At 43.3% G+C, this 72,089-nt stretch overlaps 2 protein-coding genes across 4 annotated transcripts; both read left to right on the forward strand.

Moving 5' to 3' along the window:
• The first annotated feature begins 21,393 nt into the window (after window positions 1–21,393).
• zgc:110269 (probable flap endonuclease 1 homolog) lies at window positions 21,394–28,514 on the forward strand. Of its 2 annotated transcripts, XM_046321175.1 has the most exons (11): window positions 21,394–21,600; window positions 21,933–22,008; window positions 22,325–22,427; window positions 23,871–23,925; window positions 24,015–24,076; window positions 24,207–24,343; window positions 26,079–26,139; window positions 26,382–26,513; window positions 26,802–26,947; window positions 27,212–27,356; window positions 27,796–28,514. In XM_046321175.1, exons 1-11 carry the CDS (start codon window positions 21,519–21,521, stop codon window positions 27,850–27,852), a joined length of 1,056 nt encoding a protein of 351 aa, XP_046177131.1. In that variant the 5' UTR covers window positions 21,394–21,518; the 3' UTR covers window positions 27,853–28,514. The 2 variants fall into 2 exon arrangements, with proteins under 2 accessions (XP_046177131.1, XP_046177132.1); XM_046321176.1 differs by lacking the exons at window positions 21,394–21,600; window positions 21,933–22,008 and adding an exon at window positions 22,044–22,201.
• An 88-nt stretch (window positions 28,515–28,602) lies between these two features.
• On the forward strand, window positions 28,603–39,858 carry agfg1b (ArfGAP with FG repeats 1b). Of its 2 annotated transcripts, XM_046321172.1 has the most exons (12): window positions 28,603–28,921; window positions 30,929–31,022; window positions 31,389–31,504; window positions 31,794–31,935; window positions 34,976–35,132; window positions 35,487–35,594; window positions 35,758–35,902; window positions 36,054–36,139; window positions 36,233–36,301; window positions 36,675–36,836; window positions 38,216–38,313; window positions 38,620–39,858. In XM_046321172.1, exons 1-12 carry the CDS (start codon window positions 28,755–28,757, stop codon window positions 38,677–38,679), a joined length of 1,404 nt encoding a protein of 467 aa, XP_046177128.1. In that variant the 5' UTR covers window positions 28,603–28,754; the 3' UTR covers window positions 38,680–39,858. The 2 variants fall into 2 exon arrangements, with proteins under 2 accessions (XP_046177128.1, XP_046177129.1); XM_046321173.1 differs by lacking the exon at window positions 35,487–35,594.
• The last annotated feature ends 32,231 nt before the right edge of the window (window positions 39,859–72,089 follow it).

The raw sequence follows: 72,089 nt of genomic DNA on the forward strand, positions 1-72,089 counted from the left end.
TGATGTAAAAATTGCCTTAGAAATACATTTGATTAAATTTGATTGATATCGGTTTGAGTAAAGTCTACAAAATAAATGTATGTAACTGTGTTCTGATATATTTAGTGCAACATGTTTCCTAAAAACGTTTGAGTAATTACAGCACATTGGGGTTTACAGTGAGGGAAGAGGAGACAGAGGGCCAGAGCGCTGTTGTCTTGGGCCAATCTACATCGTAAACGTGTCTCATGTCTTTGCTCTCTCTGAGCTCTAGGCTAAAGCCACCACAGAGGAAGACAGAACATTTCTGAACTTTTGCTTTTTGAGTGTAGTTAACTAACGGTTTTGTATTTACTGATTTATATTTGAGTTACGGCTCATTGATAACTTATGTAATCAGTTTCCTAAAAATGTTTAAGTAAACTTAGTTATGTTTGAGTAATGGTGAATTATAGTTTCTAAGTAAGGTGGACTTTGCTGAACTCAAACATGTGATGTATTGCAACTTATACTTACTAAGTGACTGACTTAATATGATTATTTCATGTTCACTTCACCATATTGATTTCATTTAAATTTGTTTTATGTATAGAGAAATCAAAATAACTAAGTGGATTTACATGAAAGAATGTACATATACCTCAGTCAGAAATGGGCATTTGCATTAATCATATGAAGGTGGTCGTGCTCACTTCAGCTAATTAAGTAGATAATCAGTTTCCTCAATGTTGGAGAAGCCAGAACTGATCCGGTTTTACAGTGTACTCATTCTTCAGATTTGTTTCCTCCTGTTGTTAAAGTATTTGTCTTTCCAAATGTAGAGAAAGAGGAATAGATTGAAGAGAGTCAACCAGATAGAGAAGAGAGGGATATTTGAGGGAAATGACCAAGTGAGGTCCCTGAAAACTTTGGAGCAAGAGGTGGATCACTTTGGCGAATGAAGTAGAATGGAGAGAGGATAAAAAGAGAGAGAGAGAGATAGAGGGAAAGAGTGAGGGAACACTACTCCAGCAGTTTATAGAACAGCTGTGGAAGGATCTGCTGGACGAATGGAGAACATCTGGAAAGAGAGCGCCAAATATGGTGAGAAAGGAGGATGAAACAAGACATGGCACAATAGACAGAATGGGTGACACCAAACAAGTTTCAGAGATTTCAGGCAACACAGAGAGAGATTGAAAGAGATGAGGACATACACGCTTGATGAGCATGCGGAAGCCTATGAGATTCTGTCACTCTTCGGGGTGGGATAACGAAAAACAGACAGACACTGGGTAACAGTGACATTCTAATCTACATAGAACATATTCTCAGGGGATGGTTGTAGAATAGTTTTAATCTGGGGAAAAACTGACATTTAGAATTTTTACCAATCATAATTGTTCCATATTTTTATATTCGTGAAATTTGCCATACAAAATAACTATTGCGATTTGGAGGTAATCTTGTTTTCCTTTGAATTGCTCCTTTGATTATATTACAAATCTATTTTACTGTTGCTTACTAATATTTTCAGGGACGTGTGGACAAATGGAGCATTCATTTGTCCACACTGGGAGCCTGTAAACTTGGCTGGCTTGGTACAGGGCAGTATTGACAAGGTCTCACATTAGTGTGTGTTTCAACATTAGCCTATGTGTGTATGTTTTTGCATTCACACTCAAAGCTTTTAGTATAAAGGTCTCGGTTGGAGCGAGTGGTCGCATCTGCACGTCGCTGCACGTCGCTCCAACGGGTAGTATAACTTTTTCATTATATTTCATTATATCACAACGGTTTGATTTGTCTTATCCTAGCAATTTCTTCTCAGCTAGCTACATAGCCGTCTTTGTATCAAAGATAATTGCGTAATTATCGTATTTCGCCGTCCTAACGTAGTCTTCACTAGCCAGCTAGCTAACGTCCACTGATTAGCTGCACTGGGAAAACTATTACACTCAACTGAACGACTTGATTAGTTTAGTGTTAGCTAGCTACATAGCTGTCTTTGCTGTCTTCGTATCATCGTATCCAAGATAATTGTGTTGTTTAGGTTTAGAGTGTGTAGTCTTAGAGTGATTATCTTAATTTACCGAGGTTAGCTAGCCAGCTATTTGTCGTCCTTAACGTAGGTGACTCTGCTAGCTAGCCAACAGCTAGCCAACGTCTTCTGTATAGAACTCAACTACCCGGTCGCATTCACAGGTTGTATCACATTTTCACTTCATTTCATTACAGTACAACGGTTTGATTTGTTTGATCGTAGCTAGCTACTTAGCTAGCTACATAGCCGTCTTTGTATCAAAGATAATTGTGTAGTCTAGAGCGATTTTCTAGGTTCGCTAGCCATCTATTGTCGTTCTTTTAACGCAACGTAACGTAAACAACACTGCTAGCTAGCCTGCTAGCCCCCGAATAGCAACACTGCAGAAACTATTCACTCAACGGAACGACTTGATTAGTGTAGTGTCAACAACGCACCCACTGCCAGCTGGCCTACTTCAGCAGTACTGTATCATTTTAATCATTTTAGTCAATAAGATTCTTGCTACGTAGCTTAACTTTCTGAACATTCGAGACGTGTAGTCCACTTGTCATTCCAATCTCCTTTGCATTAGCGTAGCCTCTTCTGTAGCCTGTCAACTATGTGTCTGTTTATCCCTGTTCTCTCCTCTCTGCACAGACCATACAAACGCTCCTCACCGCGTGGCCGCGGCCACCCTACTCTGGTGGTCCCAGCGCGCACGACCCACGTGGAGTTCCAGGTCTCCGGTAGCCTCTGGAACTGCCAATCTGCGGTCAACAAGGCAGAGTTCATCTCAGCCTATGCCTCCCTCCAGTCCCTCGACTTCTTGGCACTGACGGAAACATGGATCACCACAGACAACACTGCTACTCCTACTGCTCTCTCTTCGTCCGCCCACGTGTTCTCGCACACCCCGAGAGCGTCTGGTCAGCGGGGTGGTGGCACCGGGATCCTCATCTCTCCCAAGTGGTCATTCTCTCTTTCTCCCCTTACCCATCTGTCTATCGCCTCCTTTGAATTCCATGCTGTCACAGTTACTAGCCCTTTCAAGCTTAATATCCTTATCATTTATCGCCCTCCAGGTTCCCTCGGAGAGTTCATCAATGAGCTTGATGCCTTGATAAGCTCCTTTCCTGAGGACGGCTCACCTCTCACAGTTCTGGGCGACTTTAACCTCCCCACGTCTACCTTTGACTCTTTCCACTCCTCTCCTCTTTTGACCTCACCCTCTCACCTTCCCCCCCTACTCACAAGGCAGGCAATACGCTCGACCTCATCTTTACTAGATGCTGTTCTTCCACTAACCTCATTGCAACTCCCCTCCAAGTCTCCGACCACTGCCTTGTATCCTTTTCCCTCTCGCTCTCATCCAACACCTCCCACACGGCCCCTACTCGGATGGTATCTCGCCGTCCCAACCTTCGCTCTCTCTCCCCCGCTACTCTCTCCTCTTCCATCCTATCATCTCTTCCCTCCGCTCAAACCTTCTCCCACCTATCTCCTGATTCTGCCTCCTCAACCCTCCTCTCCTCCCTCTCTGCATCCCTTGACTCTCTATGTCCCCTATCCTCCAGGCCGGCTCGGTCCTCCCCTCCCGCTCCGTGGCTCGATGACTCATTGCGAGCTCACAGAACAGGGCTCCGGGCAGCCGAGCGGAAATGGAGGAAAACTCGCCTCCCTGCGGACCTGGCATCCTTTCACTCCCTCCTCTCTACATTTTCCTCCTCTGTCTCTGCTGCTAAAGCCACTTTCTACCACGCTAAATTCCAAGCATCTGCCTCTAACCCTAGGAAGCTCTTTGCCACCTTCTCCTCCCTCCTGAATCCTCCGCCCCCTCCCCCCCTCCTCCCTCTCTGCAGATGACTTCGTCAACCATTTTGAAAAGAAGGTCGACGACATCCGATCCTCGTTTGCTAAGTCAAACGACACCGCTGGTTCTGCTCACACTGCCCTACCCTGTGCTCTGACCTCTTTCTCCCTCTCTCTCCAGATGAAATCTCGCGTCTTGTGACGGCCGGCCGCCCAACAACCTGCCCGCTTGACCCTATCCCCTCCTCTCTTCTCCAGACCATTTCCGGAGACCTTCTCCCTTACCTCACCTCGCTCATCAACTCATCCCTGACCGTTGGCTACGTCCCTTCCGTCTTCAAGAGAGCGAGAGTTGCACCCCTTCTGAAAAAACCTACACTCGATCCCTCCGATGTCAACAATTACAGACCAGTATCCCTTCTTTCTTTTCTCTCCAAAACTCTTGAACGTGCCGTCCTTGGCCAGCTCTCCCGCTATCTCTCTCTGAATGACCTTCTTGATCCAAATCAGTCAGGTTTCAAGACTAGTCATTCAACTGAGACTGCTCTCCTCTGTGTCACGGAGGCGCTCCGCACTGCTAAAGCTAACTCTCTCTCCTCTGCTCTCATCCTTCTAGATCTATCGGCTGCCTTCGATACCGTGAACCATCAGATCCTCCTCTCCACCCTCTCCGAGTTGGGCATCTCCGGCGCGGCCCACGCTTGGATTGCGTCCTACCTGACAGGTCGCTCCTACCAGGTGGCATGGCGAGAATCTGTCTCCTCACCACGCGCTCTCACCACTGGTGTCCCCCAGGGCTCTGTTCTTGGCCCTCTCCTATTCTCGCTATACACCAAGTCACTTGGCTCTGTCATAACCTCACATGGTCTCTCTTATCATTGCTATGCAGACGACACACAATTAATCTTCTCCTTTCCCCCTTCTGATGACCAGGTGGCGAATCGCATCTCTGCATGTCTGGCAGACATATCAGTGTGGATGACGGATCACCACCTCAAGCTGAACCTCGGCAAGACGGAGCTGCTCTTCCTCCCGGGGAAGGACTGCCCGTTCCATGATCTCGCCATCACGGTTGACAACTCCATTGTGTCCTCCTCCCAGAGCGCCAAGAACCTTGGCGTGATCCTGGACAACACCCTGTCGTTCTCAACTAACATCAAGGCGGTGGCCCGTTCCTGTAGGTTCATGCTCTACAACATCCGCAGAGTACGACCCTGCCTCACACAGGAAGCGGCGCAGGTCCTAATCCAGGCACTTGTCATCTCCCGTCTGGATTACTGCAACTCGCTGTTGGCTGGGCTCCCTGCCTGTGCCATTAAACCCCTTCAACTCATCCAGAACGCCGCAGCCCGTCTGGTGTTCAACCTTCCCAAGTTCTCTCACGTCACCCCGCTCCTCCGTTCTCTCCACTGGCTTCCAGTTGAAGCTCGCATCCGCTACAAGACCATGGTGCTTGCCTACGGAGCTGTGAGGGGAACGGCACCTCAGTACCTCCAGGCTCTGATCAGGCCCTACACCCAAACAAGGGCACTGCGTTCATCCACCTCTGGCCTGCTCGCCTCCCTACCACTGAGGAAGTACAGCTCCCGCTCAGCCCAGTCAAAACTGTTCGCTGCCCTGGCCCCCCAATGGTGGAACAAACTCCCTCACGACGCCAGGACAGCGGAGTCAATCACCACCTTCCGGAGACACCTGAAACCCCACCTCTTTAAGGAATACCTAGGATAGGTTAAGTAATCCCTCTCACCCCACCCCCCCCTAAGTTTTAGATGCACTATTGTTAAGTGACTGTCCCACTGGATGTCATAAGGTGAATGCACCAATTTGTAAGTCGCTCTGGATAAGAGCGTCTGCTAAATGACTTAAATGTAAATGTAAATGTAAATGTATTCATTATACACCAATTCTGTTTTTCAACTGTTTAAGTAATGATTACACTGCAGGTCATTACATCCACCATATGATGCATCCATGAGATGAAAGACGTGTTATTTTACTTTTGCACACCTGTATTTAGCGAAACATGGCAAGTCATGTGATACCATTAGTCTATGATACCATTAGTTTGCCATTACAACAATGACTGAATGACGCTACCGCTATGGGGTAACATTAACTGGCTAGCTAGCTAGTTGACACTGTCCGCTGCCTGTCTATGACAGGTCCATGGCATGATACACAGTCCGCTGCCTGTCTATGACAGGTCCATGACATGAGACACTGTCCGCTGCCTGTCTATGACAGGTCCATGGCATGAGACACTGTCCGCTGCCTGTCTATGACAGGTCCATGGCATGAGACACTGTCCGCTGCCTGTCTATGACAGGTCCATGGCATGAGACACTGTCCGCTGCCTGTCTATGACAGGTCCATGGCATGAGACACTGTCCGCTGCCTGTCTATGACAGGTCCATGGCGTGAGGCACATGAGTTTGGTTGATGAGCAGCACACAGAGAAGATAAACACACCTTAACTTAATTTGATCATTTAGCTTATGAAATCTGCAGTTCAAGAAAGCAATTTATCAAAAGAGTAAATGAGTATTTAGCGAAACAATGTTGTTGTGAGAAAATGTCTGTTGCTAGATAACTACACTACACAACCAAAGGTATGTGGACACCTCCTTATTGTTAGATGTGGAATAATGCACATGTATATGGAGTTGTACAGGTAACTGCCAAAATAATGGAAAGACTTGAGTAAATGAGTGATACAATGTATATTGAAAGCAGGTGCTTCCACACAGGTGTGGTTCCTGAGTTAATTAAGCAATTAACATCCCATCAAGTTTCAAGATTTATTAGTCATATGTACAGGATACACATGGTATACACCACCAACAAAATGCTTACTTGCAGGTTACTTCTCAACAATGCAATAAATATAAGAAATAAAAGACAAGGATAATGTATGAACATAAAGTAAATAAATGGCTTAGCAGAATAGAATAAACATGTTAGCAAAAATATAAAACAGGAAGGCACAATTTCTAGTGCGATATTTACACGTGTTTTAGGTAAGGGGGTATCGGGGGGCAAGTGTTTAAATTGTGCACTATTTAGCAATCATAATAAGCCTGGTAGCAGAAGTTGTGATGTGTATGCATCACGTGGATGTGTGTATGTCTGTGTGGGTGCGTGCGTGAGTGCATGTGTGCTAAGTTGCGGAGAATCAGAGCAGGTGGTCAGTCCAGTTCAAGTGTTCAGCAGTCCGATGGCTTGTAGATAGAAACTGTCTCTGAGCCTGTTGGTATCAGAGCTCATGCTCCGATACCGTCTGCTCGACGGTAAGGGAGTGAACAGCTTGTGGCAGGGATGTGTGGGGTCCTTGATGATGCTACGGGCCTTCCTTAGGCACCGTTTTGAGTAGAAGTCCTGGATGGGTGGGAGCACGGTGCCAGTGAGGTACTGGGCTGTCTTGACCACCCACAGAAAGGGCCTTGCGGTCATGGATGGAGCAATTCCCTTACCAGGCCGTGAGCAATCTATTCGGTTGCTCTCAATGGTGTAGAGGTAGTATTTGGAAAAGACCCGGGGTGGTATGTCGAATTTCTTCGGCCACCTTCGGAAGTAGAGACGCTATTGCGCCCTCTTGACGAGTGGTAGTGTTGTTGGTCCATGTCAAGTCCTCGGTGATGTGGACGCCAAGGAACTGAAAATTACTGACTCTCTACTGCAGTCTGGATCAGGGCATCGGGGCATGTTCCCTCCTCTGCTTCCTGAAGAAAACAGTCAACTCCTTTGTTTTGCTGATGTTGAGGGAGAAGTTGCTGTCCTGGAACCACAATGCCAGTTCACATACCTCCTCCCTATGAACATCCACATTGTGGGCCTACAACCGCGGTGCCGTCAGCACACTTGATGATGGAGTTGGAGTCACACAAAGCCACGCAGACCTGGGTGAACAGGAGAGGGCTGAGGACACACCCCTGGGGACCCCTGTGTTAAGATACCATGTGGAGGAGGTGATATTGCCAGTCCTCAAAGCCTGTGATCTGCCCGTGAGGAAGTCCAGGATCTTGTTGCAGAGGGTGGTGTCCAGACACAGGGCTCTGAGCTTGGTGTCGAGCCTGGATGTCACAATAGTGTTGAATGCTCAACTGTAGTCAATGAACATAATTCTCACATTAATGTTCCTCTTGTCCAGATGTGAATAGAGATCTGTTAGAGTGGTAGGTGAATTGGAGTGGGTCCAGTGTGCCTTGCATGCTGGCCTTAATGTGGGCCATAACCAGCCTCTCTAAGCACTTCATGATGACCGGGGTGAGTGTGACAGGGCAACAGTCATTTGGGCATGTCCCCTTGTTTTTCTTGGGCACTGGGACGATGGTGATCTCCTTGAAGCAGGTGGGTACCTGCCTGGGGCAGGGACAGTTTGAAGATGTCAGAGAAGACGCCCACCAACTGGTCAGCACACACTCTGAGGACGCGGCCAGGGATGCCATCTGGGCCGGCGGTTTTGTGAGTACTCACTCTTCTGAGAGTTTTCCTCACTTCAGCCTCGGAGAGCAAAAGCACCTGGTTGTCCAGAGAGCAGTGAGAGTCTTCCTGAATGCCTCGGTATTATCTGCTTCAATGCAAGTATAGAATGTGTTAAGCTCATCTGGAGGGAGACTTCAGTGGGTACCACACAGCTGGATTTTCCTTTGTAGTCTGAGAAAGTCTGTGTTGCGAGTCTAAAGGATCTAACCCTACCTACTTGCCTTGTACACGTTGCGCGACATCTGAGCTCATTCTGCTGACATTGAATGCTGCACTACGGCCTCTCAGCATGGTACGGATATCTCCATTCATCCTAGGTTTCCGATTCATGCCCACAGCCGTTTCCCTGCCACTCAATCACAACAAACAAACCTCTTGCAGGTTGAGTTCAATAACTACAGACAGATGTATGGTGAGATGCCGGAGGAAGCTATCAATAGGTCAGTAGCCTACAGAATAATATAAGAAGATATACAGTGCATTCAGGAAGTATTCAGACTCCTTAACTTTTTTCACATTTTGTTACATTACAGCCTTATTCTAAAATTGATTAAATAAAAAAATGCCATCAATCTACACACAGTGCCCCAGCGAAAAGCGAAAAACGCTTTTAAGACATTTTTGCAAATTAATAAAAAAGATAAGTATTCAGACTCTTTGTTATGATTCCTGAAATTGAGCTCAGGTGAATCCTGTTTCCATTGATCATACTTGAGATGTTTCCACGCCTTGATTGGAGTCCACCTGTGGTAAATTAAATTGATTGGACATGATTTGGAAAAGCACACACCTATCTATATAAGGCTCACAGTTGACAGTGCGTGTCAGAGCAAAAATCAAGGCATGAGGTCGTAGGAATTGTCCGTAGAGCTCCCAGACAGGATTGTGTCGAGGCACAGATCTGGTGAAGGGTACCAAACATTTTCTGCAGCATTGAAAGTCCCCAAGAACTCCACCAATCAGGACTTTTTGGTAGATTGGCCAGACGGAAGCCACTTCTACACCTTAGCCAAATACATTTAAACTCAGTTTTTCACAATTCCTGACATTTAATCCTAGAAAACAATCCCTGTTTTAGGTGAGTTAGGATCACCAATTCATTTTAAATGTCAGAATAATAGTAGAGAGAATTATTTATTTCAGCTTTTATTTCTTTCATCACATTCCCAGTGGGTCAGAAAATTGCACACACTAGATTATTATTTGGTAGCACTGCCTTTAAATTGTTTAACTTGGGTCAAATGTTTCGGGTAGCCTTCCACAAGCTTCCTACAATAAGTTGGGTGAATTTTGGCCCATTCCTCCCGACAGAGCTGGTGTAACTGAGTCTGTTTTGTAGGCCTAATTTTAATGTGGATATAGATACTTTTGTACCGGTTTCCTCCAGCATCTTCACAAGGTCCTTTGCTGTTGTTCTGGGATTGATGTGCACTTTTCCCACCAAAGTACGTTCATCTCTAGGAGACAGAATGTGTCTCCTTCCTGAGCGGTATAACGGCTGTGTGGTCCCATGGTGTTTATACTTGCGTACTATTGTTTGTACAGATGAATGTGGTACCTTCAGGCATTTGGAAATTGCTCCCAAAGATGAACCAGACTTGTGGAGGCCTACAATTTTTGGCTGATTTGGCTGATTTCTTTTGATTTTCCCATGATGTCAAGCAAAGAGGCACAGGTACACCTCCAATTGACTCAGATGATGTCAATTAGCCTATCAGAAGCTTCTAAAGCCATGACATCATTTTCTGTTATTTTCCTAGCTGTTTAAAGGCACAGTCAACTTAGTGTATGTAAACTTCTGACCCACTGGAATTGTGATACAGTGAATTAATTATACGTGAAATAATCTGTCTGTAAACAATTGTTGTAAAAATGTGTTGTGTCATGCACAAAGTAGATGTCCTAACCGATTTGCCAAAACTATAGGTTGTTAACAAGAAATTTGTGGAGTGGTTTAAAAACAAGTTGATGTCTCCAACCTAAGTGTATGTAAACTTCCGACTTCAACTGTATGACAGCATTGCACATTCTTGGCATTTTCTCACCCAGATTCATGAGGAATGCTTTTCCAACAGTCTTGGAGGAGTTGTTGGCTGCTTTTCCTTCACTCTGCAGTCCAACTCATCCCACACCATCTCAATTGGGTTGAGGTTGAGGGATTGTGGAGGCCAGGTCATCTCATGCAGCACTCCATTACTCTCCTTGGTAAAATAGACGGTACAAATCAAATCAAATGTTAATGGTCACATACACATGTTTGGCAGATGTTAATGCGAGTGTAGCGAAATGCTTGTGCTTCTAACAATTTCACAACAACTACCTTATACACACACAAGTGTAAAGGAATGAATAAGAATATGTACATAAAAATATATGGATGAGCGATGGCCGAACGGCATAAGCAAGATGCAGATGGTATAGAGTACAGTATATACATATGAGATTATTTTTTGATGTATTTTATTTGACCTTTATTTAACTAGGCAAGTCAGCTAAGAACAAATTCTTATTTTATATGACGGCCTAGGAACAGTGGGTTAACTGCATGTTCAGGGGCAGAACGACAGATTTGTACCTTGTCAGCTCGGGCATTCGAACTTGCAACCTTTCGGTTACTAGTCCAATGCTCTAACCACTAGCATTGAGCTACCCTGCCGCCTGTAGGGTATGTAAACAATGTGGCATAGTTTAAAGTGGCTAGTAATACATGTATTACATCAATTTTTGTATTATTAAGAGGCTAGAGATTTGAGTCAGTATGTTGGCACCAGCTACTCAATGTTCGTGATGGCTGTTTAACAGTCTGATGGCCTTGAGATATAAGTTTTCTTTCAGTCTCTTGGTCCCAGGTTTGATGCACCTGTACTGACCTTGCCTTCTGGATGATAGTGGGGTGAACAGGCAGTGGCTCGGGTGGTTCTTGTCCTTGATTATCTTTTTGACCTTCCTATGACATCGGGTGATGTAGGTGTCCTAGAGGGCAGGTAGTTTGCCCCAGGTGATGCGTTGTGCAGACCTCACTACCCTCTGGAGAGCCTTACGGTTGTGGGCGGAGCAGTTGCCGTGCTAGGTGGTGATACAGCCCGACAGGATGCTCCCGATTGTGCATCTGTAAAAGTTTGTGAGTGTTGTTGGTGACAAGACAAATTTCTTCAGCCTCCGGAGGATAAAGAGGCGCTGATGCGCCTTCTTCACCACGCTGTCTGTGTGGTTGGACCATTTCAGTTTGTCCGTGATGTGTACACTGAGGAACTTAAAAACTTTCCACCTTCACTACTGTCCCGTCGATGTGGATATCGGGGTGCTCCCTCTGCTGTTTCCTGAAATCCACAATCATCTCCTTTGTTTTGTTGACATTGAGTGTGAGGTTATTTTCCTGACACCACACTCCGGGGGCCCTCACCTCCTCCCTGTAGGCCGTCTTGTCGTTGATGGTAATCAAGCCTACCACTGTAGTGTTGTCTGCAAACTTGATGATTGAGTTTGAAGCTTGCATGACCATGCAGTCATGGGTGAACAGGGAGTACAGGACAGGGCTGAGAACGCACCCTTGTGGGACACCAGTGTTGAGGATCAGCGGGGTGGAGATGTTTTTTCCTACCCTCACCTCCTGGGGGCGTCTCGTCAGAAAGTCCAGGACCCAGTTGCACAGGGTGGGGTCGAGAACCAGGAGATTACTGGGAGTTTGGAGGATACTATGGTGTTAAATGCTGAGCTGTAGTCAATGAACAGCATTCTTACATAGGTATTCCTCTTGTCCAGATGGATTAGGGCAGTGTGCAGTGTGATTGTGATTGTGTCGTCTGTGGACCTATTTGGGCGGTAAGCAAATTGGAGTGGGTCTAGGGTGTCAGGTAGGGTAGAGGTGATATGATCCTTGACTAGTCTCTCATAGCACTTCATGATGACAGAAGTGAGTGCTATGGGGCGATAGTCATTTAATTCCGTCACTTTAGCTTTCTTGGTAACAGGAACAATGCTGCCCCTCTTGAAGCATGTGGGAACAGCAGACTGGGATAAGGATTGATTGAATATGTCCATAAACACAACAGCCAGCTTGTCTGCGCATGCTCTGAGGACGCTGCTAAGGATGTCGTCTGGGCTGGCAGCCTTGCGAGAGTTAACACGTTTAAATGTTTTACTCACGTTGGCTGCGGTGAAGGAGAGTCCGCAGGTTTTGGTAGCGGGCCGTGTCGGTGGCACTGTATTGTCCTCAAAGCGAGCAAAGAAGCTGTTTAGTTTGTCTGGGAGCAAGGCATCGGGGTCCGCAACGGGGCTGGTTTTCTTTTTGTAGTCGTGATTGACTGTAGACCCTGCCACATACCTCTCGTGTCTGAGCCACTGAATTGTGACTCTACTTTATCTCTACACTGACGCTTAGCTTGTTTGATTGCCTTGCAGAGAAATAGCTACATTGTTTGTATTCGGTCATGTTTCCGGTTGTCTTTCCCTGAATAAAAGCAGCGGTTCACGCTTTCAGTTTTGCGTGAATGTTACCATCAATCCACGGTTTCCGGTTGGGGAAGGTTTTAATAGTCGCCATGGGTACAACATCACCGATGCACTTGCTAATAAACTCGCTCACCGAGGCAGCGTATTCATCAATGTTGTTGTTGGACGCTATCCGGAACATATCCCAGTTCACGTGATCGAAGCAATCTTGAAGCGTGGAATCAGATTGGTCGGACCAGCATTGAACAGACCTGAGCACGGGCATTTCCTGTTTTAGTTTCGGTTTATAGGCTGGGAGCAACAAAATGGAGTCATGGTCAAATTTGCCGAAAGGAGGGCGAGAGAGGGCTTTGTATGCCTTGCACAAATTAAGAGTAACAATGATCCAGGATTTTACTGTTTTCAGATTAGCCTTGTTAAAATCCCCAGCTACAATAAATGCAGACTCGGGATATGTGGTTTCCAGTTTACATAGAGTGAAGTTCTTTCAGGGCTGTCGAGGTGTCTGCTTGGGGGGGAATATACATGACTGTGATTATAATCGAAGATAATTGTCTTGGTAGATAATGTGGTCGGCATTTCATTGTAAGGAATTCTAGGTCAGGTGAACAAAAGGACTTGAGTTCCTGTATGTTGTTGTCACGCGGGACTAGGTGGGGGCAGGAATCAGACGCAGAGAGAGAGAGTAACTGAGTTGAAGTGCTTTACTCTTGCACACCAAAATAATAAGCCCAACAAAATACAGAGTGCAGGACACTATACAAGACAACCCAAAAACCACAGGGTGTCAAGTAAAGAAAAGAAAATACACCACTACCTAACATGCACACACGTAACATTAAGACAATCCAGCACAAAACAAGGGCGGGTCAAACTACTACATATAGGGAAGCTAATTAAACCAGAATACACACAGGTGAAACTAATAAGACAAAACCAACAGACAAACGAAAAAGGGATCGGTAGCGGCAAGTAGGACGGCGACGACGAACGCCGAGCACCGCCCGAACAGGCAGGGGAGCCACCTTCGGCAGAAGTCGTGACAGTTGTTATGATCACACCACGACTCGTTAATCATAAGGCATACACCCGCGCCCTTCTTCTTACCAGAGTTATGTTTGTTTCTGTCGGCAAGATGCATGAAGAAACCAGGTGGCTGTACCGATCTGATAATGTATCCCGAGTGAGCCATGTTTCCATAAAACAGAGAATGTTGCAATCTCTGATGTCTCTCTGGAAGGCAACCCCGCTCTGATTTTGTCTACCTTGTTGTCAAGAGACTGGACATTGGCATACTCAGGAGCGGTGGGCGATGTGCCTGTCTACGGAGCCTGACCAGAAGACAGCTCCGTCTGACCCTTCTGCAGCGCCATTGTTTTGGGTCGCCTGCTGGGATCCAATACATTGTACTGGACCAAACAGAGGATCCACTTCGGGAAAGTCGTATTCCTGGTCATGATGTTGGTGGACGTTGCTCTTATATCTAATAGTCCCTCCTGGCTGTATGTAATAAGACTTAATATTTCCTGGGGTAACAGTGTAAGAAATTATACATTAAAAAAAAACTAAATACAGCATAGCATCTTAAGAACGCTAAGCGAGGCGGCCATCTCTGTCGACGCCAGAGTTGTGTTTTTGTTCATTGTCCTGTTGAAAAACAAATGATAGTCCCAATAAGCGCAAACCAGATGGGATGGTGATTTGCTACAGAATGCTATGGTAGCCATGCTGGTTAAGTGTGCCTTGAATTCTTATTCAATCACACACAGTGTCACCAGCAAAGCACCCCCACACCATCACACCTCCTCCTCCATACTTCACGGTGGGAACCACACATGCAGAGATCATCCGTTGATCTAATGTTGTTATGGTCTAATGGTCTAATGTTGTTATGGTCTAATGGTCTAATGTTGTTATGATCTAATGTTGTTATGGTCTAATGTTGTTATGGTCTAATGTTGTTATGGTCTAATGTCTCTAATGGTCAATCTGTTATGATCTAATGGTCAAAGATCTAATGTTGTTACGATCTAATGTTGTTAATCTAATTGTCTAAAAATGGTCTAATGTTGTTATGATCTAATGGTCTAATGTTGTTATGGTCTAATGTTGACTAATGGTCTAATGTTGTTATGATCTAATGTTGTTATGATCTAATGTTGTTATTCTAATGGTCTAATGCTGTTACTAATGGTCTAATGTTGTTATGGTCTAATGTTGTTATGGTCTAATGTTGTTATCTTGTATGCACACATGACTGTAAGTCATAAAAGTCTCTAAATGGCTATATTATTATTATATATTATATATCCGTTTATTGGACAAGGCGGTTGGAACTGAAAACCTCAAATGTGGACTAATCAGACAAAGGACAGATTTCCACTGGTCTAATGTACATTGCTTGTGTTTCTTGAACCAAGCAAGTCTCTTCTGTTTATTGGTTTCCTAAAGTAGTGGTTTCTTTGCAGCAATTCGACCATGAAGGCCTGATTCATGCAGTCTCCTCTGAACAGTTCATGTTGAGATTTATCTGTAACATGAACTCTGTGAAGCATTTATTTGGGCTTCAATCTGATATGCAGTTAACTCTAATGAACTTATCCTCTGCAGCAGAGGTCACTGGGTCTCCATTTCCTGTGGCGGTCCTCATGAGAGACAGTTTCATCCTAGCGCTTGATGGTTTGTGCAACTGCAGTTGAAGAAACTTTCAAAGTTCTTGAAATGTTCCTGATTGACTGACCTTCATGTCTTAAAAACTTCTTAAGGCTTGGTGGGAGCCTAGCTCCCCATCTCGACAACATCTGGGGAAATTGCAGAGCACAAAATTCAAAAAACAAAAATCGTAATATTAAACATTCATGAAAATACAAGTGTCATACATCATTTAAAAGCTTACCTTCTTGTTAATCCAGCTGCTTTGTCAGATTTCAAAAAGGCTTTACGGCAAAAGCATAACATGCGATTATCTGAGGACAGCGCCCCACATACAAGAGCATTAAAAACATTTTCCAAACCAGCAGAGGTGTCACAAAAGTCAGAAATAGCGATAACATAAATCACTTACCTTTGAAAATCTTCCTCTGTTTGCCTCAGCTACACAACAAATGGTTGTTTTGTTCGATTAAAGTCCTTTATATCCAAAAAAAGTCAGTTTAGTTGGCGTGTTTGATTCAGCAATCCACCCGTTCCACTAGTTCAACATGCATACAAAGGAATCCCAAAAGATACCAATACACTTTGTTCAAACAAGTCAAACAACATTTCTAATCAATCCTCAGGTACCCTAATATGTAAATAAACGATAAATAACAGACATAAAATACCGGAGATAAATAACGATGTGTGTGCCCTCATACACGCACGCCACAAGACTCCAGTCAAAATGAGAGCCACCTTGAAAAACGACTAATTCATTTTTCAAAAATCAAGCCTGAAACACTTTCTAAAGACTGTTGACATCTAGTGGAAGCCATACAAACTGCAATATGGGAGGATTTCCTTTGAATTTCCAGTAGACAAGCATTTCAATGGGTGACCTCAAAAACAAAATTCTGGATGCATTCTCCTCGGGTTTTCGCCTGCCATATCAGTTCTGTTATACTCACAGACATTATTTCAACAGTTTTAGAAACTTCACATTGTTTCCTATCCAATACTACCAATTATATACATGACCTAGCTGGGCCTGAGTAACAGGCAGTTAACTTTGGGCACGTCAGTCATCCGAACTTCCGAATACTGCCTCTTAGCCTTTTTAAAGTAATGATGGACTGTCGTTTCTCTTTGCTTATTTGAGCTATTCTTTCCATAATATGGAATTTGTCTTTAAACCAAATAGGGATTTCTTCTGTATACCACCCCTACCTTGTCACAACACAACTGATTGGCTCAAACGCAATAATAAGGAAAGAAATTCCACATATTAACTTTTAACAAGGCACACCTGTTAATTGAAATTACATTCCAGGTGACTACCTCTTTTTTATTTTTTATTTCACCTTTATTTAACCAGGTAGGCTAGTTGAGAACAAGTTCTCATTTGCAACTGCGACCTGGCCAAGATAAAGCATAGCAGTGTGAACAGACAACACAGAGTTACACATGGAATAAACAATTAACAAGTCAATAACACAGTAGAAAAAAATGGGCAGTCTATATACAATGTGTGCAAAAGGCATGAGGAGGTAGGCGAATAATACAATTTTGCAGATTAACACTGGAGTGATAAATGATCAGATGGTCATGTACAGGTAGAGATATTGGTGTGCAAAAGAGCTGAAAAATAAATAAATAAAAACAGTATAAAAAAACAGTATGGGAATGAGGTAGGTGAAAATGGGTGGGCTATTTTCCTATAGACTATGTACAGCTGCAGCGATCGGTTAGCTGCTCGGATAGTTGATGTTTGAAGTTGGTGAGGGAGATAAAAGTCTCCAACTTCAGCGATTTTTGCAATTCGTTCCAGTCACAGGCAGCAGAGTACTGGAACGAAAGGCGGCCAAATGATGTGTTGGCTTTAGGGATGATCAGTGAGATACACCTGCTGGAGCGCGTGCTACGGATGGGTGTTGCCATCGTGACCAGTGAACTGAGATAAGGCGGAGCTTTACCTAGCATGGACTTGTAGATGACCTGGAGCCAGTGGGTCTGGCGACGAATATGTAGTGAGGGCCAGCCGACTAGAGCATACAAGTCGCAGTGGTGGGTGGTATAAGGTGCTTTAGTGACAAAACGGATGGCACTGTGATAGACTGCATCCAGTTTGCTGAGTAGAGTGTTGGAAGCCATTTTGTAGATGACATCGCCGAAGTCGAGGATCGGTAGGATAGTCAGTTTTACTAGGGTAAGCTTGGCAGCGTGAGTGAAGGAGGCTTTGTTGCGGAATAGAAAGCCGACTCTTGATTTGATTTTCGATTGGAGATGTTTGATGTGGGTCTGGAAGGAGAGTTTGCAGTCTAGCCAGACACCTAGGTACTTATAGATGTCCACATATTCAAGGTCGGAACCATCCAGGGTGGTGATGCTAGTCGGGCATGCGGGTGCAGGCAGCGATCGGTTGAAAAGCATGCATTTGGTTTTACTCGCGTTTAAGAGCAGTTGGAGGCCACGGAAGGAGTGCTGTATGGCATTGAAGCTCGTTTGGAGGTTAGATAGCACAGTGTCCAATGACGGGCCGAAAGTATATAGAATGGTGTCGTCTGCGTAGAGGTGGATCAGGGAATCGCCCGCAGCAAGAGCAACATCATTGATATACACAGAGAAAAGAGTCGGCCCGAGAATTGAACCCTGTGGCACCCCCATAGAGACTGCCAGAGGACCGGACAGCATGCCCTCCGATTTGACACACTGAACTCTGTCTGCAAAGTAATTGGTGAACCAGGCAAGGCAGTCATCCGAAAAACCGAGGCTGTTGAGTCTGCCGATAAGAATATGGTGATTGACAGAGTCGAAAGCCTTAGCGAGGTCGATGAAGACGGCTGCACAGTACTGTCTTTTATCGATGGCGGTTATGATATCGTTTAGTACCTTGAGTGTGGCTGAGGTGCACCCGTGACCGGCTCGGAAACCAGATTGCACAGCGGAGAAGGTACGGTGGGATTCGAGATGGTCAGTGACCTGTTTGTTGACTTGGCTTTCGAAGACCTTAGATAGGCAGGGCAGGATGGATATAGGTCTGTAACAGTTTGGGTCCAGGGTGTCTCCCCCTTTGAAGAAGGGGATGACTGCGGCAGCTTTCCAATCCTTGGGGATCTCAGACGATATGAAAGAGAGGTTGAACAGGCTGGTAATAGGGGTTGCGACAATGGCGGCAGATAGTTTCAGAAATAGCGGGTCCAGATTGTCAAGCCCAGCTGATTTGTACGGGTCCAGGTTTTGCAGCGCTTTCAGAACATCTGCTATCTGGATTTGGGTAAAGGAGAACCTGGAGAGGCTTGGGTGAGGAGCTACGGGGGGGCGGAGCTGTTGGCCGAGGTTGGAGTAGCCAGGCGGAAGGCATGGCCAGCCGTTGAGAAGTGCTTATTGAAGTTTTCGATAATCATGGATTTATCGGTGGAGACCGTGTTTCCTAGCCTCAGTGCAGTGGGCAGCTGGGAGGAGGTGCTCTTGTTCTCCATGGACTTCACAGTGTCCCAGAACTTTTTGGAGTTGGAGCTACAGGATGCAAACTTCTGCCTGAAGAAGCTGGCCTTAGCTTTCCTGACTGACTGCGTGTATTGGTTCCTGACTTCCCTGAACAGTTGCATATCACGGGGGCTATTCGATGCTATTGCAGTCCGCCACAGGATGTTTTTGTGCTGGTCGAGGGCAGTCAGGTCTGGAGTGAACCAAGGGCTGTATCTGTTCTTGGTTCTGCATTTTTGAACGGAGCATGCTTATCTAGAATGGTGAGGAAGTTACTTTTAAAGAATGACCATGCATCCTCAACTGACGGGATGAGGTCAATGTCCTTCCAGGATACCCGGGCCAGGTCGATTAGAAAGGCCTGCTCACAGAAGTGTTTTAGGGAGCGTTTGACAGTGATGAGGGGTGGTCGTTTGACTGCGGCTCCGTGGCGGATACAGGCGATGAGGCAGTGATCGCTGAGATCCTGGTTGAAGACAGCAGAGGTATATTTGGAGGGCCAGTTGGTCAGGATGACGTCTATGAGGGTGCCCTTGTTTACAGAGTTAGGGTTGTACCTGGTGGGTTCCTTGATGATTTGAGTGAGATTGAGGGCATCTAGCTTAGATTGTAGGACTGCCGGGGTGTTAAGCATATCCCAGTTTAGGTCACCTAACAGAACGAACTCTGAAGCTAGATGGGGGGCGATCAATTCACAAATGGTGTCCAGGGCACAGCTGGGAGCTGAGGGGGGTCGGTAGCAGGCGGCAACAGTGAGAGACTTGTTTCTGGAGAGAGTAATTTTCAAAATTAGTAGTTCAAACTGTTTGGGTATGGACCTGAAAAGTATGACATTACTTTGCAGGCTATCTCTGCAGTAGACTGCGACTCCGCCCCCTTTGGAAGTTCTATCTTGACGGAAGATGTTATAGTTGGGTATGGAAATCTCTGAATTTTTGGTGGCCTTCCTGAGCCAGGATTCAGACACGGCAAGGACATCAGGGTTAGCAGAGTGTGCTAAAGCAGTGAGTAAAACAAACTTAGGGAGGAGGCTTCTGATGTTGACATGCATAAAACCAAGACGAAGAAGCTGGTTGAGAGAAAGCCAAGAGTGTGCAAAGTTGTCATAAAGGCAAAGAGTGGCTACTTTGAAGAATCTCAAATCTAAAATATATTTTGATTTGTTTAACACTTTTTTGGTTACAACATGATTCCATATTTGTTATTTCATAGTTTTTATGTCTTCACTACTATTCTACAATGTAGAAAATAATAAAATAAAGAAAAACCCTTGAATGAGTAGGTGCATCCAAACTTTTGTCTGGTACTGTTTATCAAATCAAATCAAATTGTATGTCTCATGCGCCGAATACAATAGGTGTAGAACTTACAGTGAAATGCTTATTTACAAGCAGGGTAGCCTAGTGGTTAGAGCGTTGGACTAGTATCTGAAAGGTTGCAAGTTCGAATCCCCGAGCTGACAAGGTACAAATCTGTCGTTCTGCCCCTGAACAGGCAGTTAACCCACTGTTCCTAGGCCGTCATTGAAAATAAGAATTTGTTCTTATTGGTTGCTGGTTCTTATTGGTTGATGGTTGCTGATAATGGGTCTCTGTACGCCTATGTAGATATTCCATTAAAAAAATCGGCCGTTTTTACAATAGTAATTTACAACATTAACAATGTACACTGTATCTCTGATCAATTTGATGTTATTTTAATTGGACATTTTAATTTCAAAAAGGACATTTCTAAGTGACCCTAAACTTTTCAAGTTCATGAGGAAATCGGGAAATTGAAATACATTTATTAGGCCCTACTCTATGAATTTCACATGACTGGGAACACAGATAAGCATCCCTTGGTCACGGATTCCTTTAAAAAAAAATGAGTCTCATAATGGGCCTCAGGATCTCGTCACATTATTTCTGTCCATTCAAATTGCCATCGATAAAATGCAATTGTGTTCGTTGTCCCGACTGCCACCATAGGGCACTTTGTTCACAACATTGACATCAGCAAACCGCTCACCCACACGACACCATACACGTGGTCTGCGGTTGTGAGGCCGGTTGGACGTACTGCCAAATTCTCCACATTGGGGGTGGCTTGTGTCTGGTGGACATTTATGCAGTCAGCATGCCAATTGCATGCTCCCTCAAAACTTGAGACATTTGTGGCATTGTGATGTGTGACAAAACAGCACATTTTAGAGTGGCCTTTTGTTGTCCCCAGGACAAGGTGCACCTGCGTAAGATCATGCTGTTTAATCAGCTTCTTAATATGCCAGAACTGTCAGGTGGATGGATTCGTGTGGCAAAGGAGAAATGCTCACTAACAGGGATGTAAACATATTTGGGCACAACATTTGAGAGAAATAAGCTTTTTGTGCATATGGAACATTTCTGGGATCGTATATATTTCATATTAGGAAAAGATGGGACCATACTTTACATGTTACGTTTATATTTTTGTTCACTGTATATCAATGGATTGTTTGTAAATTGTTTACTGTAAGAAATTATGGGTGGCTTACTGTCTCTTACTGTGCTCTCTCCATTTGTTTGATCCCTCCTGCCCCTATTGGTAGATTCGTGTAGCAACAACAAAACAGGTTTCCGGGTGCACAGCATCACCAAAACTGTGTATCTAATTTGTTGGCTTTATAACTAACTGTCAGACAAGCACAATGGGTATTACAAAACTGGCAGATTTGATTCGTAGCGATGCACCTGGTGCCATTTCTTACAAAGAGATCTGCGACTACACAGGTAAGTTTGCATGCTTAGCTACTTAAGGCTAACGTTAGCTAGCTAGCATGCAGTTTGCTACTAGTATCAACATTGACCTCCTTCATAGGGTCTTTATCTCATCCTAGCATGTATAATATGTTATGGAGCATCAGTGTGCCCCACCCAATAATTGACATGACGTCTCCCCAACATTGACTCTACCAGACAGGGCAGGCATTATTCACGTTATCAAACTAGCTTGGTCAAGTTTAATCCAGTACTAGATATGGGCACAGTTGGATGTTTCCTACTCATTGAGTTCACTCAAAGATTTTACAAATGCAGTCATTTGTTTTGTCTCAAAATTTTAGGAAAGGTCATTGCGTTGGACACCTCCATTGTTCTGAACCAGTTCCGCACTGCAGTACCAAATCTTCGGTTACTGGGGTGAGCTGTCATTTCTAACTTCTAAATTGAGACGCTTACCCAAACGTTGGCTTTGTTGACAGCACCTCAAATGTTGCTTCTTCCTCCTTCATCGGCACTGATCTAAAATCACAGGATAGGGGAGAGCATATGGCGAATGTCTACCAGTTATTTACTGTCATCTGTCCAATTATTTCCAGCTCGTGCAGATGAAGTAAGTAGCTAGAGGAAGAGAGGGAGTCACTTTAGACTATTGGGATGTGTAGACCTGTGTAAACTAACTGAATTCTGGGCCATGTTTCTGTTTCTAACCCATGTTCCCATCCTTTCACTCTAGTCCCTTGACAGGTTTGTTCTTTCGAACGCTAACCTTCCTGGAGCATGACATCAAACCATTGTTTGTGTTCGATGGGAAGCCTCCTGGAGAGAAAAGCGCTGTGGTTAGTGGTGCTCTTAGAATTACAGCTGAGACCATAGCAACCTAAGGTGCCTTCAGAAAGTATTCACACCCCTTGACTTTTCCCCCATTTTGTTGTTAGAGCCTGAATTCAAAATTGATGAAATTGAGAGTTGTTTGTCACTGGCCTACACACATTTTTTTTTTTTTTCCAAATTAATAAGAAATGAAAGCTGAAATGTCTTGAGTCAAGTATTAAACCCTGTTGTTATGACAAGCCTAAATACGTTCAGGAGTAAAAATGTGTTTTACAAGTAACATAATAAGTTACATGGACTCACTGTGTACAATAATAGTCATTAAACAATCTGGTTAAACACTATCTCATCTGGGGGGGGGGGGGGGGGACATTGGATATCAATTACAGCATGGCGAAGTTAATAATTACACTTTGGATGGTGTATTAATACACCCAGTCACTGCAAAGATACAGGCATCCTTCCTAGCTCAGTTACCAGAAACAATGAGATCAATGGTGACTTTTAAACAGTTACAGAGTTTAATGGCTGTGTTAGAAGAACACTTAGGATGGATAAACAACATTGTAGTTACTCTAAAATACTAGCATATTTGTCCGAGTGGGAAGCTCGGAATAAAAATATTCCAAAATATGCATCCTACAAGGCACTAAAGTAATGCTGCAAAAAACTTGGTGAAAGCAATTCACTTTTTGTCCAGAATACGAAGTGTTGTGTTTGGGGCAAATCCAATACAACACATTACTGAGTACCACTCTCCACATTTTCAAGCATAATGGTGGCTGCATCATGTTATGGGTATGCTTGTAATCATTAAGGACTGGGGAGTTTTTCAGGATAAAAAACAAACGGAATGGAGCTAAGCACAGGCAACATCCTAGAGGAAAACCTGGTTCAGTCTGCTTTCCACCAGCCACTAGGAGATGAATTCACATTTCAGCAGAAAAATAACCTACAACACCAGGCCAAATCTACACTGGAACTGCTTACCAAGAAGACAGTTAATGTTACTGAGTGACCGAGTTACAGTTTTGACTTAAATCTATGGCATGACCTGAAAATGGTTGTCTAGCAATAATTAATAACCCATTTGATAGAGCTTGAAGAATTTTGAAAATAATAATGGCAAATGTTGTACAATTCAGGTTTGGAAAGTTCTGAGACTTACCCAGAAAAACTCACAGTTGTAATCACTGGTAATGGTGCTTCTACAGAGTATAGAGTATTGTGTCTAGATGGGTGAGCAAAAAAATCTATTTAATCAATTTCAGTCTGTGACAACAAAATGTGGAATAAGTCAAGGGCTATGAATACTTTCTGAATGCACTGTACCTCACAAAATGATACCCTCACAGGTAGTGCACTACACTAAATAGGGAATAGGGTACAATTTGCTACAATCCATGTCAATACGATTGAATTGAATTGTATTCTCTGTTTTCTTTCAGTTGGAGAAGAGGGCACAGGCTGCAGGCTGGAGCTCCCCCAGTCATTCAGGAGCAGGTAAGAGAAACATTGGAATTCAATCACAGCGCATACTAGTTTTCCATCTTCCTGTATTTTACTTTTGACCTCTCTGTGGGCACCTGTAGTGTCCCCTCAGACACAGGACTGTCTCCACCTTCTAAAGCTTATGGGTGTGCCCATCATCCAGGTCAGTGTGCGAGTGTTCTATGTAGCATGCTAACCCTGAACACATACCCTAATTATACCAAGTTGTCTTGAACAAAAACCAACCACCATAACATATGAACCCTCTCCTTCCACTTTCTCGCTCTCTCCAGGCTCCAGGAGATGGCGAGGCACTATGTGCCCACCTGGTGAAACAGGGCACCGTAGACGCGGTAGCATCAGAAGACATGGACACTTTGCCCTTCGGTGGAAACATCCTGATCCGCCAGCTCAATGCCAAGAAAAACAGGTGAGAGTGCACCTTTGAGTCCATAACCATGTCTATACAGCCTGGTCTCATAGACTAGACGTAATATAGTAAATGTACTTCAGGGACACTCAAATTAGTGTGATATGTTTTGTATTTATTTTACCTTTTTTTTAACTAAGCAAGTAAGTTAATAACAAATTATTATTTTCAATGATGGTCTTTCTGTTACTAGTCAAACACTCTAACCACTAAGCTACCTGCCGCCCCAATGGTTAAGACAATGATTTGGTATGGGTGAGTGTATAAGATGAATGTCTAGCAACCCAAATAACGCGAATGTCAAGAAACTACAAGGTTGCATGTTCGAATCTCATCACATTTGAGCTAATTATCAACATTGTAACTACTTACTACTTTTTAGCTACTTTGCAACTACTTAGCATGCTAGCTAACAATTCCCCTAAACCTAACTTTAACCCTTTAACATCACTCATAACCTTAACCCTAAGCTTAACCATAAAAGCTCAAGACATAGTGAAACATTTGCCTGCCGACAGTACTTAGCACCTCTGAACAGGGGGTCTGCAGTCAATGTCTTTTTTATTCACACAGCAAAGACCTTGGAAGTCGTCAGGCACAAAAGCCTTGTTAAAATACTCCAAACCAGAATGTGGCAGTTGCGTTGTTTGGCTTTGCATATCCGTGTCTGTATTACTTTTGGTCTACATTCCAAGCTATCAAATCGAATTGGTCGCATACACATATTTAGAAGTTGTTATACGGGTGTAGCGAATAGGATGGAGACATGGACACTCTGGCAAATGTTGCGCTAATGTTGCTATTTTATAGAAAGCCCTTGTTGATACTAACCAGATGACCACAACTAGATAACTACCTAGCAAGATGACGAAGAAATCATTTAATTCACTCTCCATAATCCCATACTGTCATTGCCAGCCCATAGCCAAATGTTTAGCTAGCTAGCTAAAGTTAGCATATTTGCTAGCTAGAGCAACATAGCCAGCTAAGGACACTGCACTAACTCAGCAGCTAACACAGGCAGCTGTTTAATGGAAACTATCAAATCCATTGTGATTTAATTATAATGCCAATACTAGCTACAGTGGTTAGATAGTTTGGAGGAAGTGTTTAGTGTTGTGTGTATTGCATCTGTGCACTTAGCTAGCTACTATTCAATAGCCAACATTGCATGTGAAGTGTTGGCTCCCCCACGTGGGGGTTCGTGCTCTCTGATTGGCTCAAAGTGAAGTAGTTGGCCACTGACACGAGCATTGCGATTCTACAAGTAGAATTGGTAGGTTCGGTGCTACCGGGTCTGCAAGCAGCAGGTACTGCTTTTGTTCTAGCAAGAGAAGGAATGTGATAAATACCTATTGGCAGACTATCGGCACAGAGATTGTTGGTGTGTTTCATGCATAACACTGACCCTAACCTTAACCCCTAACGCCTAGGTTAGCTAACGTTAGCCACCTAGCTAGTGTTAGCCACAATAAATTGGAATGCGTAACATATATCATACATTTTTGAAAATTCGTAGCATGATGTACTAATTGTGTTTCACAACATATTGTACACATTGCAATTCATAACATATCATATGGTATATCATATCATATAGCCATGGTTACTTCTAAGCACTTTGTGGCAAAGTATTAGTAAAAAAATATATAAAACATGATGACTGATGTTGTAACTGTAATGACTGATGGCCAGTTCTCTGGGTCTCTAAATCAAATTATTTTTCTCCTCGCAGCGAAGTCATTGAGTACTCTCTGCCCAAGCTGCTGGACATTTTGAAGATAACACATGAAGAGGTAAGATACCTCCTCCACCCAAAGCATTTGTATTGAATGAGGCAAAGGCCTTCATTACATGTTCATAGGCACCATGTGTACAAGAATACTACATTATTGTAAGGCATAAACATCATGTACCTTTCTCTCAAGTGTAATCTCTCAACTGTCTCTCAACCCTCAAAATGCTCCCATACTATCTATTCAGTGATATTTAATCTCTTAGGCTAACACCCCTTGTCTTTCCTCCTAATGTATGTCAGTTTGTGGACCTGTGTATCTTGTTGGGCTGTGACTACTGTGACAAAATCACAGGCCTTGGACCTAAGAGAGCTCTGACTCTGATCCAGCAGCACCGGAACATAGAGAACGTGGTGCTGAACATCAACAGAAAGGTACATGTTCCCTCCCTGACAACTGTTCATATTACTGCAATGCAATTGTCTTGGAGATTTTGGTGCCAATGTGTTTGCTGAAGTCTTATCTTTAAGTCTGGATCAAATATACTAGTAAACCAAGAAAATATTAAATGATCTATGTCATTTGTTACCACTCCAATATATGATAATATAATGATAATATAATGATTATTTCATTTTTCATCTCAGACCTCACCTTCTATGCTATGTTCCTGTTCATGTAATTAGACTAACACCCAACCCCTTTTCTCCCTCCTCCTTCAGACCCACCCTGTCCCACTGTTCTGGCAGTATCAGGATGCCCGCAAGCTGTTTTTGGATGCCCCCCTGACCGAGCTGCCGAACCTGGTCTGGACTGAGCCAGATGAGGAGGCCCTGGTCCACTTTCTGTGCCACGAGAAACACGTCAAGTACTGTTCTGGTCCTGTATGACCGACCACCTTTGGAATTAGACCAGGGGCCATATGTATCAAGCATCTCAGAGTAGGATCAGGTTCCCCTTGACCATGTAATCTTATTAATTGTGTTCGAAAAAGTCAAACTGAGGTACTTGATATATGCGACCCCTGGTGTGCACAAATCGAGTCCTCTATATCTGCAGTGCATGTTTGTTTTATGTCCTTGCCCAGTAATCTAAAACGGAATTATTCCATATATGTGTGTGTGTTATGTAGGGAGCAAAGAGTACGAGGTCGAATGCAGAAGTTCAGTGAGAAGCGTGAACGCCTGAGGAAGGAGAGGGAGGAGGACAAGGCAGCAGGACAGAGCCGACAAACTCGCATGGAGGACTTCTTCCGTGTTACACGGAAAAGGCAACAGGTAATATAACCCCACTATGACACTTTTATGACACCTCACCATTTTATGGTGGGAGTACTTGCTAAACTCTATATCTCAAGGCCCAGAGCCTGGTATAGAGATGGCTATATATCAGACTTTATTAGCCTGTTCATTGATGCCAAATGTTTCATATCTACGGTATTTATGGCTTTGGAGATCCCCATACTGTATCAACCCTTTACATTGGTCCACTATATCCAATACAGCTAAGGATAACTTGTCACATTGTTGTAACAATGTCACATTGTTGCCTTGCCTTGTTTGGCAATATAACATTTCATGATTACAGGTTGGCTAAAGCAGAAACAGACTGGAATCTAGACTAAAGGGATGTGACACCTAAATTGGCCTGTGTATTTCTGGTATGTATTCAGTTATTGTGTTGTGTCTGAAATACCAGCCTTATCTCCACTTGTAGCCGTCTGAAACTGGGGATTCCATTGGCACCAAAGAAAAAAGAGCGAGGCCAAAGTGACAGTGCCCTCCGATGGAGTTTGGTGGTACTGCAAATGCATCCTTACCAACCAACTGTCTGACAGTTAAAAGGATGTGCTTGTTCATGAGGGTCTACCTGAGAAAGGAGCTGTGCAGATCAACTGATCTATACATTTCATTAACTTCCTAATGATTGAGCATAAACCAATTCTTATTATGTAAAGATTTGTGACAGCGAGTACCTCGGGGTCGTGTTCATTAGGCACCACCTTGAAACAGGGGGCAGACTACCTGGGCATATCCAATAAGTAATGCTCATATTCGATTTCCGTTTTAAAAACGTGCCCTAATGAACATGACCAGGGCAACTCCTAGGGAGCAAGTAAACAGGATGAGCAGAGGCGGAGACTCATTGGCGAGAACAGTGCAACCACTGTCTGTGGGGCCTTGGCTTGCTTGTTCCCTCATGCAAAACAGGAGCCGATTGATTTCTATGGAGGAAGGTCAGATGGGCTCATGGCTTATTTGGTGGACACCTGCTACCCTCAACAGTGCCAAATTTGAGGCAAAGGACTTTCTTATCTTGATAAACATGATCATGTCAAAGTAGAGACCAAAATATGATAATCTCTTGTATCTGTGATTTTACACAAGATGTCAGTATGATGGTATTTACTATTAAACTTTTATTCATCAATGTAATTTGTTGTCGAGTGGTCATTGCTGCCCACCAGATCTTCCTACCGGTAGGTGTCAGTCACTTTCCGGTTAGTTGTCTGGTACACCTCCTGTATGCCAACGAAGAAGGAACGTGTCCGTCCCACTAGACCTCTCAGCAAGGTGTCTGAACCACCACCGCTGTCGAGGCAAGCCTCCCCGAATACATCCTCTCCCTAGGCCTCGATAAACTTCTCCCACCGTTAGTAGCCCCATTTCTCAACCATGGCGACGAGTGCGAAGCGAAAGCAAGAGGAGACGCATCTCAAGATGCTTCGGGAAATGACTAGCCAACCCCCGAATAGGAAGTGCTTTGATTGCGACCAGCGCGGCCCGACTTATGCCAACATGACAGTGGGTTCCTTCGTCTGTACCACCTGTTCTGGCATCTTGTAAGTACTGTGTTGATTCTATGGTTGTGTGTTTATGTGGGCTTGTTTTTAAAGCAAAAGGACGCTCTTTATTACGTGTTTTGGTGGTTTAGCCTAACGTTGGCAAGCTCCCCAACACAGCAGGTAATGCTATCCGACGTTAGCTCGAGGCCATTGGTTGGGCTGGGTCGCAAGCCCCATGCTTTGTTGTAAGGAGGGGTCTCAATTCCCAATCTTTAGAAGGTCAATATTCAGTTCCATACCTAGCTTGGCAACTAACTAAAGGATTGTTTGTGCCGAAAGTACTTGTTTGATAAAAGGCAAATATTTGACCAGTGTGTCAAAACGGCACGTCACCGCACCGGCGAACCTATTTCCCAATCATCTCGTCTATACCGTAGGCGTAGTTTGGGACATCCGTTGCTCACGCCTATATGTGTATAGATCGAGCAGGGATGGGCAGTCTTCGGGGGGCCTGATTGGTGACACACTTTTTGCTCCAGCTCCTGCCTAAACACCTTACTCCAATAATCAACTAATCAAGGTATTCAGTTTAGAATGCAATTTAATCAGGTGTGTTAGTTATAGGGCTGGGGGGAAAGTGACACATCAGGCCCCCAGGGATTGGAGTTTTCCATCCCTGAGATAGAGGAAGTGTATAAGTGACAGACAGACACTGTCTTGTAGAATACATGAAATGGGACAGTAGGTCAAGTAATGCAAATGATATGGTTCAGAGACCACAATAGGAAAGGACTTCTAACAAGACCACAACTGATGCCACAAGTGATAATCTCACGTCATATGTGAAGGCTAGGCACATGAATGCATAGCCTTATGAGTCATATAATGACTTTCACTGGTGGTTTTCACTTTTGGGATGTGCCATCTGATTTCAATCACTTTTTGACCTCTTTTGGACATGAATGCCAAAACATATAGGAGATGGAGTTTCCCAAAGTGAACCCTTTTTGCATACCCCACCCTTCCATGAAATATCCATGTCTTCATCACTGGACAATATACATGTTTGATATAATTCTAAAGCTCACAAACAGGGTTGTCAAACTTTTATATATATATATTTTTTTTAATTTTAACAAATTATCTAAATGCATAAACTAATTTTTCCCCACATGTAGCTTAGACCTTATTTGACATCATCTGATGTGTTTGTTAGGCCTGCTAAAGGTTGAAACAGCATGCTATTGGGTGTCTTGGTTTGCCAGATAAATGTACTAAAATGTGAATAAAATAGAAATGTCATCTTTGAAATGGTAGCACAAAGATGGTTTGGAGGTCCACACCTCAGAGAATGTTGACTTGAATGGGAATATCAGTTTTAAATTATACTGTCAATCTTCCATAGGAAACCTATTGAAATCATAGAAATGTAGATAATAGAATAGACATTCCAATTTAAGTTGACATTCTACGCTGGGGGGACTGGTGGCCATCTTTGTGGTAGTAATTGGAAGTAAACATTAGAATTTCAATTATGTACCAGCTAATTTGCAGTGGTCTGAAGAGAGAAATCCATTCTATGAATGTCTATGATTGAAATTACACCCGCCCTGTATTCAACGGTATGCTGTGTCTCAACAGATAGCGGGCACAATACAAACACCTCAGCTTATGTAAAATATGGTTAAAGCATATGCAAAAATGAGTTGTTTTTGATAATTGCTGCTAAAGGATAAATAGTTTGAAATCCCTGTTTATATTTTCCAGTGTTAAAGACATTGATGCAAAATGGGGCTACTTTGAGCACCTCTATCTCCTAAATGTTTTGGCATTCAGGTTCAAAAAAGTCACTCTCTGGCCACTTCTACCATGGGCAAATGTATATGACAAGTTTTGTTCAAATATAAAGTGGTGCGGTCAATAAGTGATTGAAATCAAATGGAACAACCCTTTTGACAGTGAATGTCAGTAAATGCACAGTTTAGCTGTGAGTGTGCAGTCATGTTGTGCCTGGTCTTTGTAAACTGAATGACACCGAATACATACCCCTCCACTCCCAACTAGACGAGGGCTGAATCCCCCCCACAGAGTGAAGTCCATCTCTATGACCACCTTCACGCAACAGGAAATCGAATTCCTACAGAAACACACCAACGAGGTAATGACATGAGGTCAAGTAATGTACTAAGAAATGTGCACTTCAACCCTAGTGATCTGCAGGGAGTGCAGGTTTTTATTCCAGTTTAGCACTAACAAATCCAATTCATTCTCAAAGGTATTGATGATTAGTTGATTCAGATGTGTTTGTATTGGGCTAGAACTAAATCTGGCTTACCCTGTGGGTCCCTAGGACCAGCATTGGAAAAACACAGGATTTAGTGTCTTTTATGCATGTCTGTCTCCTCATGTCTGCTTTCTTTATTTGAGGTTTTTTTGTTTCTCTCTAGGGAGTTTATTGGCATTCCTTTTTTCTCTCTCGCGCTCTCTCGCCACACCCTCTCCCCAAACATTTTCTCTACTCTAGGTTTGTAAACACATCTGGTTGGGGCTGTACAATGACCGGACATTGGTTGTTCCAGACTTCCACGAACCACAGAAAGTAAAAGAATTCCTCCAGGAAAAGTACGAGAAAAAAAGATGGTGAGATGCTTCTTTTTGGTTCATTCATCTGTTCACTGAACTTCACTCACTTGCTTTCTATTGTGTTGTGTGAACTGAACATCTTCAAAAGCAGAATAATTTGATTTGCAGATCCGACTATTTCTATTGTGCTGTATTAATGTAAAATCACACTCAGAGCTCTCAATGTAAAATCTTATGAATTCACTTTAAAAAAAAACAAGTAACAACCCATTTTTACATGTGAAAATGATTTCACCTTGGGAACTCCCCATCGATTCTATTTTTATTCATGGTTGTGTGCACACAGGTACGTCTCTCCAGACCAGGCTAGAACGGTAGCCACAGCCCAGGCTTCCAAGTCGGGCACCTCAGCCAGCAGCACAGGCAGCACCCCGGAGGTCCAGCCCCTGAGAACCCTGCAGCTTAACAAGACCCCCCCAACGCGTCAGGTATTTCCCCATCTTCTTTCCTAATGTGCTTTTGAGTCATTTCCTAACATATGAGGAAATCCATTTTAGGCTGATGCAAAATCCCTTTTTTACTTCCATAGGTATTTGTAGAAGTGCACAGAAAGTGGCTTTTTAGACCTGAATGCCAAAACATTCAAGAGATAATGGTGCTCAAAGTTGACCCATTTTGCATACTCCACCATACATCCATGTCCTCATCACTGGAAAATATATATGGTTGAGATTGATCATCAAGAGTTTACAAACACCGTTGTCAAACTATTTTGTTGTCTTCCAAAAAAACGAAAATGTTCTGTTTTTTTTACGTCAAATTTTCAACATGATAAATTGGTTTCACATATGTTGTAGCTTAGACTCTATTTTACATCATCTAGGTTTTGTTTTGTGCCCGCCATCGGTTGAGATACAACATGCTCTTGAATACAGGGTGGATGTCAAGTTTTGGCTGATAAATGTACGAAAATAGAAATAATTTGGTAATGTCAACTTTCAAATAGTACCACAAAGATGGTTGGAGGTCCACACATCAGAGAATGTTGACTTGAATGGGAATATCTGTTTTAAATTATACTGTCAATACTTCATAGGAAAACTATTGAAATCATAGAAATATAGATAATAGAATAGACCTGAAAATTTAACGCTAGAATCGCCGGGCCTAGTAAATGATACAGTCCAGTAACAGCTCATCTTTAGAACGTATAATGTAAAAGAAGGATAGGAACCCTCAGGGTGCCGCGGTCAAATTATTTAGTATAAACATAAGTGCTAATGCTGATAAATAGACATAAGACAAATGTATATGTACCTTGACAAATATATATTCATGACAAGATATGAAAAAAAAGGAGGCATTTATTGATTGTATCGGACCCTGTATTGGGGGCCCTTAACCGTGCCTTTACGCGTGAATCAATCTCGTCTTCTCATATCTATGCTCCCAATTTTACACTATTCTAAATGAATTCAACCTCTTGTCTTCACCCTCCTTATCATTCAGTTAGGTCTAATTTAAATTCAGTTGAAGTAATGTGCACAATTATCAGTTTCTGTCATCCACGCATCCATTTAACCTACGTCATTCATTCGGTGAGGAGAGAGAGAGAGACATTAGTGCATGGCTAGGTACCAACGTCCTACAGCGCATTTACCTTGGCATAGGTGTGGAGAGAAAACAACTGGTACTTCTGTTTGTTTTAATCACATTCTGACAACTGAGCAATGTAAAATACAGACATTTAGGAAAAGTCAGGGAAGGAGCAGTACGTTGCTTTTTTCTACCCCAATTTGTTTTATTTATTTACAAAATCAATCATCTGTGGCCGTTGGCATTAGCGGTTCTAGTGTTGACATTCGACAGTGGTCGGACCGGTGGTCATCTTTTGTTCTAGTGATTCAAATTATACTTGTACCAGCTAATTTGCAGTGGTCTGAAGGGATGGGTCCATTCTATTATTTCTGTGATTGAAATGAAACCCACCCTGTTTTTAAGAGCATGTTTCAACTGATGGTGGGTACAACACAAAGTCAGATGATGTGAAATAGGGTCTAAGCTACAGTACAACATTAGCAATTTTAGATACTTTATTAAAGGTCTAAAATGTTGTTTATTTACAAACCCTCTGGTCATTATAAAATAAAAAAATAGAAACGTCACTTTTTCAGGGCCCTGTCTTTCAAAGATCATTCGTAAAAATACAAATAACTTCCCAGATCTTCATTGTAAAGGGTTTACACACTGTTTCCCATGCTTGTTCAATGAACCATAAACAATTAATGAACATGCACCTGTGGAACGGTCGTTAAGACACTAACAGTTCACAGACGGTAGGCAATTAATGTCACAGTTATGAAAACTTAGGACACTAAAGAGGCCTTTCTACTGAGTCTGAAAAACACAAAGAAAGATGCCCAGGGTCCCTGCTCATCTGCGTGAATGTGCCTTACGCATGCTGCAAGGAGGCATGAGAAGTGCAGATGTGGCCAGGGCAATAAATTTCAATGTCCGTACTGTGTGACGTCTAAGACAGAGCTTCAGGGAGACAGAACGGACATCTGATCGTCCTCGCAGTGGCAGACCACGTGTAACAACACCTGCACAGGATCGGTACATCCAAACATCACACCAGTGGGTAAGGGACAGGATAGCAACAACAACTGCCCCAGTTACACAGGGAACGCACAATCCCTCCATCAGTGCTCACACTGTCCGCAATAGGCTGAGAGAGGCTGGACTGATGGGCTTGTAGGCCTATTGTAAGGCAAGTCCTCACCAGACATCACCAGCAACAACGTTGCATATGGGCACAAACCCACAGTCTCTGGACCAGACAGGACTGGCCACTGACGAGTCATGGTTTTGTCTCACCGTGGGTGATGGTCAGATTTGCGTTTATTATTGAAGGAATGAGCCTTACACTGAGGCCTGTACTCTGGAGCGGGATCGATTTGGAGGTGAAAGGTCCATCATGGTCTTTCTTGGGAGGGGGGGGTCACAGCATCATCGGACTGAGCTTGTTGTCATTGCAGGCAATCTCAACACTGTGCGTTACAGGGAAGACATCCTCCTCCCTCATGTGGTACCCTTCCTGCAGGCTCATCCTGACAACCTCCAGCATGGCAATGCCACCAGCCATACTGCTAGTTCTGTGCGTGATTTCCTACAAGACAGGAATGTCAGTGTTCTGCCATAGCCAGCGAAGACCCCGGATCTTAAACCCATTGAGCACGTCTGGGACCTGTTGGATCGGAGGCTGAGGGCTAGGGACACACTATTCAATTTCTGTTAGTCACATGTCTGTGGAACTTGTTCAGTTTATGTCTCAGTTGTTGAATCTTGTTATGTTCAACAAATATTTACACGTTACGTTTGCTGAAAATAAATGCAGTTGACAGTGAGGACGTTTTTTTGCTGAGTTTAAAAGTCAATGGGTGCAACCCCATGTCCCCAGTTATTTTTCTTTAAAGCATGCTGTCATGCTTTAATGGCCTTCCATATCTCTCTCCCTCCCTCTGCCAGTCGCCGGTGTTGGTTCGCTCCCAGGCCTATCCTATAGTTCAGGAGAAGAAGTTTGACCTCCTATCTGACCTGGGTGGAGACATCTTTGCCACTCCGCCCTCTCAGGCTGCCAGCAACTCCAACTTTGCCAACTTTGCACATTTCCCGAGCCAGTCAGGTAATGAGTGGGAATGGCCTTCACTCAAACTAACTTGAGTTTCAGCCAAATTTCCACTTAGTCGTGCAATAATGTCAATGTGTGACTAAATGAAAATTTTACTCAAATGGCAGTTCAGGAGTTTCCCAGTATTGAGTTGATTCGAAATGTTTGTCTTCAATGAGACGACATCATATCTTGAGGGCTTGGAAATGATCAGTTATAAAGATTAGTGTAAGAAGACTTAACACGTTATTATAATGTGTTTGTGTTAAATCATTGTCATCTGCCCCTCCTCCCATGTACCATAATGCCATTATGATTTCCTCATTCCTCACGTTGTCAGTGTTTTGTTTCCTCCTCTGTGGTTTGCAGCGACTCAGGTTAGCTCAAACGCCGACTTTGCCAACTTTGAGGCGTTTGGCAACTCTGGAGTACCTTCACATTTCAGCACCTCACCCCCCTCACAGTCCTTTGCATCAGGTACCCCTGGGTCCCATTCTCATACATTCCCTCTTATTTACATTATATCTGTTCCAAGCCCAACAGGGGCACAGTATGTTATCTTATTTTTGTGTGTTAGTGTCCATGTCCATTGCCATGTGTGTATATTGACCCCTGTGTATTTCTCTCTCGCTCTCTGTAGGGCGAGGTGTCCCAGTGCCGTCGGTGGCCGGTGCTGTTCCGGCTCCGTCCCAGCTGGGCACTTCAGCAGAGGACCGCTACGCTGCTCTTGCTGAGCTGGACAACGAGCTGAGCTCTTCGGCCCCCACAGGGAGCAGTGTCCAGGGGTGAGAGACAGACGCCACTTCAAAACTTGGCACTAAAAATAGGTTTTAGATATGCACAAACTAACACTGCCTCTGGATCTTGCTAAAAAGTGTTTTTTATGATTCAATGAGATAACAAATTGATTCATGTTATGTATTTATGTGAATCTAGGAATATGTTTGGAGCTGTGTTGGGAACCTCGCCTGCCCAGACTCAGTCAGTATTACCCAGCATGCATGTGCAGCAAGGCTTTGGAGGTGAGTGGATTGTGTTACATATTCCTGAACATTGAGTTCTGAAATGGGTGACACTCAAATGTAATGAAACCATGATGTAATGTCCTGTTTCAGCCATCCCGTCCAATAATCCATTTGTTGCCGCCGCCCCGGATATGGCCACCAACCCCTTCCAGACTAATGGTATAGCACCGGCCGTGTGTGTGTGTGTGTGTGTGTGTGTGTGTGTGTGTGTGTGTGTGTGTGTGTGTGTGTGTGTGTGTGTGTGTGTGTGTGTGTGTGTGTGTGTGTGTGTGTGTGTGTGTGTGTGTGTGTGTGTGTGTGTGTGTGTGTGTGTGTGTGTGTGAGCATGTGAAAGTAAATAAATACATGCATAACGTGTGTGTGTGGTTGAAGTCAGAAGTATGAACACAAGGACATGTTTGGGCCTCTGCCAGTGAATGCGTGTCAATTTGTCTGAAATAGCATTGTTTGATATCAGTAGATACTGTACATTGAAAGGTACGGTTGTGTTTGTGGTACTCACTCCGCCCTCCCCTCTCTCTGTGTTTCGTAGCCTCGTTTGGCACAGGCTCTATGAGTATGCCTGCTGGCTTTGGGAACCCCTCCTCTTACTGCCTCCCGACCAGTTTCAGTGGGACATTCCAGCAGCCCTTCCCTGGCCAGGCCCCTTGCCCTTACACCCAGCCGGTGGCCTACCACCCCCAGCAACCCAATGGTAAGTAGTGTGCCCTCTTCTCCTTAGTAGTCTCACCCATACCACAATATAGTTTGGACTTTACTTCAAAGCTGTGATTCCCCCTTCCCCCCACCAAATATTGTTTTTTGACTTCAAATTTTCTTGTGGCCCTCCACTATAAACAAAGGTTGTTTTTCTGGCAGGTAATCCCTGTAACAACGGTAAATGTAATAACATTTCTGTTTGAAATAACTTGTAGATTTTTTTCTTATGTAATAAAACCAGTAAATGTTAAAGCTTGCTGGTAATCGTAATAAATTGTGGAATGATGAGAACTTTAGCTGCTAAATCTAAACATGTCACTACAATAGTTCCCTGCTAATAATTAGTCGCTAAAGAAGTCCCCAGGACGTCACAAAATGGTCGCCAGGACGTTGTCATAGTCCCCTGGCGGTCTTGTCTAGTTCCCGGTTGGTCCCGGGGACGACACTGGGGATATTTTTTAGGATGTTCTTTATGTCATAGTCCCTGGAGTTTTTTTTGTCTAGTTCCTGGTTTGCCCGGGGAACGTCACCTGATTCTCAAATAAACGTATACTATATTTTATTCAGTATAGTTTGTATTGAGCTGGATGGTTGCTGGTGTCACTGACTGTGTTAGTTCTGTGCAGCACATGACTTTGATAGCCTCTACTGAACTGAAGCCAAGGTTGTTAGCTTGTGTTACCTTGTAATGGCAGTCTTCAGGTTTCATGCAAGGTTACTCAACATGTTCATTTGACACCAATTGCCCTGGTGCCATCCAGATCGGCCAAACCGATTTGAAATCGTTCGAATACTTTGGGTGTTTGCTTGAGCTTTCCTAGAGTGCCGGATTAATGGTTTTAGCACTAGTCCATGTCCATAAAAACAAGGGAAATAACACAGACATTATTATTACATGATCAGTTGAAGTTGTGGTTCATGAAATAAAGTTGCTACTGAACTGATGACCTGACATAATAACCACCGGATAACATAATAAGCTTGATTTAATAAGGATAAAATAAAGTGTTGTGTGAGTGAGTGAGACTATGCATGTGTGTACATCTCAATGTGTGCTTGTGAGTGTCTATGTATTCCTGTATGAGTTGTTTGTGTTGTGATTGGCACTAGGTATGTGGTGGTATGTGCATTAAATTGAGGCTAGTAGTACAAAACATTGATTTTTGGTATGTTATTACATGTTTGGTTGAAGTTAATACATTATTCATGAAGTTGTTACTCACCGGTTAATGTAATAACCACCGGTTAACGTAAAAAACTTTCCAATTTAGCAGAAAAGGTCAACTTTACCGTTCAACATTTTATTGCGTTTACCAGCATGTTGTTACATTTACCAGGTTTATTTCAGCCAGATTTTTTTCTCTGCATGGACAGGCCCTGGTGGATACCCAGTCTACGGGCAGACCAAGCCCTCCATGACCCCCTTTGGGCAGCCCATGGCTGGGCCGGGGATGACCAATAACCCATTCATGGTGAGCAGTTCGTAGCTTGTGTGTGCGTTTCCAGATCATGTTGTGGGACCGAAGGATGCATTGTGGTCTTTTAATAGTAGTACTTGTAATACCAGTGTGAAACACTTTGTGACATAACACATACAGGTCTGAACACATACAATTTACATGCACATGCAACTTCTGCATGGGTCCAATGTAAAAACACCTATGTGGGCGGTCACCCATGCAGCTGCGCTCTCTCTGCTAACTTCATGGATGAGTTCGGAAGTCATGCTGATAGTGATGTTATTTTACGATATTGATGAACCATTTGTTTTGAACCAGGCGGGAGCCCCGGCTGGATCCTACCCCGCTGGAGGCTCTTCCACCAACCCCTTCCTGTAGCGCGCCTATCTCCTCGTCAACACCACCAGAGGGCAGCATGTAGCACCTATTCAATGCACCGGCTCCGTCACACCCTGTGATGTGAACGTACAGTTCTGATACTCTGAATTCAAGTTTTTATTAAAAGCTTAGTTTATGACACTATAAAGGACTATGGGATTTGGGACTGCCATGGAATGATGCCCTTGGACTAAATACATTCTCTATACATTTATTTTTTGGTTCATTTGACAGCTCTTTATTGTGCATATCGGCATTTGTAATCACATTAAAATACAAGGTATAATAAGGACTTGACATGGTTGGGCAACATTATGGATGTGCCACTATGTTTTTACCAGTGTGTTTATAGGATAACAATCAGGGTTGTATACAAGTCTAGGAGGGAACTGAGGTGACGTGAAGAGTTTTTGCCTCGAATTATGTGAATTATCAGGCTGGCAGAGGAGATATGCACCTAATTCTATTTGAGGGGCTACTGATGGTCAAATTCAGTATAATTTAATTCCGTGTAAAATAAACTATGTAATGTGTAACGGTTTCAATGGGCATGACGCCTCTGCCTGTAGGTATGGCATCCGGGAAAGGGACTTTTAGGTGGTCCATAATTAATACCACTATTACTGCACGTGGCCCTGTTGTTATTAGGCTCAAAACACCATAGTGGTATCCCAAGGTGTTGCAACAGCATTTTGCCTAGCGGTTTACAAAAACCGTTGAATAACCTTGAATACAACCCAGGTCTTTTAGCCTTACTCTTTTTTATTTGTTATGAGGATAAGTCCAAGTGTAACAACAGCCCAAACACACTAACGTTAGCTAGTTTTGAGTCTGTTTGGAAAGGAACAAATGCCTGGTAAAAAAAACATGAGACCCCAGACTCCAGCACTAGCCGTTTTGATGACAGGCCAGGTGTCTACTGCAGCACAAAAAGAGAGGGAAGGAGAGGAGGGAATAGAGAGGAAAGGTTCTTGTGCTCTCAGCGAGCCCTCGCCATGTAACCTGACACGCATGTGTGTATAAAACACCTGAGAAGTTTGTTTTTATTTGGAGAGATGGTTACTTGTGGCACCCAATCACTTTTAATGAATTTAATCGTTACTTGCCATTACAGGAATATGTAAGTCAATGTGTACATATATAAATATATGTATAAATATTAAAGATTTTTAACTACAATATGCTTTTGATTCAAATGTTTTCATTTAGAATTCCCTATCCCCATTACGTAACGATGCGGGGGGTAAAATCACAGGAGAAGCAAAAAAAACCACATTACAAATTATGTGCTGTGATAATTGCGTTGTTTGCTTTATAACCTGTTAGTTCATATGCCTTGCGACAGTGATAGGCCTATATGCAGGGCATTCGGAAAGTATTCAGACCCCTTGACTTTTTCCACATTTTATTACCTTTATTGCCTTATTCTAAAATTAATTAAATTTTTCCCTTAATCTACGCGCAATACACCATAATCACACAGCAAAAACAGGTTTTTAGACATTTGTGAAAATGTATAAGTATTCAGACCCCTATGTTGAAGCACTTTTTGGCAGGGATTACAGCCTGTTGTCTTCTTGTGTATGATGCTACAAGCTTGGCACACCTGTATTTGGTGAGTTCCTTCCATTCTCTGCAGATCCTCTCAAGCTCTGTCAGGTTGGATGGGGAGTGTCGCTGCACAGCTATTTTCAGGTCTCCAGAGATATTCGAACGGGTTGAAGTCCGGGCTCTGGCTGGGCCACTCAAGGATGTTCAGAGATTGTCCCTAAGCCACTCCTGCATTGTCTTGACGTGTGCTTGTGGTCATTGTTCTGTTGGAAGGTGAACCTTCGCCCCAATCTGAGGCCCTGGGTGCTCTGGTGCACAAGGATCTCTTTACTTTGCTCTGTTCATCTTTCCCTCAATCCTGACTAGTCTCCCAATCCCTGCCACTGAAAAACATCCCCACAGCATGATGCTGCCACCACCATGCTTCACCATAGGGATGGTACCAGGTTTCCTCCAGACGTGACACTTGCAACTCAGGCCAAAGAGTTTAATCTACAGTGCCTTGCGAAAGTATTCGACCCCCTTGAACTTTGCAAACTTTTGCCACATTTCAGGCTTCAAACATAAAGATATAAAACTGTATTTTTTTGTGAAGAATCAACAAGTTGGACAGAATCATGAAGTGGAACGACATTTATTGGATATTTCAAACTTTTTTTAACAAATCAAAAACTGAAAAATTGGGCGTGCAAAATTATTCAGCACCTTTACTTTCAGTGCAGCAAACTCTCCAGAAGTTCAGTGAAGATCTCTGAATGATCCAATGTTGACCTAAATGACTAATGATGATCAATACAATCCACCTGTGTGTAATCAAGTCTCCGTATAAATGCACCTGCACTGTGATAGTCTCAGAGGTCCGTTAAAAGCGCAGAGAGCATCATGAAGAACAAGGAACACACCAGGCAGGTCTGAGATACTGTTGTGAAGAAGTTTAAAGCCGGATTTGGATACAAAAAGATTTCCCAAGCTTTAAACATCCCAAGGAGCACTGTGAAAGCGATAATATTGAAATGGAAGGAGTATCAGACCACTGCAAATCTACCAAGACCTGGCCGTCCCTCTAAACTTTCAGCTCATACAAGGAGAAGACTGATCAGAGATGCAGCCAAGAGGCCAAAGATCACTCTGGATGAACTGCAGAGATCTACAGCTGAGGTGGGAGACTCTGTCCATAGGACAACAATCAGTCGTATATTGCACAAATCTGGCCTTTATGGAAGAGTGGCAAGAAGAAAGCCATTTCTTAAAGATATCCATAAAAAGTGTCGTTTAAAGTTTGCCACAAGCCACCTGGGAGACACCAAACATGTGGAAGAAGGTGCTCTGGTCAGATGAAACCAAAATTGAACTTTTTGGCAACAATGCAAAACGTTATGTTTGGCGTAAAAGCAACACCCTGAATACACCATCCCCACTGTCAAACATGGTGGTGGCAGCATCATGGTTTGGGCCTGCTTTTCTTCAGCAGGGACAGGGAAGATGGTTAAAATTGATGGGAAGATGGATGGAGCCAAATACAGGACCATTCTGGAAGAAAACCTGATGGAGTCTGCAAAAGACCTGAGACGGGACGGAGATTTGTCTTCCAACAAGACAATGATCCAAAACATAAAGCAAAATCTACAATGGAATGGTTCAAAAAATAAACATATCCAGGTGTTAGAATGGCCAAGTCAAAGTCCAGACCTGAATCCAATCGAGAATCTGTGGAAAGAACTGAAAACTGCTGTTCACAAATGCTCTTCATCCAACCTCACTGAGCTCGAGCTGTTTTGCAAGGAGGAATGGGAAAAATTTCAGTCTCTCGATGTGCAAAACTGCTAGAGACATACCCCAAGCGACTTACAGCTGTAATCGCAGCAAAAGGTGGCGCTACAAATGATTAACTTAAGGGGGCTGAATAATTTTGCACGCCCAATTTTTCAGTTTTTGAATTGTTAAAAAAGTTTGAAATATCCAATAAATGTCGTTCCACTTCATGATTGTGTCCCACTTGTTGTTGATTCTTCACAAAAAAATACAGTTTTATATCTTTATGTTTGAAGCCTGAAATGTGGCAAAAGGTCGCAAAGTTCAAGGGGACCGAATACTTTCGCAAGGCACTGTATGTTTCATCAGACCAGAGAATCTTGTTTCTCATAGTCTGAGAGTCCTTTTACTGAGGAGTGCCTTCCATCTGGCCACTCTACCATAAATGCCTGATTTGGTTGTCCTTCTGGAAGGTTCTCCCATCTCCACAGAGGAACTCTGAAGCTCTAATTTGTGGTCACCTCCCTGACCCATCTCCCCTGAATGTTAAGTTTAGGACAACAGCTCTAGGAAGATGTCTTGGTGGTTCCAAACTTCTTCCATTTAAGAATGATGGAGGCCACTGTGTTCTTGGGGACCTTCAAAGCTGCAGAAATGTTTTGGTACCCTTCTCCAGATCTGTGCCTTGACACAATCCTGTCTCGGAGCTCTCCAGACAATTCTTTCGACCTCATGGCTTGGTTTTTGCTCTGACGTGCACGTTGGGACTTTATAGACAGGTGTTGCCTTTCCAAATCCTGTCTAATCAATTGAATTTACCACAGGTGAACTCCAAGTTGTAGAAACATATCAAGGATGATCAATGGAAACAGGATGTTCCTGTGCTCAATTTCGAATCTCATTGCAAAGGCTCTGAATGCATATGTAAATAAGGTATTTCTGGTTTTTATATATATACATTTCTAAAAACCTGTTCACTTTGTCATTATATTGTGTGTAAATTGATAGACATTTTTTTATTTAGTAAATTTTAGTATAAGGCTGTAACGTAACAAAATGTGAAAAAGTCAAGGGGTCTAAATTTTCCGAATGCTATGTGTGTGTATACATACAGTATCTACTCATTCAAGTTATTATATTTTTTTTAACCATTTTCTACATTGTATAGTAATAGTGAAGACATCAAAACTATGAAATAACACATGGCATCATGTAGTAACCAAAAAAGTGTTAAAACAAATAAATATATTTTAGGTTTTAGATTCTTCAAAATAGTCACCCTTTGCCTTGGACAGCTTTGCACTCTCCTGGAACAGTCCTCTACTCTCCAAATTCATCAAAGGAATGTGCTTTGTCTCAAAATACCTTTTTTCCCACTGGAACTCTAACACGTTCAAAAGTTAATACTGGGACACTATAATGTAGAATGTGGGGAATGGTCAGAGGCAATCTATAGAACACTTGTTTTGTGATGTCATTAAAAATGTTATAAAGGAAATACTGTAACTTGGAAAGTATACCCACTACATAGAAGTTTCCATACTATGGGTTGTGCATGTAATATGAAAATTATGAAATTAAGTGTTTAACTTTTTATGGCTGTAGGGGCAGTATTGAATAGCTTGGATGAACGGTGCCCATATCAAACGGCCTGCTCCTCAGTCATAGTTGCTAATATTTACATATTATTATTAGTATTGGATAGAAAACACTGACGTTTCTAAAACTGCTTGAATGATGTCTGAGTATAACAGAACCCATATTGGCAGGCAAAATCCTGAGTTGAAATCAAAACAGGAAGTTAGAAATCTGAGCTTGTATGTTTTAACCATAGTCTCCAATGAAATCCCCTTCAGATATGAATGATGTTGCACTGCCTAGGGTTTCCACTAGATGTCAACCATCAATATAAATTATAATGAGGCTTCTATGTTGTTGTGGGAGTGAATGAGAGGAGAATATATCAGATGTCCATCAAGCAGACATTTTGTGATCGCGCTTTTTCCTCATGGTAGTTGCTTGCGAAGGAATACTGCAGTTGGAACTTTATTAAAGCTATATGTTAAAAACATCCTAATGATTGATTCTGTACTTAGTTTGAAATGTTTCTTCGACCTGTAATATCACTTTTTGAAGTTTTTGTCCGATATAACGCTGACCATAATTAGCGTTTGGATATGTATACCAAACGTGCTAACAAAATAAGGTATTTGGACATAAATAACGGACATTTTTGAACAAAACAAACATTTATTGTGGACCTGGGATGCCTGGAGTGCTTTCTGATGTAGATCATCAAAGGTAAGGAAATATTTATCATGTAATTTCTTGTTTATGTTGACGCCCTCTTTGCGGCTGTGGTGTTTTTACTTTTGAGCGCCGTCTCAGATTATTGCATGCGTTTCTTTTTCCGTCAAGTTTTTTTGAAATCTGACACAGCGGTTGCATGAAGGAGAGGTATATCTATAATTCCATGTGTATAACTTGTATTATCATCTACATTTATGATGAGTATTTATGTTGAATGATGTGGCTATGCAAAATTACTTGATGTTTTTGGAACTAGTGAATCTAACGCACCAATGTAAACTCAGATTTGTTTATATAAATATGAACTTTATCAAACAAAATATGCATGTATTATGCAACATGAAGTCCTATGAGTGTCATCTGATGAAGATAATTCAAGGTTAGTGATTCATTTAATCTTTATTTCTGTTTTTTGTGAATGCTATATTTTGCTGGAAAATGGCTGTGCTTATTGTGGTTTGGTGGAGACCTAACATAATCGTTTGTAGTGCTTTCGCTGAAAAGCCTATTTGGAATTGGACACTTTTTAGTGGGATTAACAACGAGAATATCTTTAAAATGATATAAGGCACATGTATGTTTTAGGAATTGTAATTATGAGATTTCTGTGGTTTGAATATGGCACCCTCTATTTTCACTGGTAGTTGTCATATTTATCCCGTTATCGGGATTGCAGCCATAACAGTTTTTTTAGAGAGGGATGTGATTCGAGAAGTTATAAGAGAGAGAACTTTGCACAGTGAGTAATCCCCATGCCCGAAGTGAGGTCCGGGAGCGTGCCAGACCCACCCCTTTCGAGAAAAATGCAGTGGTGGAAAATGTACCCAATTTCCATACTTGAGTAAAAGTAAAGATTCTTTAATAGAAAGTGACTCAATTGAAAGTCACCCAGTAATACTACTTGTTCAAAAGTTTTTGGTTTTAAATATACTTTAGTTTCAATAGTAAAAGTATGAATCGTTTAAAACGTCTGATATTAAGCAAACCAGACTGCATAATTTTCTTGTTTTTTAAATGTACGGAAAGCCAGGGCACACTTCATCAGTCAGATATAATTTACAAAGTGAGCCCGCCAGATCAGAGGCAGTAGGGATGACCAGGGATGTTCTCTTGATAAGTGTGTGAATTAGACACTTTTCATGTCCTGCTAAGCATTCAAAATGTAACGAGTACCTTTGGGTGTCAGGGAAAATGTATGGAGTAAAACGTACATAATTTTCTTTGAGAATGTAGTTAAGTAAAAGTTGTCAAATATAAATAGTAAAGTAGTTATGTAGTACTTTAAAGTATTTTTACTTAAGTACTTTACACAACTGGAATAATGTATAAATGATGGGTTATGAATTAACACTGCACACCAAAAAAGCGTGCAGCTCCAGCTGTGTGTTTAAAATGGTTAGAACTTTGAATCTCAGGTGATAAACTCACCTCCCGGACAATCAATGGTATGGCTGATTAGCTGTCCTAAGTAAAGTATCTTTGAAAGTGAATTTAAGTAGGACCATCCTGTTACTCTACTCAAACCATTGTATTACACTACTCTCATCACCCCACTGGGGAACCATCGATACGGCTGGCTCAGAGATGGAAACTTGACTCGGACTCGAGTTGCACTTAAGTTGCAAAGAAAATGACTTAAGACTTGACTTAGACTTGGGATCAATTGACTTGACTTGGACTCTAGATGAAAGACTCATGAACAAATCAAGTCAGTACTGGGATAAGTTTTAGTTGTGCGTCCTGTCAGATAACATGGAACAGGCTGGAACAGGCTGCGTTGTAACACAGAAAGTAGTTTGGGTGGTCCTTCTGTAGCTCAGTTGGTAGAGCAGTTGGTAGAGCATGGCGTTTGTAACGCCAGGATAGTGGGTTCGATCCCCGGGACCACCCATACGTAGAATGTATGCACACATGACTGTAAGTCGCTTTGGATAAAAGCGTCTGCTAAATGGCATATATTAGTTTAATACAGAGGGTTGAAAAACGTTCTAGAACGTCTGTGTCATTTCTACGTCACTAGTACTACAGCTTAACAGTTGTAATCAGCAACAATGTCATCATGTGGGGAAGCTTTTGTTCTTATATTTGGTTACAAGAACCTGCAGTATAATGCCAGTACTGTACTGTCACTCAACTATCATCTGCAAAGTATACTGAGCACAAGTAGTCACCTAGTCTAGTAAAAGCACTGCAGCAGTCACTCAAACACCGATTCCAGGGGGTGTTTGTGAATGTCAGAATGGGCACTCGGATGTACAGGCAACAACTTCCATGTGGTGACAATGTACACTACCGTTCAAAAGTCACTTAGAAATGTCCTTGCTTTCCATAAAACCATACATGAAATAAATTGGAAATAATATAGTCAAGACTTTAATAGGTTATAAATAATGATTTTTAATTGAAATAATAATTGTGACCTTCAAACTTTGCTTTCGTCAAAGAATCCTCCATCTGCAGCAATTACAGCCCTACAGACCTTTGGCATTGTAGTTGTTAATTTGTTGAGGTAATCTGAAGAATACCAGCTGACTGCTTCTTCCCTAAATAGTTATTGCATAGTTTGGAGCTGTGATCTTGGTCATTGTCCTGTTGTAGGAGGAAATTGTCTCCAATTAAGCGCCGTCCACAGGGTATGGCATGGCGTTGCACAATGGAGTGATAGCCTAACTTCTTCAAAATACCTTTTACCCTGTACAAATCTCCCACTTTTACCACCACCAAAGCGCCCCCAGACCACCACATTGCCTCCACCATGCTTGACAGATTGGCGTCAAGCACTCTTCCAGCATCTTCATTTTTTCTGCATCTTACGTTCTTCTTTGTGATCCGAACACCTCAAACTTAGATTTGTCTGTCCGTTTCTCTTATGGAATAGCCTTCATTTCTCAGAATAAGTTTCAGAAGAAAGTTATTTGTTTTTAGCCATTTTGAGCCTGTAATCGAACCCACAAATGGTGATGCTCCAGATACACAACTTGTCTGAAATAGGCCAATTTTATTGCTTCTTTAATTAGAACAACAGTTTTCAGCTGTGCTAACATAATTGCAAAAAGGTTTTTTTAATGATCAATTAGCCTTTTAAAATGATAACCTTGGATTAGCTAACACAACATGCCATTGGAACACAGGAGTGATGGTTGCTGTTAATGGGCCTCTGTACGCCTATGTAGATATTCCATAAAAGACCAGCCATTTCCAGCTACAATAGTCATTTACAACATTAACAATGTCTACACTGTATTTCTGATCAATTTGATGTTCTTTTAATGGACCAAAAATATGATTTTCTTTCAATAACAAGGACATTTCTAAGTGACCCCAATCTTTTCAACGGTAGTGTACATAATGATTACTGGACACAGGAATGTTCTTGCAACATTCCAATGAAACGTGTCTAGAACACTAATATTGAATATTCTGAAAATATGGTACCCACTTCTGTGTGACATTAAAGGAACGTGTTTGTTCTTAACTGACTTGCCTAGTTAAATAAAGGTAAAAGAAAAGTGACTCTTCCCTGTAACCAAAATAATAATTTTAAAAAGTGCATAGCAGAGAACATGTCTACTTCTGATTCAGGAGGGTTGGGTTAAATGCAGAAGACACATTTCAGATTAATCATTCATTCATGATGCAGTGGACAAGAGTAGGGATGGAAATATCTCCTTTATAGTAAATTAATTGCATGAATATATCATCGCATTTGTAGGTCTGAGAAAAACTAGCCTTTTTATAAAAATGTCATGCAATTCTTTGTAATTTTACATATTAACAGAATATGTTTTAATACCACACAAATGACTGAAATGACAAGCTACTGTTCCTCTTATATATCTGCCATGCCAAATCAGTGTGTCTTGTCGCAAAAAAACTTTCCCAGTTTGCAAATAATTAAATCTAAGACATCGTAAGGAATCGGAGTATGGCGTCAGACCCACCTTTCCACCCCAGACAGGGTAGGCCTACCAATGCAAAGAAAATGTATGCTTTAATTGCTGGCTACTCTTCTTCCATGTCTTAACCCAAAGAAAGAAGAACACAAGTTGCTCCCTTAAAGCTGTCTGGGTTTTAAAATATTCTATTGTACAGAAAGTGAATGGCTTAATCAATTGATTGTGACAGAATTTGATTACTTTCCAAGCAAATTGAATGTTTTCTCTCCTTGGCTAAAGAAGGTTGTAGCTCAGCCGCAATGTCAAAGAAACAAAATAATGATATCCCCAAAATTCCCGCGTATTTTCCAACTTCTGTCTAGCATAAAGCATCATGGACCAAAGCGTTGTTATAGATACGTTTATATAATGGAATCTGTAGAATTTTAAATCTTATGTTAACATGGGGCGGCAGCGTAGCCTAGTGGTTAGAGCGTTGGACTAGTAACCGGAAGGTTGCGAGTTCAATCCCCGAGCTGACAAGGTACAAATCTGTCGTTCTGCCCCTGAACAGGCAGTTAACCCACTTTTCCCAGGCCGTCATTGAAAATAAGAATATGTTCTTAACTGACTTGCCTGGTTAAATAAAGGTAAAATAAAAATAAAAAATAAAAACATGGGGTAGACCTGTGCTTTTATGTTTTATAAAAGGTAGGCTCATACTCCCTCAAATAACTTCGCCCACCTCCATGTCAGTGACAGGCTGCTATTTCAATAGCCAAATTTCACCTCTCATACAGGTAGGCCTACCTCTTCTTAAATAGGAAGAAATTGGCTCCAACACAAAGCCCTCTTGTTAGTTAAGTGTAATTAAAATGAAGATGGTTGAAATGTTGATTTTCCTACTCAAATTTAGTAGGTGCATTTTTCTTTGACTCTCCTCCTGAACTGCCACTGTAGACATCCACACCACAGCCATTGGTACAGCAGCAAGTTTTTGATCAGCAGAGGACAGCGGAGTCAATCACCACCTTCCGGAGACACCTGAAACCCCACCTCTTTAAGGAATACCTAGGATAGGTTAAGTAATCCCTCTCACCCCACCCCCCCTAAGTTTTAGATGCACTATTGTTAAGTGACTGTCCCACTGGATGTCATAAGGTGAATGCACCAATTTGTAAGTCGCTCTGGATAAGAGCGTCTGCTAAATGACTTAAATGTAAATGTAATGCAAGAGCAGAGCCGGCTGTGGCTCAAGGTTGGAATATCCATTGCCGTGTGTAATGCAGCCTAGTTGTAGTTACACCATCCCAGCAGCTATCTTTAGAAATATAACTTTGCTCTGTGATTATCCAAGCATGCACTTCATAGTCTAGATTCTATAGATGATTTCATTGAGATCACACTACATTTACATTTAAGTCATTTAGCAGACGCTCTTATCCAGAGCGACTTACAAATTGGTGCATTCACCTTATGACACCTTATGACTAAATAGCCTATAGGTTCTCAGCGGAGAATCAGAGATGAGGGGCGGCACACATCGATATACAGTGCCTCCGGGAAGTATCCAGACCTCTTTTAACCACATTTTGTTACGTTACAGTGATATTACAAAACAGATCAAATCGTTTTTCCCCTTATCAATCTACACACAATACCCCATAATGAAAAAGCAAAAACTATTTTTTTAATTAAAAAAAATAAAATACTAACAAAAAACAACAACTGAAATATAACATTTACGTAAGTATTCAGACACTTTACTCAGTACTTTCTTGAAGCACCTTTAGCAGTGATTACAGCCTCCTGTCTTCTTGGGTATGACGCTACAAGCTTGGCACACCTGTATTTGGGGAGTTTCTGCCATTCTTCTCTGTTTATCTTCTCAAGCTCTGTATTGTTGGATGCCGAGCGTTGCTGCACAGCAATATTCAGGTCTCTCCAGAGATGTTTGTTTGGGTTCAAGTCCGGGATCTGTCTGGGCCACCCAAGGACATTCAGAGACTTGTCCCGAAGCCACTCCTGCGTTGTCTTGGTTGTGTGCTTAGGGTCATTGTCCTGTTGGAAGGTGAACCTTCACAACATTCTGAGGTCCTGAGCATTCTCAAGCAAGTTTTCATGAAAGATCTCTCTGTACATTGCTCTGTTCATCTTTCCCTCGATCCTGACTGGTCTCCCAGTCCCTGCCACTGAAAAACATCCCCAATACATGATGCTGCTATCACCATGCTTCCTCCAAAGAGTTCAGTCTTGGTTTAATCAGACCACGGAATCTTGTTTCTCATGGTCTGAGAGTATTTTAGGTGCCTTTTGGCAAATCCTAAGCGGGCTGTCATGTGCCTTTTACTGAGTGGCTTCCATCTGGCCACTCTACCATAAAAGCCTGATTGGTGGAGGGCTGCAGAGATGGTTGTCCTTCTGAAAGGTTACCCCATCTCCACAGAAGAACTCTGGAGTTCTGTCAGAATGACAATCGGATTCTTGGTCATCTCCCCTGATGCTTAGGTTGACCGGGCGACCAGCTTGGTTGTTCCAAACTAATTAATTTAAGAATGATGGAGGCCAATGTGTTATTGGGGACCTTCAATGCTGCAGACATTTTTTTTTGTACCTTTCCCCAGATCTGTGCCTCAACACAATCTTGTCATGGAGCTCTACGGACAATTCCTCCGACCTCGTGGCTTGGTTTTTGCTCTGACATGCACTATCAACTGTGGAACCTTATATAGACAGGAGTCTGCCTTTCCAAATCATGTCCAATCAATTGAATTTACCACAGGTGGACTCCAATAAAGTTGGATAAACATCTAAGGATGTTCATAGGAAACAGGATGTACCTGAAATCAATTTCAAATCTCATAGCAAAGGGTCTGAGTCCAGTTTATTTGTAATACATTTGCAAAATAATCTAAAAACCTGTTTTCGCTTTGTCATTATGAGGTATTGTGTGTAGATTGAGAATTTGTCTTTTTAAATCAATTTTAGAATAAGGCTGTAATGTAACAAAATGTGAAAAATGGAAGGGGTCTGAAAACTTTCCAATTTTACTGTATAGTCCAATAAGCAACTAATTCTGAAAACACTGAGAAATATTGACTTTATATCAATTACAAATTACATGACCCTCCCCTGGAATAGGGATGGAAATGTTCTCTAAGGTGTGGGAATGTTTGTTTTTAGCTGGGTCACTGCCCCCCCTGCTCACGACTAGCTAGGTAGATAGTAGTGAAATAAGCCTATGCCCTCGAGTAAAGCGAATTACCATGCTAGAAATAACTGCATTGATTGTAACCCAATCAACCCCTGATTATATGACTCTATTACGGTCGGCTAAGTCAGGCAGTGCCTGCTTGGGCGGCTAAGTCAGGCAGTGCCTGCTTGGGCGGCTAAGTCAGGCAGTGCCTGCTTGGGCGGCTAAGTCAGGCAGTGCCTGCTTGGTGCCTGCTTGGGCGGCTAAGTCAGGCAGTGCCTGCTTGGGCGGCTAAGTCAGGCAGTGCCTGCTTGGGCGGCTAAGTCAGGCAGTGCCTGCTTGGGCGGCTAAGTCAGGCAGTGCCTGCTTGGGCGGCTAAGTCAGGCAGTGCCTGCTTGGTCGGCTAAGTCAGGCAGTGCCTGCTTGGTCGGCTAAGTCAGGCAGTGCCTGCTTGGTCGGCTAAGTCAGGCAGTGCCTGCTTGGTCGGCTAAGTCAGGCAGTGCCTGCTTGGTCGGCTAAGTCAGGCAGTGCCTGCTTGGTCGGCTAAGTCAGGCAGTGCCTGCTTGGTCGGCTAAGTCAGGCAGTGCCAACATGGTTTAGATTAACAGGTGTGTCAGAAGGGCAGTTTCCAGGAGGGCAGAGGTTCGAGAGATTGTGTCCATTTATAATGTTTGTACCATGTTTTGTGCTGCTACCATGTGTTCCTACCATGCTGTGTTGTCATATGGTGCTGCATTGCTATGTTGTTGTCTTAGGTCTCTCTTTATGTAGTGTTGTCTTTCTTGTTGTGATGTGTGTGTTGTCTATATTTGTATTGTATTTATTTTTAATCCCAGGCCCCGTCCCCGCAGGAGGCCTTCTGTCTTTTGGTAGGCCGTCATTGTAAATAATAATTTGTTCTTAACTGACTTGCCTAGTAAAATAATGGTTAAATAAATTCCCTGTGTGTTGCAATTGAGTCTTTTACCAAAAATCATTTTGAAATAGTTTAGTTGCTAAATCAGAGATTTGAGCTGTGTTCGAATACCCATACTAACATACTGTATTCTACATAATTAAGGAGTATATACTACATACAGTTGAAATCAGAAATGTACATACTCTTAGGTTGGAGTCATTTAAATTAGTTTTCAACCACTCCACACATTTCTTGTAAGAAAAACTATAGTTTTGGCAAGTCGGTTAGGACATCTACTTTATGCATGACACAAGTCATCAATTGTTTACAGATTATTTCACTTATAATTCACTGTATTGCAATTCCAGTGGGTCAGAGGTTTACATACACTAAGTTGACTGTGACTTAGAAAATTCCAGAAAATGATGCAATGACTTTAGAAGCTTCTGATAGGCTAATTGACATCATTTGAGTCAATGTATTTCAAGGCCTACCTTCCTTCAAACTCAGTACCTCTTTGCTTGACATCATGGGAGAAATTTGGTTCATCCTTGGGAGGAATTTCCAAATGCCTGAAGGTACCAAGTTCATCTGTACAAATAATAGTACGCAAGCAGAAACGCCATGGGACCACGCAGCCATCATAAAGTCTCCTAGAGATGAATGTACTTTGGTGTGAAAACTGCAAATCAATCCCAAAACAACAGCAAAGGACCTTGTGAAGATGCTGGAGGAAACTGGTCCATAAGTATCAATATCCACAGTAAAACGAGTCCTATATCGACATAACCTGAAAGGCCGCTCAGCAAGGAAGAAGCCTGCTCCAAAACGGGCATAAAAAAGCCAGACTACGGTTTGCAACTGCCCATGGGGACAAAGATCGTACTTTTTGGAGAAATGTCCTCTGGTCTGATGAAACAAAAATGGAACTGCTTGGTCATAATGACCATTGTTTTGTTTGCACGCCTCCCCCTTTTGCCTCCAATCTCAAGAACACCATCCCAACCGTGAAGTACAGGGGTGGCAGCATCATATTGTGTGGGTGCTTTGCTGCAGGAGGGGCTGGGGCACTTCACAAAATAGGTGACATCATGAGGCAGGAAGATTGTGGCTATATTGAAGCAACATCTCAAGACATCATTCAGGAAGTTAAAGCTTGATCACAAGTGGGTCTTCCAAATTGACAATGACCCCAAGCATACTTCCAAAGTTGTGGCAAAATGGCTTAAGGACAACAAAGTCAAGTTATTGGCGTGGCCATCACAAAGCCCTGACTTCAATCCTATAGACAATTTGTGGGCAGAACTGAAAAGATGTGTGCGAGCAAGGAGGCCTACAAACCTGACTCAGTTACAGCAGCTCTGTAAGGAGGAATGGGCCAAAATTCACCCAACTTATTGTGGGAAGCTTGTGGAAGGCTACCCAAAACATTTGACCCAAGTTAAACAATTTAAAGGCAATGCTACCAAATACTAATTGAGTATATGTAAACTTCTGACCCACTGGGAATGGGGAATGTGATGAAAGAAATACAAGCTGAAATAAATAATTCATTCTTCTATTATTCTGACATTTCACGTTCTTAAAATAAAGTGGTGATCCTAACTGACCTAAGACAGGGAATTTTTACTAGGATTAAATATCAGGAATTGTGAAAAATTGAGTTTAAATGTATTTGACTAAGGTGTATGTCCACTTCCGACTTCAACTGTACTATTAGTTCATTTTAGTATACTGTAAACGGAACAGTATCCTTTCAGTTGAGCGTACTAGCTCTTCACCGGTCTACCGGAAGTTGACGCTGTGGCTATGTAAACTCTAGCTAAACTTTTTCAGGACCATGTCTTTCAAAGGTCATTCATAAAAATAATAATAACTACACAGATCTTAATTGTAAAGGTTTTAAACACTGTTTCCAATGCTTACCAATGGTAGGCAATTAAGGTCACAGTTATGAAAACGTAGGACACCTTAGTGGCCTTTTTACTGACTCTGAAAAACACCAAAAGAAATATGCCCAGGGTCTCTGCTCATCTGCGTGAACGTGCCTTCGGCATGCTGCAAGGAGGCGTGAGGACTGCAGATGTGGCCAGGGAAATAACTTGCAATGTCTGTACTGTGAGACGCCTAAGACAGTGCTACAGGGAGACAGGACGGACAGCTGATAGTTCTCACAGTGGCAGACCACGTGTAACAACACCTGCACAGGATAGGTACATCCGAACATCACACCTGCGGGACAGGTACAGGAGTTACACCAGGAACACACAATCACTCCATCTGTGCTCAGACTGTCCGCAATAGGCTGAGAGAGGCTGGACTGAGGGCTTGTAGGCCTGGTGTAAGGCAGGTCCTCACCAGACATCACCAGCAACAACGTCGCCTATGGGCACAAACCCACCGTCTCTGGACCAGACAAGACTGGCAAAAAGTGTTCTTTACTGATGAGTCGCGGTTTTGTCTCACCAGGAGTGATGGTCGGATTCGCGTTTATTGTCTAAGGAATTAGTTACTCTGAGGCCTGTACTCAGGAGCGGGATCGATTTGGAGGTGGAGGGTCCGTCATGGTCTGGGGGGGCGTGTCACAGCATCATCAAACTGAGCTTGTTGTCATTGCAAGCAATCTCAATGCTGTGCGTTACAGGGAAGACATCCTCTTCTGTCATGTGGTAGCCTTCCTGCAGGCTCATCCTGACATGACCCTCCAGCATGACAATGCCACCAGCCATATTGTTTGTTCTGTGCGTGACTTCCTGCAAGACAGGAATGTCAGTGTTCGGCCATGGCCAGCGAAGAGCCCAGATCTCAATCCCATTGAGCAGGTCTGGGACCTGTTGGATCAAAGGGTGAGGGCGAGGGCCATTCCCCCCAGAAATGTGTGGGAACTTGTAGGTGCCTTGGTGGAAGAGTGCTGTATCATCTCACCAGATACTGACTGTTACCCCCCCCTTTTGTTCAGGGACACATTATTCCATTTCTGTTAGTCACATGTCTGTGGAACTTGTTCAGTCTATGCCTCAGTTGTTGAATCTTGTTATGTTCCTACAAATATTTACATGTTAGGTTTGCTGAAAATTAAACTCAGTTGACAGTGAGTTTAGCTTGTTAGGATAACACTTTACTAGTTAGACATTTTATGATTCAGGGTGTGTTCTTAAATCCAATCTGGAGTGCCAGAGTGTGCTTGTAAATTCAGAGCATTTCGCTCCCATAGCGCACACTGGATGCTCGAGCAGAGGAGTGTGGTTGATTTGAGCATTCTGACCTTAGCTTGGGTGCTTGACTGCCGAAGTAACGTTGCTCGCTACTTCCAGACACAAATGGGAGTGACCATTTTACTCGCCCTATCAGAGTTGGTTAGGCAGTTTTCATGTAATCCAGAGTGTTGGTGACTACCTGTGTTGCTGGCAACAATTTAATAATGCTTTTTTGCCTACGTTAACTGACACCGGACATATTCAACCGATGTTGAGCGCTCATAAATTCATTATTCTGAGCTCTGATAGCTCAGACAAGAGTGCTCTGAAATCGGAGTAGATAGCCAGAGTGAATTTACTCGAATGTACAACGACTATACCATTTAGCTACGATTTACGGGAATTGTCAAGTCAATAAACGTTGGGTAGTTAGTTTATAGTTAATATACTGGCAAGTTTGATGTGTAAGTAGACAACTAGATAGATAGCTAGTTAACATACCTGTACCTGCTGTAATGATATGCTTTGTGATTCGTAAGGACAGCTTAGCTAACAAATTGTCAGCCAACATAGCATGTAAGGTTACTTATTTGAAAAGTAATTACTTTATTACATTGCTCAACATTTTGTTAGTTAAAGCAATTCATTTTTATCCGCTATCGTTGGACTTAGGTTGCATATTTTCTGCCATTTTCTTAAAATCTGCAAATGATGTGAAGCCACGCCCATTTTCTGTAGAATTGCATTATGGACCCTAAAGTACGGAAATGGTGTTCTCTGCGTTTATACTTCATTTTTTGGGGCGGTTAGAGTGAGTAGTTTGAGTATTCGAACACAGCTATGGTCTACAAAGCACTTGTAACAGGTTCTGGCTAGGTTGGGCAAGGGGCTAAGTGACCCTGTTGACAGGTACTGTCTGAGTGATGGTTTCCCAGGTCAGGTCAAATTAAATCAAATTTTATTGGTCACATAGGTATGATTAGCTAATGTTATTGCGAGTGTAGCGAAATGCTTGTGCTTCTAGTTCAGACAGTGCAGCAATATCTAACACTAACATGGAACCTAATACACACAAATCTAAGTAAAGGAATATGAATATACAGTATACATAGGAATATATGAATAAGCAATGACAGCGGCATAGGCAAGATGCAATAGATGGTATAAAATACACTATATACATATGAGATGAGTAATGCAAGATATTTGAGTGTGGTGTTTGGCCCACGGATCCTTCAGTTCAGCCAGGTACTGTGTCAGGCCCACTATGACTACCTGGAGCGTCTGTCAGTTTTTGCTTGTGTTGTTTAAACCCCTGATGATTATTTAACTGAATGATTGACCGCAAACCCTTGTCTCTGTCCCTAACCACTGTTCTTTGTGTGTCTGTCAGCTATGTGGTTTGGAGGTGCGAGTGGTGCGGGGCCACTTTGGCTCTGTGTTGGCACTGATCAGCCGCAGGAGGCAGAGGAGCCAGCAACAGCAACTCTGTACAGACCCAGAGAGCTACGATGTATAACACCATGGTGGAGCGCAGAGAGCCCCGCTGCAGATATAGAGCCAGGTTCCGAGCAACTCTGAGGCGGAGCATTTCTGTAAAGACATGCGGCGCTGTGTGGTGACTGGGTCAGAGTGTGTCACATGGGGACTCAGGTTATGGATGAGGGGACTCTGATTCGGGGACCTCATTGAAATGATTTTTTGGTTGTTTGATATTTTCACTCTATATAGATTCCTTGAGGTTTCCATGCAAAAAGGACTAGAGGTTGGGATTGGTCTTGGATGGACACTGGTACAAGTCATTTTTGACAAATATGATGACTGCTGAATGTTTGAATGAATGTTTTTTATGTTAACAAACTAGGCTGCTGCTTTTGATGCTGCTACCCAGCAAAACCATGTTTGTTTGTTTCATCTTTCAATCAGTACAGTGGCTGTGTTGGAAGAGGGTCAGTTGTCTTGCAGCAAAGCATGTTGTGGCAATGATTGGAGATGTTAAAATGCATTTTTAGCTGCTGTTGCTGTGTTGCACATGTGCGACAGTCTTATGCCCTATACATTATTGCACGAGCAGTACTACCATTTGGTGGAATGATTCAGCGAGTGCATGTTTCTGAAAATAAAAGGATAAAACCCTGTACCTCTCAGCTGTGTCCTCATAACTTTATTCCTAATTTATTTTGTAAATGTATATTTCAAATGTACATGCAGTGTTTACAATATCACAATATTTTAAACATTCTCATGACCTAGGCTTATATTCCATTGAATATCCTTATCTAGGCTAAACAACTTGAGGGCCAAGAGGTCCAATAATTTTAACATCTTTAATATTTATTTATTAATGAACATGTACAAACATGGTAGTAGCTAACAATAGGGAAAGTGATTCGGCCTGACTTCCATTCCATTTATGGATATTCACTGTCACTAACCCTCCTGATGCAGGTTGGGTGTCCTCTCTCTCACATACACATAGCACAGGCCTATTTGCTTGACCTACTGTTAAATATGGTAATGTTGCTATGCTGAGAGGCAGGTGTTGACTGAACAATTTATTCCACTAAGCCAATCGATTTGTAGGCAGTTGATAAAGAATTTATATGTATGAAGAGGGTGACGCGACAGAAAAGGTGGAAGAATGATGGATAAGTTACGTGAAGCAAAGGGCTAGCAACCATGGCTCCCATCGATAGCCAGCCACCTGGGTTTGATGAATTCACAATTTGTTTTTCACCGCTGTGACCTGACAATCAGACAAGCGATGTCCAATGACTCCAACTATGATGTGGATCTAATGTGGATCTGACAGCTGCCTGACCTGCTGGGTCCTCTTTGACTTCCAGGTGTCTCTGGGCCATGGCGTGGGCATCACCCTCACACTCATGACCCTCAACATCTACCTGTCCATCCTGCGGCTACTCCACTACCCATCGCTTGTACTTCACATTCAGGCTGACGGCCTAAACCGGCATAAACCCGGACGACGTTGGGCCGATTGTGCGCCGCCCTATGGGACTCCCAATCACAGCCGGTTGTGATACAGTCTGGTTGCATTGACTGAAAAGATGTAGTCGAAACCCGCTGCATGCATCATATATGGATTTATTGCCATTTTTTTATGTGATCTTTATATTTTTGGAGAGTATTCACAGTGCGAATTATAGAACGTGTTACCAATTCAATACATTTTTATAAGCAATGATTTCCTCATTTTTTATGCAATTAAAGGCCCAGTACATGGTCAAAAAGTTATCATATCTAAATCTGAAATGTCAGATTACAAATTGCAAGAATGGATCACTCTGGGGTCAGGTGTTAAAACAATGTGTAATTTAGCCCATTAAACACAACTATGCTTCAAGTGATAATTAGGCAGGTCTGGTGCTGAAAAAGAAAGGAAAAGATTGCCGATTTCCCCCATATTGTCTTCTCTTTTTGTAGTTCCAATAGTTAGCTACACCTGCTACATGGCAAAAAGTTCTTAACTACTGAAAACACTAACAATATTTCAATTTAGATCAACTACCATCAAGCTACTGCAAAATGTAGTTTAATTACTGGTTAAACTACATGTAGTTCACTTCTCCCCAACACTGATAATTTGCAGATTTGCATATTCATCATGAGTTGAGTTGACAACCGCTGCAGGTAACACTCAATACACTTGCCTTGCAATTTGACAGACTGTCTAACTATAAATCTCAGGCCTTGAGTTTTAAAGATGACCCAATATGACCTTTTTGATGTTCGTGAATATCCCAAAAGCTCTGGATCCAGTTTCAACTAATTTAACTAGCATGTCCCAGATTCTTGGGCTGGACTTTCCAAAGACCCCCAGCCCAAAGCATGTTAACGTTCTTCGTCATTAATCTTGTTCTGGATGAGGCTATGAAGAGTGGTCGCTAGCTGGCACAGCCACAAAGTCATAAAATCTGATTTTAAACCTAACCTTAACCACACTGCTAACGCTAACCTTAACGTTAAATTAAGACTAAAAATAACATTTTTGTTGTCATGAATTTTTACAATATAGACCATTTTTACTTTGCAGCTGGCCTATCTAAGGGAACATTGCTCAGTTCTGCCTCTAGGACAAGACTCATGACAATAAACATCAACCTGCTATCGCAAACCTCCTTATCCACTCCAATGACCCTCTCCTCCCTGGACATCACTATGCCTATTCCACTGTTTGTGTGGGCCAGGTGTCCTGGCTGGACTGACCAGGTGGCCCACTCTGCCATTTCTTCCAATCTCCAATCTCCATCAGGGAATAACACGATATGTTATGTATAAATAGAAACTGTTACATCTCAAATACAGTATCTACTAAAGGTTGTGAGTGGGTGTGTGTCACACATTAAATGAACTACATTACATTTCAACTTGGAAAAGTGTGAAGCCATAGGAGGCTGTAGAGTAAATATATTAATAACATTCACAGCAAATTCACATCGACATTTAAGTCAGAAAGTGTTAATATTAACACTTCACAGAGCACATATGAGAACCACTAATCCAGTTAACACTTTTTCAACACTGTTGAAAAATATGTCTTTGTGCCTTCAGTGTTCGTGTGAATGAGCCTCATTTCTGGCTTGCATTATTCTCTTGAAGTGATCTTATAGTACCTGTCACGCCCTGATCTGTTTCACCTGTTCCTGTGATTGCCTCCATCCTGTCCAGGTGTCACTTATTTTGCCCGGTGTATTTATCCCTGTTTTCCTGTCTCTCTGTGCCAGTTCGTCTTGTATGTTCTCCTGCTTTTTGCATTTCCTTTTTCTAGTCCTCCTGGTTTTGACCCTTGCCTGTTTCTGTACTTCGTACCCGCCTTCGTTGACCATGAGCCTGTCTGCCACTCTGTACCTCCTGGACTCTGATCTGGTTTTGACCTTTTTGCCTACCCATGACCATTCTCTTGCCTACCCCTTTGGATTAATAAACATTGTAAGACTCCAACCATCTACCATCTGCCTGCATGTGGGTCTCGCCTTGTGCCATGATGGTACCATAAACCTCTGCCAGCTAGCCCAGCCATAAAACAGGTGTCCATCAGATTATCTCTTCACTATTTGATTGTCCTGGATCTATTTATAAACCTGGTCTTTAATACACCGTATTCCTTGAATTTCCTTTTAGCATTAAATAATCTCTCACTTGTGACATAGGATTATGTTTGGTACTTCAGCTAATGAGCTTCACTGGACTGCAAATAGGCCACTAGAGGGCATACACATTCAGCCAAAGACTGGGATCTATTGGATCTATAGCCATGGTTAGTGTACCATGGAGTCAGAATGTATTAGAGCCATAATGGGAGGCACAATACAGTATATTGTGGTAGCATGCTCTGGCAGGAACTGTCGTACACGAGTTGGGTTAGTTGTTAGAGCATTATGAGAGGTGTCTGTCAACACACATATGTCAGATAAAGCAGCATTGCGATGGTGATGAGGTACTATTCATAGCTTATAAAGTGACTGTGCAGGTGTGTGTGTGTGTGTGTTCATTTGCTGAAGTGTGTGACCAAATACGTGTGGATCTACTAGTGTTTTAAATAGTGAGAGTGGATTTGTGTGTGTGTGCAAAGTGAGAGACCAGTATTGTGCTCTTTCAAAACCTTACAGTTATAAAACTCTGCTGGACTGGAGGCCGCAAACTCACCCTGATGTTTTGGGAGGGGTTGCTGGAGGGCACTCCAGACCATGAAGCAGATGGGGAATTGGTGGTCTGATTCTTAACTCTCCTACCCCCAATGAATTCCTCCCATTCGGCTAACACTGTTAGTCAGCTGAGATGACAGGTTTGCACTAAGCATTTAGTTAAAAGTTAGAGGGAGAGCATGAAACGACCAAAGTGAATATCTCTTAGCACGTGTGCATGCTTACAATGTGTTAGTGAGTGTACAGTCGTGGCCAAAAGTTTTGAGAATGACACAAATATTAATTTTCACAGTCTGCTGCCTCAGTTTGTATGATGGCAATTTGTATATACTCCAGAATGTTATGAAGAGTGATCAGATGAATTGCCATGCAAATGAACTGAATCCCCCCCAAAAATTCCACTGCATTCCAGCCCTGCCACAAAAGGACCAGCTGACATCATGTCAGTGATTCTCTCGTTAACACAGGTGTGAGTGTTGACGAGGACAAGGCTGGAGATCACTCTGTCATGCTGATTGAGTTTGAAAAACAGACTGGAAGCTTCAAAAGGAGAGTGGTGCTTGGAATCATTGTTCTTCCTCTGTCAACCATGGTTACCTGGCAGGAAACACGTGCCGTCATCATTGCGAACTTCAAGGAGAGCGGTTCAATTGTTGTGAAGAAGGCTTCAGGGCACCCAAGAAAGTCCAGCAAGTGCCAGGACCGTCTCCTAAAGTTGATTCAGCTGTGAGATCGGGGCACCACTAGTACAGAGCTCGCTCAGAAATGGCAGCAGGCAGGTGTGAGTGCATCTGCATGCACAGTGAGGCGAAGACTTTTGGAGGATGGCCTGGTGTCAAGAAGGGGAGCAAAAAAGCCACTTCTCTCCAGGAAAAACATCAGGGACAGACTGATATTCTGCAAAAGGTACAGGGATTGGACTGCTGAGGACTGGGGTAAAGTCATTTTCTCTGATGAATCCCTTTTCCGATTGTTTGGGGCATCCAGAAAAACGTTTGTCCGGAGAAGACAAGGTGAGCGCTACCATCAGTCCTGTGTCATGCTAACAGTAAAGCATCCCGAGACCATTCATGTGGGTGGTTGCTTCTTAGCCAAGGGAGTGGGCTCACTCACAATTTTACATAAGAACACAGCCATGAATAAAGAATGGTACCAACACATCCTCCGAGAGCAACGTCTCCCAACCATCCAGGAACAGTTTGGTGATGAACAATGCCTTTTCCAGCATGATGGAGCACCTTGCCATAAGGCAAAAGTGATAACTAAGTGGCTCGAGGAACAAAACATTGATATTTTGGGTCCATGGCCAGGAAACTCCCCAGTGTTATGCAGGTGAGTGAGGACCCAAAAGCGGTTTAACAGAAACAGAGTCTTTTAATGTCCAAACACAGGGAAAACATAAATCCTTTTCAGAATTCTCGGTTGAGAAAATAGACAACCCGCAGAGAGGGCGACAAACAAATCATTAAGTCCTCTGATCTTTACAGGAGAGTCCCCTTCTAGCAGCAGAGGAGAATAGCAGGGCTATCGGCAACAGACTGCAGGTCCCTCCGGGTAGGCGCGGACCGTAGAGGACAGAGGCACCTGATCACACGCAGCATCTAATGAAGAAACAGATACGACAGGACTGGACAAGGACGAAGCAAACAAGAATCCGACAAAGACAGAAGCAGAAACAGAGAGAGAAATAGAGACCTAATCAGAGGGAAAAGAGGGAACAGGTGGGAGAGAGTAAACGAGGTAGTTAGAGGAGACGAGGGACAGCTGGGGGAAGGAAAGGGAGAGAAGGTAACCTAACACGACCAGCAGGGGGAAACGAAGAGAAGAGAAAGAACAGGAACAAGACATAACATGACAATACATGACAGTACCCCCCCACTCACCGAGCGCCTCCTGGCGCACTCGAGGAGGAAACCTGGCGGCAACGGAGGAAATCATCGATCAGCGAACGGTCCAGCACGTCCCGAGATGGAACCCAACTCCTTTCCTCAGGACCGTACCCCTCCCAATCCACTAGGTACTGATGACCACGGCCCCGAGGACGCATGTCCAAAATCTTCCGGACCCTGTAGATAGGTGCGCCCTCGACAAGGATGGGGGGGGAGGGAAGACGAACGGGGGCGCGAAGAAAGGGCTTGACACAGGAGACATGGAAGACCGGATGGACGCGACGAAGATGTCGCAGAAGAAGGAATCGCACTGCGACAGGATTAATGACCTGAGAAATACGGAACGGACCAATGAACCGCGGGGTCAACTTGCGAGAAGCTGTCATAAGGGGAAGGTTCTGAGTGGAGAGCCAAACTCTCTGACCGCAACAATATCTAGGACTCTTAGTCCTACGCTTATTAGCGGCTCTCACAGTCTGCGCCCTATAACGGCAAAGTGCAGACCTGACCCTCTTCCAGGTGCGCTCACAACGTTGGACAAAAGCCTGAGCGGAGGGGACGCTGGATTCGGCGAGCTGGGACGAGAACAGAGGAGGCTGGTACCCGAGGCTACTCTGAAAAGGAGATAGCCCGGTCGCAGACGAAGGAAGGGAGTTGTGAGCGTATTCTGCCCAGGGGAGCTGTTCTGCCCAAGACGCAGGGTTACGGAAGGAAAGACTGCGTAAGATGCGACCAATAGTCTGATTGGCCCGTTCTGCTTGACCGTTAGACTGGGGGTGAAAACCGGAAGAGAGACTGACGGAAGCCCCAATCAAACGGCAAAACTCCCTCCAAAACTGAGACGTGAATTGCGGACCCCTGTCCGAAACGGCGTCTGACGGAAGGCCATGAATTCTGAAAACATTCTCAATGATGATTTGTGCCGTCTCTTTAGCAGAAGGAAGCTTAGCGAGGGGAATAAAATGAGCCGCCTTAGAGAACCTATCGACAACCGTTAGAATAACAGTCTTCCCCGCTGACGAAGGCAGACCGGTAATAAAGTCTAAGGCAATGTGAGACCACGGTCGAGAGGGAATGGAAAGCGGTCTGAGACGGCCGGCAGGAGGAGAGTTACCGGACTTAGTCTGCGCGCAGTCCGAACAAGCAGCCATGAAACGACGCGTGTCACGCTCCTGAGTGGGCCACCAAAAACGCTGGCGAATAGAAGCAAGCGTACCCCGAACGCCGGGGTGGCCGGCTAACTTGGCAGAGTGAGCCCACTGAAGAACGGCCAGACGAGTAGGAACGGGAACGAAAAGAAGGTTCCTAGGACAAGCGCGCGGCGACGGAGTGTGAGTGAGTGCTTGCTTTACCTGCCTCTCAATTCCCCAGACAGTCAACCCGACAACACGCCCCTCAGGGAGAATCCCCTCGGGGTCGGTAGAGGCTACTGAAGAACTGAAGAGACGGGATAAAGCATCAGGCTTGGTGTTCTTAGAGCCCGGACGATAAGAAATAACGAATTCGAAACGAGCGAAAAACAGCGCCCAACGGGCCTGACGCGCATTAAGTCGTTTGGCCGAACGGATGTACTCAAGGTTCCTATGGTCAGTCCATACGACAAAAGGAACGGTCGCCCCCTCCAACCACTGTCGCCATTCGCCTAGGGCTAAGCGGATGGCGAGCAGTTCGCGGTTTCCCACATCATAGTTACGTTCCGACGGCGACAGGCGATGAGAAAAATACGCGCAAGGGTGGACCTTGTTGTCAGAATGGGAGCCCTGGGAAAGAATGGCTCCCACGCCCACCTCTGACGCGTCAACCTCGACAATGAACTGTCTAGTGACGTCAGGTGTAACAAGGATAGGTGCGGATGTAAAACGCTCTTTGAGGAGATCAAAAGCTCCCTGGGCGGAAACGGACCACTTAAAGCACGTCTTGACAGAAGTAAGGGCTGTGAGAGGAGCTGCCACCTGACCGAAATTACGGATGAAACGACGATAGAAATTCGCGAAGCCGAGAAAGCGCTGCAACTCGACACGTGACTTAGGGACGGGCCAATCGCTGACAGCTTGGATCTTAGCGGGATCCATCTGAATGCCTTCAGCGGAAATAACAGAACCGAGAAATGTGACGGAGGAGGCATGAAAAGCGCACTTCTCAGCCTTCACATAAAGACAATTCTCTAAAAGGCGCTGGAGGACACGTCGAACGTGCTGAACATGAATCTGGAGTGACGGTGAAAAAATCAGGATATCGTCAAGGTAAACGAAAACAAAGATGTTCAGCATGTCTCTCAGTACATCATTAACTAATGCCTGAAAGACAGCTGGAGCGTTAGGGAGGCCGAACGGCAGAACCCGGTATTCAAAGTGCCCTAACAGAGTGTTAAACGCCGTTTTCCACTCGTCCCCCTCCCTAATGCGCACGAGATGGTAAGCGTTACGAAGGTCCAACTTAGTGAAAAACCTGGCTCCCTGCAGGATCTCGAAGGCTGAAGACATAAGGGGAAGCGGATAACGATTCTTAACCGTTATGTCATTCAGCCCTCGATAATCCACGCAGGGACGCAGGGTCCCGTCCTTTTTCTTAACAAAAAAAAACCCCGCTCCGGCGGGAGAGGAGGAAGAGACTATGGTACCGGCATCGAGAGCTACAGACAAATAATCCTCGAGAGCCTTACGTTCGGGAGCCGACAGAGAGTATAGTCTACCCCGGGGGGGAGTGGTTCCCTGAAGGAGATCAATACTACAATCATACGACCGGTGCGGAGGAAGGGAGATGGCCCTGGACCGACTGAACACCGTGCGCAGATCTTGATATTCCTCCGGCACCCCTGTCAAATCACCAGGCTCCTCCTGTGAAGAAGGGACAGAGGAAACAGGAGGGGTAGCAGACATTAAACACTTCACATGACAAGAGACGTTCCAGGAGAGGATAGAATTACTAGACCAATTAATAGAAGGATTATGACACACTAGCCAGGGATGGCCCAAAACAACAGGTGTAAAAGGTGAACGAAAAATTAAAAACGAAATGGTTTCACTATGATTACCAGAGACAGTGAGGGTTAAAGGTAGCATTTCACGCTGAATCCTGGGGAGAGGACTACCATCCAAGGCGAACAAGGCCGTGGGCTCCCCTAACTGTCTGAGAGGAATGTCATGTTCCCGAGCCCAGGCTTCGTCCATAAAACAGCCCTCCGCCCCAGAGTCTATCAAGGCACTGCAGGAAGCTGCCGAACCGGTCCAGCGTAGATGGACCGACAAGGTAGTACATGATCTTGAAGGAGAGACCTGAGTAGTAGCGCTCACCAGTAGCCCTCCGCTTACTGATGAGCTCTGGCTTTTACTGGACATGAAATGACAAAATGACCAGCGGAACCGCAATAGAGACAGAGGCGGTTGGTGATTCTCCGTTCCCTCTCCTTAGTCGAGATGCGAATACCCCCCAGCTGCATAGGCTCAGCAACTGAGCCAGTGGAGGAAGATGGTAGTGATGCGGAGAGGGGGGAAACGGATAATGCGAGCTCCCTTCCACGAGCTCGGTGACGAAGATCAACCCGTCGTTCTATGCGAATAGCGAGTTCAATCAAGGAATCCACGCTGGAAGGAACCTCCCGGGAGAGAATCTCATCCTTTACCTCCGCGTGGAGACCCTCCAGAAAATGAGCGAGCAAAGCCGGCTCGTTCCAGTCACTGGAGGCAGCAAGAGTGCGAAACTCTATAGAGTAATCAGTTATGGATTGATTACCTTGACATAGGGTAGACAGGGCCCTGGAAGCTTCTTCCCCAAAAACAGAACGATCAAAAACCCGTATCATCTCCTCCTTAAAGTTCTGATACTGGTTAGTACACTCAGCCCTCGCCTCCCAGATTGCCGTGCCCCACTCACGAGCCCGTCCAGTAAGGAGAGATATGACGTAGGCGATACGAGCTGTGCCCCTGGAGTACGTGTTGGGCTGGAGAGAAAACACAATATCACACTGGGTGAGAAACGAGCAGCATTCAGTGGGCTCCCCAGAGTAACACGGCGGGTTATTAATTCTGGGCTCCGGAGACTCGGAAGCCCTGGAAGTAGCCGGTGGATCGAGGCGGAGATGGTGAATATGTTTCGAGAGGTCGGAGACTTGGGTGGCCAGGGTCTCAACGGCATGTCGAGCAGCAGACAATTCCTGCTCGTGTCTGCCTAGCATCGCTCCCTGGATCTCGACGGCTGAGTGGAGAGGATCCGAAGTCGCTGGGTCCATTCTTGGTCGGATTCTTCTGTTATGCAGGTGAGTGAGGACCCAAAAGCGGTTTAACAGAAACAGAGTCTTTTAATGTCCAAACACAGGGAAAACATAAATCCTTTTCAGAAGTCTCGGTTGAGAAAATAGACAACCCGCAGAGAGGGCGACAAACAAATCATTAAGTCCTCTGATCTTTACAGGAGAGTCCCCTTCTAGCAGCAGAGGAGAATAGCAGGGCTATCGGCAACAGACTGCAGGTCCCTCCGGGTAGGTGCGGACCGTAGAGGACAGAGGCACCTGATCACACGCAGCATCTAATGAAGAAACAGATACGACAGGACTGGACAAGGACGAAGCAAACAAGAATCCGACAAAGACAGAAGCAGAAACAGAGAGAGAAATAGAGACATAATCAGAGGGAAAAGAGGGAACAGGTGGGAGAGAGTAAACGAGGTAGTTAGAGGAGACGAGGGACAGCTGGGGGAAGGAAAGGGAGAGAAGGTAACCTAACACGACCAGCAGGGGGAAACGAAGAGAAGAGAAAGAACAGGAACAAGACATAACATGACAATACATGACACCCAGACCTTAATCCCATTGAGAACTTGGGGTCAATTCTCAAGAGGCAGGTGGATAAACAAAACCCCACAAATTCTGACAAACTCCAAGAATTGATTATGCAAGAATGGGTTTCCATCAGTCAGATGATGGATGTGGCCCAGAAGTTAATTGACAGCATGCCAGGGCGGATTGCAGAGGTCTTGAAAAAGAGGGTCAACACTGCAAATATTGACTCTTTGCATCAACTTCATGTGAGTGTCAATAAAAGCCTTTGACACTTATGAAATGCTTGTAATTATACTTCAGTATTCCAGCTAACATCTGACAAAAATATCTAAAGACACTGAAGCAGCAAACTTTGTAGAAATTAATATTTGTGTCATTCTCAAAACTTTTGACCACGACTGTATGTGCAAGCACTGAAATATGTGCTAATTATAGTTAATTTGTCATGGTTGATATTAATTATACAGTGCCTTCACAAAGTATTCAAACCCACATGCTACATTTTGTTGAGTTACAGCCTGGATTCAAAATGGATTAAACAGATTTCTCTACACACAATATCCCATAATGACAAAGTAAAAACATGTTTTTTAGAAATGTTTGCAAATGTAATACCGAAATATCTAGTTTACATAAGCATTCACACCCCTGCGTCAATAATGTTAGAATCACCTTTGGCAGCGATTTATAGCTGTGAGTCATTATGGGTAATTCTCTAAGAGCTTTGCACACCTCATTTGTACAGTATTTGCACATTAATCTTATAAAATTCTTCAAGCTCTGTCAAGTTCGTTGTTAATCATTGCTAGACAGCCATTTGTATGTCTTGGCGTCGATTTTCAAGCCGATTTTAGGGCAAACTGTAACTAAGGCACTCAGAAACATTAAATGTCATCTTGGTAAGCCACTCACGTGTCTATTTTGCCTTGTGTTTTAGGTTATTGTCCTACTGAAATGTGAATTCATCTCCCAGTGTCTGGCAGAAAGCAGACTGAACCAGATTTTCCTCTAGTATTTTGCCTGTGCTTAGCTGCATTAGGTAATTTTTTAAATCCTGAAAACTACCTAGTCTTTGCCGATGACAAGCATACCCATAACATAATGCAGCCACCACCATGCTTGAAAATATGAAGAGCTGTACTCAGTGATGTGTTGGATTTGCCCCAAACATAACACTTTGTATTCATTCAGGCCACATTTTTTGTAGTTTTATTTTAGAGCCTTATGCAAACAGGATGCATGATATGGAATATTTTAATTCTGTACAGTCTTCCTTCTTTTCACTCTGTCATGTAAGTTAGTATTGTGGAGTAACTACAATGTTGTTGATTCATCCTCCATTTTCTCCTTTCACAGCCATTAAACTCTGTAACTGTTTTAAAGTCACCATTGGCCTCATGGTGAGATCCATGAGCGGTTTCCTTCCTCTCCGGCAACTGAGTTAGGAAGGACGGTTGTATCTTTGTAGTGACTGGGTGTATTGATGCACCATCCAAATTGTAATTAATAACTTCATCATGCTCAAAGGGATATTCAATGTCTGCTTTTTTATTTTTTACCCATCTACCAATAGGCGCCATTCTTTGAGGCATTGGAAAACCTCTTTATTCTTTGTGGTTGAATCTGTGTTTGAAATTCACTGCTCGAATGAGGGTCCTTACAGAAAATTGTATGTGTGGGGTACAGAGATGAGGTGGTCATTCATAAACACTATCATTGCACACAGAGTGCATCCATTCAAATTATTATGTGACTTGTTAAGGCCATGCACCACAGGCAAAATAGTTGATTTAGCTTCCATTTGTCCATTTTCAGATTTTGGGTTATTTTGCCATACTTTCGTAAAATATACAAATAAATCGTAAATTATGTATATACATACTTGATTTATATAATTTTAACCCAACTCCGTCAACTACATCTAGCATAAATGTAGTTATTGTTAGCATGTTTCATCTAGAACAGGGGTGTCAAAGTCAAATGGACGGAGGGCCAAATAAAAAATTTAGCTACAAGCCGAGGGCCGGACTGTTCGAATGTTCATTGAAATTTTTTAAATGACGCATATAGTCTAGTGAACCTAATTGAACCTACTGAAAACCTAACAAATATATTCCAATATGATCAGATAAATAAAGCAATATTTTCTTATGGCTCTGTCAGTAATCTTTAATTTTCAACAGACACAAAAGACAAATTTCCTTTATATAAAAATCCCCATAACATGAACATTAAATGAAAGAAACCGGTATTCAAGGCACCATCAGTAGCCTATATTTTCTATTTTAGCAAAAGTGGGCTAAATTTACTTCAAAGAAAAAAACAATAATAGCAATTTTCTATCATCCACTCAACTGAAATATTTTTAAAATATAATTGGATTGAAATACAATAAAATAAAGTGCAAAAATCTATTAATCAAAAACAACACTTTGTTTAAGGAGAAGTAACATGCAGTGAAAACAAATATTAAACTTTAACTTTTAAACTTGAACTGAGTAAAAACTCTAAATATGTGATTGCACAGTAATGTTCACTTGTTTGAGGTTGAGGGTGATACTTGGTGGTGTCCCATCTTTTCCACAAGTTCATCAATGTTCGGGGTAAGGCTCTGAGCTGAGGAAATCCTCAGAATTGAGTGGAGGTGTTCAGCAGTAAGTCGACTTCTGTGTGATGTTTTGTTCAAGTTCATCAAAGAAAACAGTTGTTCACACAGGTATGTGCTGCCAAACATAGACAACGTTTGAGCAGCCTGGATGCGCAGCTGGGGCATTGTGTCGGGGAGGAAACGGGCGAACTCCGCAGCACCCACTGCCGCATATTTTGCCCTCAGTGCATCATTGCATTGGAGGTCAATCAACTCCATTTGGAGGTTTGGTGGTGAGCTTTCCACGTCAACAGCAAATGGGTTACCGAGCAGTTCCAACCTGCTTTTTTGTGCTTCAAAGTCAGCAAATCGGCGTCGAAAGTCAGCGGCAAGCATACCTATTTTATCAGCCAACTGTGCGCTCGGGAACGCACTGGTAGAGAGCTTCTCTTTCATGGTCTGGCAGCTGGGAAAGTGGCTCAAATTTTCTTTCCGCATCTGCGTCTCCCACAGAGTCAGTTTGGTTTTAAATGCCTTCACTGTACTGTACATATCAGAGATGACACGATCCCGACCCTGCAGCTGCAAGTTCATTGCATTCAGATGACTCGTAATGTCACACAGAAAAGCCATTTCACACAGAAACATTTCGTCTCGGAGTTGTGTTGTGTCTTTCCCTTTGCTGTCCAAGAACAGACAAATCTCCTCACGAAGCTCGAAACATCTTTGAAGCACCTTTCCCTGGCTTAGCCATCGCACCTCTGTGTGATAAGGCAAATCACCATGCTCCGTTTCTAACTCCGTCAGAAATGCCTTGAACTGGCGGTGATTCAAACCTTTGGCTCTGATAAAGTTAACTGTGCGCGTGATGATGCTCATTACATGCTCCATTTTCAAGGCTTTACCGCACAACGCTTCCTGGTGTATGATACAATGATAAGCTGTCAGCTCACCTGTCGCGTTTTCCTCTTGCATCTTTTCCCGTATCTTCGCCACCAGTCCGCTCCTGTGTCCACACATCGCAGGTGCTCCGTCGGTTGTCAAACCCACGAGTTTTTCCCAAGGCAGCTCCATCTCATTTACACATCTTGACACCTCTTCATACAAATCATGCCCCGTAGTTGTGCCATGCATAGGACGTAAAGCCAAAAACTCCTCTGTCACGCTTAGGCTGGAGTCCACTCCGCGGATGAAAATTGATAACTGGGCAATGTCAGAAATGTCGGTGCTCTCATCCACAGCCAAGGAATATGCAATGAAATCTTTTCCCTTTTTCACAAGCTGCTCTTTTAGATTGATGGACAACTGGTCTACTCTCTCGGCAATGGTGTTTCTGCTCAGACTCACATTTAAAAAGAGTTGCCTTTTTCTGGGCAAACTTCGTCACAAACTTTAATCATGCAGTTTTTGATGAAATCCCCCTCCGTAAATGGCCGGGCTGATTTAGCGATCTCTTCTGCCAAAATAAAACTGGCCTTGACAGCAGCCTGGCCTTGTGATTTGGCTTTTTTGAACAGAGCCTGTCGAGATTTGAGGCCTCGTTTTAATTCCTCTGCCTTTTGTAGCCTTTGTTCCATGTCCATATTCTTGTTTTTGTCCGCGTGTTTCGTTTCATAATGTCGTCTCAGATTATACTCTTTCAGTACCGCCACACTTTCTCCACACAGAAGACACACAGGTTTTCCAGCTACCTCCGTGAACAAATACTCCGACTC

This window comes from Oncorhynchus gorbuscha, linkage group LG22 (assembly GCF_021184085.1).
Source record: "Oncorhynchus gorbuscha isolate QuinsamMale2020 ecotype Even-year linkage group LG22, OgorEven_v1.0, whole genome shotgun sequence".
NCBI lineage: Eukaryota > Metazoa > Chordata > Actinopteri > Salmoniformes > Salmonidae > Oncorhynchus > Oncorhynchus gorbuscha.

Coding starts and splice junctions, on each gene's coding strand:
- zgc:110269 (XM_046321175.1), top strand. CDS start 21,519: ATGGGTATTACAAAACTGGCAGATTTGATTCGTAGCGATGCACCTGGT. Junction 24,077..24,206: donor TGGGTGTGCCCATCATCCAG/GTCAGTGTGCGA, acceptor CGCTCTCTCCAG/GCTCCAGGAGATGGCGAGGC. Junction 26,948..27,211: donor TGCCACGAGAAACACGTCAA/GTACTGTTCTGG, acceptor TGTGTTATGTAG/GGAGCAAAGAGTACGAGGTC.
- agfg1b (XM_046321172.1), top strand. CDS start 28,755: ATGGCGACGAGTGCGAAGCGAAAGCAAGAGGAGACGCATCTCAAGATG. Junction 31,505..31,793: donor AAGTACGAGAAAAAAAGATG/GTGAGATGCTTC, acceptor GTGTGCACACAG/GTACGTCTCTCCAGACCAGG. Junction 36,302..36,674: donor CAACCCCTTCCAGACTAATG/GTATAGCACCGG, acceptor TGTGTTTCGTAG/CCTCGTTTGGCACAGGCTCT.